The sequence below is a fragment of a genome, unplaced genomic scaffold, assembly GCF_019419815.1.
Source record: "Pyrus x bretschneideri cultivar Hongxiangsu unplaced genomic scaffold, Pyrus_bretschneideri_v1 Contig43, whole genome shotgun sequence".
Lineage (NCBI taxonomy): Eukaryota > Viridiplantae > Streptophyta > Magnoliopsida > Rosales > Rosaceae > Pyrus > Pyrus x bretschneideri.
The window spans coordinates 4355586-4427674 of NW_025999757.1; the positions used below are offsets into that span (position 1 = coordinate 4355586).

At 36.6% G+C, this 72089-nt stretch overlaps 2 protein-coding genes, 2 long non-coding RNA genes and 1 pseudogene across 5 annotated transcripts in view; 3 read left to right on the forward strand and 2 right to left on the reverse strand.

Moving 5' to 3' along the window:
- Positions 1-571: 571 nt before the first annotated feature.
- Positions 572-11770, forward strand: LOC103935803 (actin-related protein 2/3 complex subunit 5A). Its single transcript, XM_009345615.3, is given in 4 exon segments — positions 572-805; positions 916-988; positions 1243-1343; positions 11450-11770. Coding segments are annotated over 4 exon segments (408 nt in total). The 5' UTR covers positions 572-707; the 3' UTR covers positions 11586-11770.
- Positions 6459-7274, reverse strand: LOC125469517 (annotated as a pseudogene).
- A 2531-nt stretch (positions 11771-14301) lies between the features above and the next one.
- Positions 14302-15898, forward strand: LOC103935802. Its single transcript, XR_007251802.1, has 3 exons — positions 14302-14787; positions 15352-15411; positions 15535-15898. It is a non-coding gene; the product is annotated as an uncharacterized LOC103935802 (long non-coding RNA).
- Positions 15899-16082: 184 nt separating this feature from the next.
- LOC103935812 (disease resistance protein RPV1-like) lies at positions 16083-27116 on the reverse strand. Of its 2 annotated transcripts, XM_048566904.1 has the most exons (6): positions 26462-27115; positions 18573-19668; positions 18193-18492; positions 17221-18063; positions 16513-17104; positions 16083-16399 (listed from the first exon to the last, which is right to left on the reverse strand). In XM_048566904.1, the coding sequence occupies exons 1-6, from the start codon at positions 27067-27069 to the stop codon at positions 16230-16232; spliced, it is 3609 nt and encodes a 1202-aa protein (XP_048422861.1). In that variant the 5' UTR covers positions 27070-27115; the 3' UTR covers positions 16083-16229. The 2 variants fall into 2 exon arrangements, with proteins under 2 accessions (XP_048422861.1, XP_048422862.1); XM_048566905.1 differs by lacking the exon at positions 16083-16399 and having other exon boundaries at positions 16793-16979; positions 26462-27116.
- Positions 27117-70415: 43299 nt separating this feature from the next.
- Positions 70416-72089, forward strand: part of LOC125469516 — a 5826-nt gene continuing 4152 nt past the window's right edge. Inside the window, exons 1-2 of the long non-coding RNA XR_007251803.1 lie at positions 70416-70820; positions 70896-70960. This is a non-coding gene — a long non-coding RNA (uncharacterized LOC125469516). The remainder of the gene's footprint in view (positions 70821-70895; positions 70961-72089) is intronic.

Genomic DNA, 72089 nt, shown 5'->3' on the forward strand with positions numbered 1-72089 from the left:
GCAAAGCTTACAGTTTATAGCATTCCAAAGTCCTATTATTTGGAAGAGCCATTGTGTTTTTGCTAAAGAGGAGAAGGCTATAAGCTCGTGAATTCATCATCAGGTTCCAATTCTGTGGGTAAGTATTCAAGTTTTTCTCATGTCTAAGTTCGTGTTTCAATTGATTGGTTGAGTTGTGATTTAATTGGTTGTATCCATGTTCTTTAATTGTTAAGTTGTACAAGCTTAATTGTTAAGTTGATTTAATTGGTTTAATTTGTTGATAAATTTTAGTTTTATTGTTAATTTCATCTTGTACTTAATAGTAATCATGCAATAAGGTAAAAAGAACAATTCAAATTTAAAGTTTAAGTTGATGTAGAAAAAGGTTATATGAGTTCAAATAAAATTTTCCATTCTGAATAGCTTATGACTATGGAGACCATTTATCCAATCAGACCAAAAATTAAACTGAGTAACTAAATAGTTTTTTAACATTGTTTATTTACTAATATTGAATTGGGTAGCTAAATAGTTTTTTTGACACTGTTTATTTATTTACCATTTATCCATCCCAATATACAGTTTGGTCCACCAGCTATGTCACTTTCTCGGGAAAATGTTTCCTCAAGTCTTTTCCAATTGCCAGGTGAGAAAATCACAGTGAAACAGAGAGAGGGAGAGAGAGGGAGAGAGAGAGAGGAAGAGAGAGAGAGAGAGAGAGAGAGATGGCAGGAACAGGAGAATTTGTGGAAGCAGATAATGCAGAGGCCATAATCAACAGAATCGAACAAAAATCTCGAAAGATGGAGAGCTTACTCAAACAGTATCACTCCAAATCCTTTTCCCTTTTTCTACATGCAAATTTCTATAAAACCCCTTAATGATTTGATAATTCCCCAAAAACCTTAAATGTTTAATCTGTTTTTCATCTAGGTACAAGACAGTCGAAGCTCTAAAAACTGCTCTTGAAGGCTCGCCTCTCAACCCCAAAGACGATCGCTGCAAGGTTTGTCTGTTCTCTTTTCCTAATCTTCTGTTTGGTTGCCGAGAAAATCAGTCGATGGAATAGAAAATTGAATTGTAAGTTTAGAGCTTTTTACTCCTTTTCTTATTGTTTTTCCGGTGGTTTTCTTCGGTACCAATAAGAATTGTCCCCCTGTGTTTAATTATAATCCAATTGTTCTGTTTGGTGTGGAATGAAAAGAATGTGATGAGATTAATTTTTTTTTTTTTCGTGTTTTGTTTTTTTTGAGTTTGCAGTCTGCAAATTGGATAATGGTGCATAGAGCTATCATGGCTATATAAGATGTGGATGCGATGTTTTCTTCTTTGGATCCTGAGTACTGTGATATTCTCATGAAGTAAGTAGTTATACCTTATGAATGCTATCCGATTATGGTTTTGAGTATTTTACATAATCTATTGAATTGAAATTTGAAATTTATGTAGATAATGAACTGTGTTTTGGTAGAAGGTGGTTTTGTATAGATTTGTTCTCTGAATATACCACGGATCTCGTTAACGGTTGGTAATAGTTGCATGATTCAATGTGCTTAAAACTGTTGGAAGTTCTTTAACCAAATATAGAGTAGACGTGAGCATACTCGAGTATTTTCAGTTAAATCGGTCAAGAATTTTCCCAAATGGAGAGCCAAATTATCTTGAGCTATAGAAATGAACTTGAATTTGACTGATTACATAGGTGTGGCTGTTTCTTTGCATGCATTCTGTATCTTTATCTTTTAGATGGTGTTGATTATAGGCAAGTTACCTCGACTTGTGCTTTGTTAGGGTACGAAGAAACAGTGGCCTTCACTATCCATTGTTCAGGCCTTAGAGATTTATTTGAATCAAATATGGCAGTTGAGTATCATATATTCATGAAGGAAACCAGTTTGTATGATTAGTGAATGGGATTTGGGGAATAAAAAGGTCCCCTTGTAAGTTGTAAACACGAAAAATTCCTGAAACAAGAAACAAGAATACGTGTACAAAATATATTTTTGTATTAATGATTTTTTAGGGTTACAATCTCTTTGTAATTTGATCCTCTGATTCTATCTTCGTAGGGTGTAGGTTTGTGGATGAGTTGTTGATCCAAAGAGTCGTCGGGGCTTGATCTAAGGATGAACAGTTGATGAATGGATCTTCAAGGGGCGTTGGGCTTGATCTTGAAGAATGGTGTATGAGTTTGTTGAGGTTGTTGATCCAAAGGGCCATTGGGGCTTGATCTTAAGATGAACGGATGATGAATGATGAACACTTTCTTCAAGGGGCCGTCGGAGCTTGATCTTGAGTTGGTGGAAGTTCTTCAAGGGCCGTTGGGGCTTGATCTTGAAGGTTGATGGATGAGCGGATCTTCAAGGGCTTTTGGGCTTAATCTTGAAGAACGATTGGATGTGTGGATTTGTTGAGGTTGTTGATCCAAAGGGCCGTTGGGGCTTGATCTTAGGATGAACGGATGATGAATGATGAACACTTTCTTCAAGGGGCCGTCGGGGCTTGATTTTGAGTTGGTGGAAGTTCTTCAAGGGCCGTTGGGGCTTGATCTTGAAGGAGGATTTGACGAAGAACGAAGAGTGCTTTCTTGATCCTTCGGGATTTGCTTGAAAGCTTTAGAGTTTCAAGGCTTGAAGGTTTTGGTGTAATGTAAATTCCTCTTCCTTTTTTCCTTTCTTCCTTTCTTTCTCCAAAATGAATGTCTTGGCTTCCTATTTATAGAATTCCAAAACTTGATTTTTGGATTTAAATAATCAGATGAAATAAATCATTTCTGCCAGGTATTGACACGTCTCCTATTTGATGACTTTTCCAATTTATTTCGATTTTTCGTTGAGTCACACGCTACATTAAAATTTATGTGACACGTGAGCATTGAAATTTTAATTATTGGTCAACATTCATTTCACCGAAATTTTGATGTCTACAAATGCCCCCACTTCAAGGCGCGTCGTAGACATGTGCTTGTTACGTGTAGAAGATGCGTTTTGAAGTCCCTTAATGTAGATGTCAACCCAAGGACCGTCAAGGCTTGATCTTGAATTGGGCTGGAAATTTCTTCAAGGGCCATCAAGGCTTGATCTTAAGCTGGGCTGGAGGATTCTTTTGGTCTCCTCCGAAGGTCTGAACTTACTCCTTTTATCTGGAGTTGAATTTGATTCAAGGGTGGTGAACACTTGATTTTGAATCGAACTTGTGATTTTTTCAAGGGCCATCGAGGCTTGATCTTGAATTGGAAATAAGACCATGAGTGGTTTCAAGATTCAGACACATGGCAGGCAAGCATGAGGTGGATGTGATGATCTGTTTCTTTGTTCAATCTTTCTAATTCGTACTGAAGAGGGTGGATCGGAAGACTGACACCAAGTGCCGGCTGATTGCTCTTTTCACTTTGCCATGCGAGTAAGAACAAGGACAAAGGAAAGGACATGGAGGAAGCATGATATGAGATACCTTTGCTTTTGAAGAAGCAACGAATGAATCAGCACATATATTTGTTGTGCTTGTCTCTACATGCTTCGATGTATCATTTTCACTTGCCTTACTTGCTCCCTTTGCAGAAGTGGTATTTCCTTATGCAGGTTTAGCATCTTCTCTTGTAGTATTTGTCCTTTGATACAGGAGTGGAATGCAAACCTTGCATTTGAATGGACCATCACTTCTTGGTGGCAGGGCAAGTTTGAGTGGAGGTTCCGACATATTGCTTTCTCTGTCCTTGTCTTGGCAGGTGAGAACAAGGGCAAAGGAAAAGATAGGGAAAAAGTATGATATGAGATACCTTTGCTTTCGCCCTTGATGATATGAGATACTTTTGCTTTTAAAGAAGCAGCGAATGAATCAGCACATATATTTGTTGTGCTTGTCTCCCCATGCTTCGATCTACCGTTTCCTCCTGCCTTATCTGTACTCCAAGCATCTGGTATCTTCTTTGAGGAAGAAGAAAATTGAGTATTTCGGAAGGCTTGCTGGGAGTGCGCCCTCAGAGGTGAGGAAGAGTTGGGCATTTTTTTTTTTGCAGGTCTACCTTGCCATTAAAGATGAAGGTCGACATATATAGGGATTTCCCAATAGCAAGTGATGGTACTGTTCCTTTACCATTGTCGACAACTATTGGGTAATTGAAACAGTAAGATTCACGCGTTCTCAACTTTGTCAGAAATCTTTGACAAAGTTGTTTGTAATGTCTGCAAAGTTGAGGTTACATGTGAAAGGTACTGACAAGTTTTGATCCAGCAAATCCGGTTTTTTTTTTTTTTGAAATTCAAAGAATGACGACTCTTTGATCCTTGAATAAGCGGCCCAGCTTTTGAGGCTCGGAGGGTGTTACCTCTTTGATTTCTGAACAAACGCTTCTTCGATTTTTTTTTTTTGAGCAAATGCCTCTTCAATTTATGAATAAAACAGCCATGTTGAGAGGTTTGGTTGCAGCTACATTCTCGGCCGAGAAGGAAAGTCATGCGTTTTTGGGTGTATGCCTTGCCATGAATGTTGATGTATATAGGGATTGTAATGGCAAGTAGTAGTGCGGATTCGGCAATGACCTCCACGCGTCTTCAACTTTGTCAGAGATCTTTTGACAAAGTTGCACGCGTTATCTGAAAAGCCGAGATTGCGGCTTTATCACCCACGCTTGTCGGCAACCTCCACGCGTCTTCAACTTTGTCAGAGATCTTTTGACAAAGTTGAAGCTTTATCTGAAAAGCCGAGAGACCTCCAAGCGTCTTCAACTTTGTCAGAGATCTTTTGACAAAGTTGAACGCTTTATCTGGAAAGCCGAGATTGTGTCTGAAGAGTTGGCGAACTTTACGCAGGAAAATCCGGCTTTGAAGAGTGGTGTCTCTTCAATTCTGAATCGGTGATTGTGTCGCCTCTCCTTTTATAGAGATGATCGATCACCTCTAACATGCATACTTTGAAGATTGCCCATTCGTGAAAATCGTCTCCGGCTCGTTGAGATTTTACTCCATCCAACCCTTCTCTTTTAACTTCTTGAAAAATGGCTAACCCATCTAACCCATCTAACATTTGCTTAGATTTGAGTCTTAGCAGTGATCCGGTCGCGCCGCGTCAGGGTAAGGTATGGTGCTCGTCTTTCTTATCTTCTAATGACCCTCTTATAGGTGAAGACTCTATGATGACGGATGCAACAACAGCTACGATAGTAGCTCAGAACCTCCTGACTCCTAAAGATAGTCAGCTGCTTTCAGGACGGTCCGATGAGTTGGCCGTTCAAGAGTCCCTAGCTCTCAGTGTTCAGTGCGCGGGCTTTGTGTCCAACATGGGCCAACGCCTACTTGCTCGATCCCGTCAGGTTGAATCATTGATGGCAGAGGTGGAAAATCTCAAGCAAGAGATCAAACAGTTTAAGCACGAAAATAGAAGTTTGCACGTGCTTGCAAATAATTATTCGACAGGTATGAAGAGGAAGTTTGATGAGATGCAAGAATCTTAAGGTCGAATTCAAAGTGACCGTCAAATGCTTGCGTCTTTCTTCCAGATGCACCTTTTTCCTACGTCATCTAGCGTTCCACCAAGTATTGGGGCATCGAATGATCTATCTTCGGTGCCTCCTGCTCCTGGAGTTTGGCCAAGTAGTGGGGCTTCACGTGAACAACCTTTGTGAAAGCTCCATCTTTTTTTTTTTTTTTTTTTTTGTACGCACTTGTAATTTCTCGGAGATTAATGGACATGCTTTATTTTATTCAGTGTATTGTGCTAAATACAGATAAAACATATACATCACCAAGACGTGTTTTTTTTTTTTTTTCACTTGATGTCGTCCATCATCATTCCTTTTTATTTTATTTTATTATTATTTTTTATTCTTTACCTTCATCATTGCTTCCCAACATCATCATTCCCTTTTACTTTATTTTATTATTAATTTTTTTTTTCTTTTCTTTGCTTTCGGTGGCGCTGATCCACCAAAGATGGTTTTTTTTTTTTTTTTTTTTTTTTTTTTTTTTTTTTTTTAACTTTCGGTGGTGCTGAAGCTTTTATAATTGATATATATTATTATTTTCTTCGGTGCGTGCACCTCTACTCACAAAATGATGGCCATCATCCTTCTTTTGTTTTTTGACATTTGCTTTCCGCACGCCACCATCACTCCTACCACACCATCAGTTCTTTTAATATTTTGTTTCTGATTCCCCCCTGCTGTGCATGGCAAGCGTGGCAGGGTCTTGATGAAGCGTCACCGTGCAAGGCAGGTAGCAAAGTCCACACTGTTGAGGTTGAAGAAAAAGGCGATGTGCTGCGACCCTATTGGGAAGTTCCTCCCTCCGACTAGAGATTCCCTTTTCTTCGCACCAGACTTAATGACCTTAAGGCTCCTGTTCAGACACCTCTTGAATCAACGTTGTAGAATGCCCATCCAATGACGCCGTAGCTGAGTCACTCGTCGAGTCGAGATTCAGCGAGTTCTTGAGCGACAAGATGGCCTCAGACACGTTCCAGCTCCTCAGCAGCTTCTTCTACACTGCGGACGACTTCTTAACTCCGGCGCTGAGCGAGGCCTTTGCGGCAAAGACAGCAAGGATGGTTGTTGTTGCGATCGGTGGAGGCGTTGACGGGGATTTAGACGAAGACGATGAGGACGACGACGGCGACGACGGAAAAAATGGACGGCGGTGATGAAGGCATCGTCGGATCACACGACTCGCGTAGCTTTCTCTTGTTCATTCCTCCACCGCTCTCTTCCACTCCGACATCCCTCGCCGTCGTCATGTAATCCTTCAGCCTCTTGACGTCAGCTAACTTCACCGGTTTAACTATGAAGTCCTCCGCACCTTCTTCCAAACACCGGTCTATTCGTGCCAAAACGTTCTCGGATGACATAATCACGACGGGAGTTGCTTTGAATGTGGAAGATTCTTTGATTATCTTGAGCAATTCGTAGCCGGTCATCCCAGGCATACAATAATCCGTGATGATCAGGTCCACCTTCAAGCCATCGAATCTGGCGGTGGAGCTCTTCTCCTCGTCCAGGTCGAGGAACTGCAGAGCTCTTCTTCCGCTGTCAACAGTTGTCACTTTGCAGGAGGAAATTCTGAGCAATCGCTCGATGACCTTGCGATCGACGAGGCTGTCGTCGACGGCGAGAACGTGAGCTTCTTCCGAAACCAACGGCGGCGAGAGATCGAGCTTCTCCGACTTCCTCCGCCACGAAGCGACACCGTTCCTCGCCATCTTCCGGATTGGAATCGGAGAAGATAAAAACAAGGTTGCTCTGCTTTCTGTGGCTGAAGTTTTATACAGTGGACAAATGGTGGAGAGAAATGGCGAGGTGAAAGTTGTCTGTCTGTGTCTTAAGTAACACCATCTGGGTATTTCTAGTGACAAATTTCCAAGCTCGAAATTGGATCGGGAAATTTAAGAGAGACAAACAGAGATGAAGGCTTGGAGCCGAGTGAGGATGGGCTTTGAGAGTTGGGCCCGAATTTGTAGCGGGGCTCGTTAGCTTTGGGTAGAGGAATAAAAAGTTTTGGGGCCAACCCTTTTTTTTAATCAAAAATTTTTATTTTTATTTTTTAAATTTTATATATATATATATTTTTTAATAACAAACTGTAATAATAATTTTTTTTTTTGTACAAAGAAATAGTTGCCTTTGTAATAAAATCCTTTTTTTTTTTTTCTTTTTTTTTTGCATTTATTTATTTATTTATTTTGATGTGACTGTACTTGAAGTTTTGAAGTTTCAAGTTGCCTACGTACTCTTCCAAAGAAGAGATCAAGTCATAACGTAGTTCAAATGAGTGATGGTTTTGATGATGATTTTGCCGTACACAGTTTATGCTCTTGCGGGCCAGGAGTTTTTGGTGCCGTTTGCAGTTTCAACTCGTACAGGTAAGGAGCGTTTGGTTGTCGCCTTTTAGGCTCGTGCGAACGAGGAGCTTTTTGAATTTGTCAAACGATTTTAGAGAAGCATTCCTTGCAATCTTTATAGCAAGGAGTCTTGACTGAGTGATTGAAGAAGTCTTTGGGGAAGAAATCGCGCATCGTGATGGCAACGGACGATCTTTGTGTCATAACTTCATCATCCTTAACACTTTCATGTAGCTTTGAAGGTTGACGGTAGCTGCTTTGCCCCCTTTCCGATTGGTGAACTTGTGGAGGAGACCTATGTTTCTTGTGCATTTTCTTTGGAGTGACATAAGTCCATCCTTCAACTTCACTTGACTTGACTGACATGGTTTTGGAGCATGCCCCCAGCGGTTGAGGTGAAGATTTTGAGTTCAAAGAGCCAGAAGTGACGGTGGTATAGTTTGACTTCACCACATCATTAAGATCTAGCTCGATGATCCCTTTCTGAGCCAACTTCATGATGAGATCTTTTAGCACAAAGCACTTTTCCATCGGATGACTAATGAAGCGGTGGAATTTACAGTACCTTGGACTGTCAGTACGGTTCATATCTTCTGGCCGTTTGCACTCAGGTAGGTCGATCACCTTTTTGTCAAGCAAGTCTTTCAACATGGCAACCACGTCAGAGTCGGGGAATGGATAAGTCTTCTCCTCAAGCTCCTTCAAAGTGCGTCTACGTATCTCTTGATCACGAAAAGCTTCGGTTTGAATCGCCTTGCTTCGTGTATGGATTTTGACTGGAGTTGTGTTGACCGTCATTGCTTCCTTGGTGGGTTTCCACGTAGCCTTATCCACCTTTGGCCCCAAAACTTTGTCATTCTTGTAGTCGGCGATCTGTTCTTTCTTCCCATGACGGGTGATGCTTAACTCCATATCATGGGCGCGGGTGGCTAACTCCTCAAATGTTCGTGGTTTGATGCCTTGAAGGATGTAGTGTAGTCCCCCACTGCATGCCTTGAACGCACATCTCAATGGCAGAGGTTTCAGAAAGCCGATCTTTGCAATTCAGACTTAAAGAACGCCATCTATTTATGTAGTCGACGACAGGTTCATCTTTCCACTGTTTCGTGCTGGTCAGCTTTAGCATGCTTACAGTACGACGAGTGCTGTAGAAACGGTTGAGGAATTCCCTTTCTAGCTGGTCCCAACTGTTGATAGACTCAGGTTCGAGGTCAGTGTACCAGTCAAAAGCGTTACTTTTCAGCGAACGCACGAACTGTTTGACGAGGTAGTCTCCCTCTGTCCCAGCATTGTTGCAAGTTTCAATGAAATGGGCGACATGTTGCTTCGGGTTGCCTTTTCCATCGAACTGCATGAATTTTGGGGGCTGATAACCCCTTGGCATCTTCAAAGCATCAATCTTCTTGGAGTAAGGCTTTGAGTACAGTACGGAGTCATGCGAGCTTCCTTCGTACTGTGTCTTGATATTGCGATCATCTCCTGTAGCTGCTGGATAGAGAGAGATCCCATGAATGCCGTTGCTTGGTCTAGCTTCGGCTTCTCTTCAACTTTCTCTGCTGGTGGCTCCTCTTCTTCGTCGACTTCTTTCTCTAATAGGCCAACATTTGGGTCGACTTTCACGTCGGGCAGCGCATCTAGTTGGTTGACAAGTGTGGCAATCTGCAAGTCCTTCTCTTCCACAGTCCGTGTAAGCTTTGCGATTGCTTCATTCATCTGAGCTAGCTGCTCCTCGATTGAAGTTTCTCCAGTGGTCATGACTTACATGGTTGTACTGCCGCTCGAATCAGCGTCGGAAAGTAGGGACTCTGAGTATTTCCTCGGGCTTTCCCCCCTTGATGCCCTTAGCGAGGCTAGGGTGATCACAGGCTCGTACCTCAGGTGCTCTTGTTCCTTTGACAGAGTTAATGCAGGGGCAGAAACCGCGGCAAAAAGATCTCTTGCCTTACTTCGGGTTATGATGCCCGAAATATCACCACTTGCGGCGATGATGTTCTTGTTCTTTGCTTTGATTGCAGGAATAGCTTGATCCTTTCTTGATGCCATTTGCGTTTTTCGATGATTTGAGGATAGAGATGAGAGGTAGAGATTATCCCACCGGGCGTGCCAAATTTGTAAACACGAAAAATTCCTGAAACAAGAAACAAGAATACGTGTACAAAATATATTTTTGTATTAATGATTTTTTAGGGTTACAATCTCTTTGTAATTTGATCCTCTGATTCTATCTTCGTAGGGTGTAGGTTTGTGGATGAGTTGTTGATCCAAAGGGCCGTCGGGGCTTGATCTAAGGATGAACAGTTGATGAATGGATCTTCAAGGGCCGTTGGGCTTGATCTTGAAGAATGGGTGTATGAGTTTGTTGAGGTTGTTGATCCAAAGGGCCGTTGGGGCTTGATCTTAGGATGAACGGATGATGAATGATGAACACTTTCTTCAAGGGGCCGTCGGGGCTTGATCTTGAGTTGATGGAAGTTCTTCAAGGGCCGTTGGGGCTTGATCTTGAAGGTTGATGGATGAGCGGATCTTTAAGGGCTTTTGGGCTTAATCTTGAAGAACGATTGGATGTGTGGATTTGTTGAGGTTGTTGATCCAAAGGGCTGTTGGGGCTTGATCTTAGGATGAACGGATGATGAATGATGAACACTTTCTTCAAGGGGCCGTCGGGGCTTGATCTTGAGTTGGTGGAAGTTCTTCAAGGGTCGTTAGGGCTTGATCTTGAAGGAGGATTTGACGAAGAACGAAGAGTGTTTTCTTGATCCTTCGGGATTTGCTTGAGAGCTTTAGAGTTTCAAGGCTTGAAGGTTTTGGTGTAATGTAAATTCCTCTTCCTTTTTTCCTTTCTTCCTTTCTTTCTCCAAAATGAATGCCTTGGCTTCCTATTTATAGAATTCCAAAACTTGATTTTTGGATTTAAATAATCAGATGAAATAAATCATTTTTGCCAGGTATTGACACGTGTCCTATTTGATGACTTTTCCAATTTATTTCGATTTTTCGTTGAGTCACACGCTACATGTAAAATTTATGTGACACGTGAGCGTTGAAATTTTAATTATTGGTCAACATTCATTTCACCGAAATTTTGATGTCTACATAAGTCCAGCATTGCATCCTTCCAAGGCCTAATCCCTATGGTCTTTCCATACACTTAACACGCTATGTTGAGATTAGCATCTAGTGTGAAACAAATAGTTGCATTCTTGAGCAATCAAAGTATTGGCTCCACGAATGTGTAGAAAGTAATTTATCAAAAATAGGCTTCAACGTAGAAACAGGGACGTGTTTTATGTGGTGTAGTTCATTATGAATATCACTATATACGAAACATTTGTATGTTTCTTCTTATTTCGTTTCTTTTCCATGATGTCAAATTATCGTCATTAGAGCGTTTGTTGTATGTACGGCTTTGGTGCAGTGTCATATAAACAAGTTTCTACCCCAAAGATTTAGAAAATATTAGGTATGCATATTTTTTCTTCTAAGTTTGTGATTTCGATTTCTTGATGTTTTTCTCCTTAGTTTTCTTTATTATTCTTCCTTTTCCTATAAGAAAAGTTCTCCTGCCCTTCCTTTCCCCATCTTTGGTATATGCTGTTCGTTAGGACATTTTACAATTTGGGGGTTTCTCTCATTGAAGGTACTTGTATAGAGGATTGTCTACTGGAGACCGGCCCACATGCGACCAGAGCCTCCGGATTCATGAAAAACTGACAGAAAGAGCTGGTTCGGGATGCATATTGCGATACCTTGCAGACATTGTGAATACAGTTTGATCTAAAGACAATGTGGATATCCACACCTCATTTCGGTGATTGTTGAAACTTTACCGAAAATTCTACTCCAGATATTTTGTATGTTGGTTAATTTCTCTGCTTCAGATAGTTTTGTGACATAATTTCAAATCCTCAATGCATTTGTCCTTGTAGGCATACTTGATTCCTGAGGACCTCTGGTACTATTTCTAGCGTCTCACTTTTTTACTTCCCGTTAACATTTTCCTTTGGTTTTGTTTATGTTTCGTGACATGAATCATAACCTTTAATGTGAGTGAAATTTCAACCAGTCTACTTAGAAAAAGAAACGTAATTCCTCTTTGTTCTGTTTTTAATGTAGAGAAAATAAGGTGAAGTTAAGTTTTGAACAACTCTCTTTTAGGTTGGCCTCTTGGTCTAGTGGTGTATATATCTTATCAGTGTTGAAAGATGTCACAAGTTTGAATCTCCTCTATTAATTTTTTTTCTTCGTATTTTTAAAACATTAAGGAGCAAGAAAACCCCTCCACAGCCTACTCCATCAGACTTTGTTATTTTGTCTAGGGAAGATTTCATAAAGTCCTAATTGAAAAGCTACCACCTTTTAACAAGATAAATTTTCTATAAGTATCGCAGTGTGATTTGCGAGCGATAGCTTCTTATATATCCTAATTCACTTGGTAAATTTCACAATTCAGTCACACTGACAGATCTTTTTTTGGTATTTTGTAGTAACCAACTGGAAGCCCCTGAAAAGATAAATCTTAAAAAAAAAAATGATTTTTTGTTTTTTTAAACCACTGAAACAAGTGACGGGCCAAGAACAATGGAGCAGAAAATTAAGTCATGAGAAAGAGAGCAAGGGATTCATTTTTGTTGTATATAGGCTAAACTTAGCAGGATGTAGCTAGATACAAATTGAGACTGATGAATGTGGGCAATTTTTTAAATCGTATATAGTTGGGACTTGGAAGTCCTGCCCTTTTGGTTGTCCGTAGCTCTTAATGTGAAGTCGGTCGAGTGTAGACACAAACCGGAAGACTGGTCAATGTGAGCAATTTTTGAAATTGCCTATTGGTCTTTTTGGTTGTACATAGTTCCTACTATAGAGTCAATACAAATCCGCCCTGTACATATTCAACTGTTTAGTAATGAACAAAACTATTCCAAATATTTCCAGCTATTCATTTATAATCTTAAACGATTTAAAAACCTGCAACAAAACGCGGATATTCTTACTAGTGTACAACAAAGTGCTAATTAAATGAGACATGCCTGCTCAATCTAATATTGGCCTAACTGGCCCATGAAGCCATGTAAGGCCCAAAAGCTTTTTGGTGTAGGAAGGAGAAAATAATCGATAGAGTTTGAGACTTGCTTTAGCAAACGGGTATGGGTTTTCGAAACGGGTAATTCCAGCCTGGTAAATTGCATATCATTTTTTTTTTTGGTGATTTTGTTGTTAATTGATGATTTGTGATGTAGATGGAGCTGGAGCTGGAGCTGGAAGAGGATGACTTTGATGAGCATGATGGCTAGGATGAGGAAGAAGATGGAGAAGAAGAGGGGGAAGAGGAAAATCTTGTGATGCTTAATTAGAATGAAGACATGGAACTAAATAATGTGAATATAGGAGATAATATGCATGGCAGTTGGAAGGTTGGTGACGAAATTTGATATTAGGTTACAGAAGTCATTGAATAATATAATAGTCTGGAGTGTGGCTATAGAAATTGAATACTAGTGCCATTGTCATCTATGCTCGAGGCTAATTTTCAGTATCTATTTAATTTAGTTATTATGAAAGCACAATGGAGTTATATATGCATATGCAATTCTTCAGTTCGAGAAAAAAGAAGGAACTAAATCTATACAAAGATATCTGCTGACATATGATGTTAATTTTGTTCTTCGTTTATTCCGTCACAAAGACATTTTAAAGAATCTGAATCGGCACAAGGACGAAGATCTTCTTAAAAGTCAAGCAGTGAAGAACCAAAAGGTGTGTTTTTCAAAATAATGGCCCTTGTAATATCCTTGAAATAGGTTTTATTTTTCAATATGACATTATTGCTACTTGTTTAAAGCTTCTTTTGAAACCACACTTTAAAGTTGAAAAAAATGATTTATACAGTGAATTATTGTCTGATCAATGTTTATTCTTACCCATGTTCTATGTTTTTTTTTTTTTTCATTTTTCTGAAGTCTCTCTGGCACAAAGTTCTTGAGTTCAGATTCTTGCTTCAGAAAGCATTTCCATGCCGGTTACTTGGTCTAACTAAGACCTGTCACGCTGTATCTTGTAGAATGGCTACTTTCAGAAACAAATCGATAGAGGAATGGCAGAAGAAGACAGAGGTGACCACAGGTGCTACTGCTATAAAAGCAAACTGCATGCTTTTGATTAGGTCTGGCTCTATAATCGAACTTGTAACCACGCCTTTCCCTATGACAGACTTGTGCCATGCTATGCCAGATATTCACCAAGAATTCATTTTTCTTTTTCCAATTGCAGAATATTAGTGAACAAGTTGCTTCTTATATGAGAGATCCAAGCAAAATGGTTAGGCAGGTCAGATGAGGAAATCAGCAGTTGTGTATTTGGCACTGTAAGATTTTGACTCTTACATCTAAATTGGAAAATTTCACAGTTCCCAAGGTCTGACGTGCATGCTCAGATACAATTCATATTTTTAACATCGAGATGGGTTTTTCTTAAGTTTTGTACGTTCAGCAATTTAAACATGATTTATGGATATGCAGGTTCCTGAGGGGGACAACACTACAAAGGGAGAGGTACTGATTGCATATACTTGTGGTTAACTATAATCCTATACTAATCTTAGGACCCATCTGTAAATTCATTGGATTAAATGTCCCATGGAATTTTCAATTTTCCCATGTGCTATTTTAACTCCCAAATGAGGTACAAATTCATTGTTTGGGATGGATGCAGTTTATAATTAGTTTTTACTCCCAAATGAGGTACAAATTCATTATTTGGGATGGATGCAGTTTATAATTAGTTTGATACTAGGTTTGAACACATTTTGGGTTGTTTGTGGTGTTTGGTTCCCTTTTTTAATGGCCCAAATGTGACTTGATGAATTTGTTCCTTTTATTGCTATAAGAAAAGACCATGCAACGTGTGTGCAAGGGCTGTGAGAGTTTCAATACGCGCCATTAGCTTTATTTAAAATTTTGATTTGTTTGCCACTTGGATGTGCAGCCAGTGAGGTCTGCTTTAATTATCTCTTTGATGTGTTATAAAATTTATATTTCTATTTGCACAAATTGAGTAATTTTATTCCTTCAGTCTGATAGGAGACACAATTTGATGCTGGTGCACAAGTTTATGCTGACCCCGAACTTTTGGATAACTTTGAGTTTTACCAGCAATTACCGAAATAATTTTTTGAGATAATTGACCCAGCATCTTCTGGTAAAACAATTAGGACATCTCATACTTCATCTACATGAATAATTGCATTTGAATGTGATATACTATACGGTCGACCCAATCTATAAGATTTCTTGTAGTTCGATACACATGCACTCAGATTGCATTTAAAAATTGTGGCTTGTGAAATTGTTAATGATTGTATCCTCCCAACCTGGTATCCTAGTTAGTTTGCTGCTTTGGATGTGCTTGGATGTTAGAGTGGATGAACATGATTTTCAATAGTGGGCTTGGAACCTAATTGATCCTGAACGTCTATTGATTATTGATTATGATTTTGCACTATTTGATTATTCGCAGAGACAAGCCTTTTATTCTTTGAAAAAGTTGCATGCTAAGAAGAGGAAGATTGTTGACAGAAGAGCCTCTGAAGAGTCGCAAGATAAGGTATCAATAGATTCTTCGGTTCCCTATGTGAGACTGCTGTGACTTTGTTTTGGAATATCTTGGAGCATCTGTTGAGCAAACTAGGTCAGATTGTTGAATGCTTATTGAGTTGTGCTTTTGCAGGCACAATGTTCATGTGAAGATAGTAAATTTCATGGCTTCAGAGACTCTGGCCGTTCCTCCTTTACTTCTTGACCTCAATAATTTGTTCAGGTTGAAGAAATAGAAACCAGCTTCTTTAGTGTAGTAGCGATGCAAGGCTGAACCAGCTGTAAAGTCCTTGGATCTCAGGCTAAGAAATTGCCTGTTAATTGTTTGATATATATATATATATATATATATATAATTCTATCTAATATCTGTTGTATTCATATTTATGCAATTTACACAATTTCAATGGGGAGCCGAGTCTTGAAGAATGATTTTGTTGTAAATGGCAACTAAGATTTGTAACTTTGTCATTTATAAGCGGATAGGATGTTTTGTTTTCCCCGGTCCCGAAATATTCTCAACACAGCCACCCCCAAAAAGAATTATTGCCCGTTATTGCTAAAGATACCTATGACTTTGAGAAGCATTTTTTTGTTTTACTTATTTACTGCTACGCTGCTAATGCTGGATGTATTTTATGCTATATTCGATGGTATTGAACACATTTGAACTTCGGTATCTAGTTGCAAGGGGCTTTTATATCTCAAGCGGTTAAGAGTGCTTGGCTCTAAGCCTGAAGTTTTGAAGGTAGAAAACATCTTGAAAGTAAGGAATGCAAAGATATATCTATATCAAGTCAAATTATAAACTCATGGAGGGCTTGTAGACTATCGACGCTTCTGTTTTTGGGAGATGGAGGACTGAACCACTACAGCAAGCGTGAAAAAGAAGCCAGCAGCTGTGAGGAGCACCTTCCAGCGTCCGAGACTGCAGTTTTTGCTAGCAGCCCTCGTCTTTGCATTTGTGTAATCAGGTTCATCCTCTTGCCCTTCTTTGTCTGAAAAACATACAAATAACATAAAACTTATTGGAAACATTTTTGAAATGAATACGGACACACTTGGAAGTGTTTGGATGGAGTATAATTCAATACAACACAACACAACATACTTGTATCTTCTTCATCAGAGTCCATGGCGAGGATAGCAATGGCGTCAGTATCTTCCCTTGTCCTATTGCCAAGGAAGTATATTCCCGGTCTGCTCTTCCACGTATCCAAATTTCCACCGATAACAAGTGGATAATTGGGATCTGATTTGGTGTTGTGTTGGGTACTCATCTTGTCTTGGTGCTCTTGCACAAGCTCGACACCAAACTCCTTGAGCTGAAACTGACTAGGACTCATGTGTACTGCAACAAGCACTTCATCTCCACATTGTAATATTGTTTCATTATCCATCTTCCAATGGCTCAACCATATCATATGTTCTCCCTCTCCTGGAATTCCATAGAACTCTGGGCCATAGATCCACTTCAGACCCTTACTCTTGTTACTCACTTTAGTCATTATTGGATTAAAAGAATTATTATAATTCTGCTCCTTTGCATAGGTAGCAAAGATGTTCAAGCCTCGAATTCTGTGATTAGCAAGTAGTAAAGGGACAATAAAAGATATCGAAGACTTGGTACTTTTATAGCTAAACTGGCCTGGAACCTCATTCCCAACAAAAAACGTGCTGAATATACCATTTTCATACAGTCCCTATGTAATTGCCACAATCATCACAACATTACTCAGTTATTTATTTCCCATGATATATTAATGACTTATATAAGAGAGAGAGAGAGAGAGAGAGAGAGAGAGAGAGAGAGACGCACCTGGACGGGACTCCATTTACCCTCTTTTGAACCACCGCATCCGAACAGTGCGTTCATTCTAATGGCTGGCAAGGATCCCAAGTTGCACACGCCCAAAAGTTCGATCATTTCCACATATAACTTGTAATCGTACTGCCACTCAACTAGATTCCAATTGTCACCCACGCTGAACATTGTAGACTGTTGCTCAGGGGAATGAAAAGTCATTTTTTTTAATGATACGCATCCGGCTATACTTATCCTTTGGTGTACTTTCGGCAACCCCACAAGCGATTTGAGCCTCTTACAATCCCGGAAAGATAGATGATCGAGCCTTCTCAAACCTTTGACGAAACCTGGCAAACTGCAAATTGGATTCTCACCTAACTTTAGTGTTCGCAACGAGGATAGACTACTTAAATCCCTACAAAAGGCATCATCAGAAAGATTGCACCCCACCATACATAACTTTACTAAGGAGCATGGAAAAGAACTCAAGATACTTGAACTTCTTTCTGGCCATAATTCTCTTATTGGAATTCCATCCATTTTAAGAACTTTCAGAGACTCCATCTTCTTCTTCATCTCCACTGGAAACTCATCAAGATTTGAGCAGCCAGATAAAATGAGTGTTTCAAGTGATTTAAGAAAACACATGTTCTTCGGAAGCATCCTAAGATTCTTGCAATCCTTCATATTCAAGTACACGAGTCTCTCTAGGTTTCCAATGGATTCATGAACATCAATCAGGCTGGTGCAATCCACAAGAATCAATTCCTCTAGATTGGGGCAAGGTGAGAAGTCCATGGTTTCACTAAGGCCATGAGAATGGCTGACATCAAGGGTCTTCAACGATGGAAGAAACTGGAAAGAAATAAAAATAAGCAAACAAACAAAAATAACTAGGAGTTGATTCCAACATATAAAATTAATTAAAGAATTAAAACCTAAAGAAAGAAGGAAAACAAAATTGAAAAGCGTTGAGTAACATACGTTTGCTCTTTTGCAGAGTTGTCTCAAGTTGCTATATTGCATTTCAAGAACTACCAATTTCTCCAAAGAAAAATCAACAGGAATTGAATCCAAAGGAAATTCAAGCCAGCACAGCCATCTTAACCTTGTCGGAAGTTCTGCATAGCATCCGTCCAGTTGTACATGTCTAAGACAGAGCAATTTCAGTTTGTGCATCCTTGCAAATGAATTGGTTTCCAAGACATTCTCGTTTGATTTCATGGGACTGTTTGTAAGCAGTTCACGTATGTCTAGCATAAGACCTTCAATTGCTTGCGTACCCTATACAAGAAATCGGAAAAACAATTGGTTAATTAGCACAAGAGAAAAAGAAACACACACATACAATGAACATTTCTTACATTCTTTTCTCTCAATACTTCGAAAGAATCCTTAGAGTGCCACAATCTACTACGATTCCCAGGTTCATATGATTCTCGGCGAACAATTTCTCGTCCCATGTCACGAATAACATCATGCATATACAACTTGTCCATAACAATTGTCACCAAACACCTATCTCTGAGATTTTGAATGCCACAGATTGTCTTGAAATCACATCCATCTAGTATTCTGACAATGTAATCTTCATCCTTTCCAATAAAGAAACAAGCAATATGGAGGAATAATTTCTGGTCATGGTCATCTTGTAAAGAGTCGTAGCTTATTCTTAATTTATTCATGATTTCACCATTTGGAATAACTTCTAGCTTCTCCAATGTACTTTTCCAAACACGCTTAGGTTCCCCGAAAAGAGAAGAACCCAAAACTTTGAGAGCTAATGGAAGTCTTCCGCTGTGTTGTGCGACTTCTTCAGAATATTTCTCATAACCTTCAAGGGGATGATCCTGGCCAAAAGCATGCCAACTTAAGAGCTCCAATGATTCATCGGAACCCAAGGGTCCAACTTCATGCACCGTAATACCTTCATGTGCCTTTATCAACCTTTCACGCCTAGTTGTTATGATTATTTTACTTCCAGGATAAAACTGATCTTTCATCCTCAGTACTGCATCTAATTGGTCCATATGGTCCACATCATCAAGAACAAGAAGAACTCTTCTAAAGCTTATGGCTCTTCCAATCTTAATTATTCCCTCACTAACATTGTGTATTTTCTCCTTTTTCCCATTTAAAATATCATAAAGAATTTGCTTTTGTATTTGAACTAAGCCGTTGGGATGACTTGCAATTTCTCTGATACTTTCAACGTAGCTGCTTCCTTCAAAACTTACAAAGTTTGAATTGTAAACACATTTTGCAATGGTTGTCTTCCCTATTCCAGGCAGCCCATAAACAAGAAGTATACCAACATCATGCGATGGATCTTGTAACCATAAATTGATGGGTTCGACTCGAGAATGGATGCCAATCAGTTTTGATTCAACGCTCAAGTGTGAGCGACGTAGCTTATCACTAATCACTCTAACAATATCTTTGATAAACTTTGACTCGTACCTAAGAATTTGCAAATAAAATGAATGATGAATCAAACATGTCGTGCACTCGATATCAATCAATTATACGAAGTTTGATATTCATGGAATTCAAAGGAGAAATTTATACTAAGGTTCGATCAATAATTCTTAACAGCTATTCCATGCAGCTACATGGTACAGTGATGGGTGCATATTTTCGTATATTTTTATCATATACTTCCTTTGCATTTTGTATATATGAATGGGTTAAATGCACTAAATTCTATTTTTTTATTTTTAGGCATTCAATATGGGAGTTACGTGAAAAAGAAGTGGAAAATGAGCTTTTCTGGTGTCTAAAGCAATTCCAGTGGAGCAAAAGGCTAATTAATTACACCAAGACATATGCATTACAACAAGAATATGAAACCAAGCAGTTTTGGAATCAAATAGACATGGGAGTGCTATTCAATAGATTTAAGAAGAGACATACTTATTTGTTTTTATTATTTCCGTTATTTTCTTTTTATTTAATAAGGACTTAAAGTCCATTAGTGATAGGATTTTAGTAGGGTTTTAATTGTTATATTTCTTTCTTGGACTTTCTTTTGCCGTGGGTTTTATAAGGGGGAGAAAGCCACCCAGAAAAAAAAAAACACAATTCATATTCCAAAGGGGGGCAGCGACAAGGAAGGGAAAAGGGAAGAGTTTTCTAGTTTGTTTTTTTTCGTAGCCCGATCATGAATGCTTAATTGCCTTGTGGCATTGTTGTTATTGAGTTTTTCTTCCTTATTGAGTATCTTTTGATAATCGTAATGCGCTTAATTTTTATTTAGATGCTTGATCACCATCTAGGTTTAAATTAGGTTGATTTGATGCAAGTTAGAGTAGATGTCATACTTAACTTGGGTTTAGCTTCTTGCAATTGATACCATAAACACCTATTTGTAGATGCCATACAATTAGGGTTTGTGTGATTTTCCAACGATTTCTATAGAGCTTAATAGGTTCTTACTTGTTTAAATCCATCTAGATGCTATAGAGGGTTAACATGTAATGATACTTTTGATGTAACCAGATGTCATGGCCGTCGAATAATTTAGGGAAAATCGATCATCAATATTGGGGAACTACTTGAGCATAACATATTAAGGGAATTAAGTAGGATTGGTTACGGTGAATTCAGATGCCCTAGGTTTTATTTTCTTATATTTTAATCTTATTAATTTATGCATTTTATTTTTAAAGTCGTATTTTATTTCAGTTTAATTTCAAAGTTTCATATCTTTTCCATTAAAGCTTCTCCGCTATGATTTGTTTCAATTTAATGAGTAAGACTTTGAGAATCAATTCGATCTCTGTGGGATGATATCCATGCTTATATGCTATACAATCATTTGATTCGTATACTTGCGAGCACTAAAATTCGAAACTTAATGGGTTTAATTTTGGTTATACGCAACAAGTTTCTGGCACCGTTGCCAGGGATCGAATTTGATTCCATTACTTACTTAATTGGATTGTTACATTTTTTTAGTTGGTTTTGGCTTTAGTTTTTTTTTCAATAAAAAATTATTCTCCTAAGTCTCTTGTTTAGCTTACCCATTATTTTCTATTTTTGCAGAAAAATGGAGCCACTTTACCTTGATGCCAATACAAAATTCAAGTTTGGGGGTGGATTCCATGTACATCTTCGCTTGCGTGTCTCCTTTAAACCCGGGAAGTTTCTTTGTCCAAGAGCTTTATTGATTAATTTTTCTGTACCTTTGTTGTGTGACATCCCGTCCCGAAATTATCGAAAACGTATATGTGAAAAGACGCTTTTGCCCTTAGTTCGTTTCTTTTACGTTTAGTGGTTGTTTGGTGTGGTGTTGGCATGTGTTGGGCCACACACACACACACACACACTCTCACTCTCACTGTCTCTCTGTCCCTTTCCCTGTCTGTCTCTCCCCCGAGTCCCCTCTCCTCTCTTTTTCCATCGAAAACGTACGGACACACATAAACACACTCAAACACTTGCAGATCGAGGGAACCAAGACCACCTTCGTGCTCGTGAGGCTGAGAGGAGTCCAGTGATACCATTTTCAGGTAAGGGTATCGCCGTTTTCACGTCGATTCGACGAGGTCCGTTTTAGTTCCTATTCATGCAAAAATAATCTAGCACGTTTTTGGGATTTTGAAGCTCATAGGTGACTTGGTGAGGTCCCAAGGAGCCTCGGAGTGCTTCGTTCGAAGAGTTTTGACGTCGGAATCGCCTGGTTCGAAGTTGGCCGATTTTGGATTGTGTGGACAGGTATGATCTCGTGATTTTTAGGCCTTAAAAGCGTTATATCGTAGTTCTACTAGTTCTAGGCTTCAATTTGGTGCAAGAATCGTGGAAAATGGTTGAGAAACGAGAGAGAAAACGAAGTTGGAAGATTTTCCCAGTTTCCGGCGCCGGCGACGTCACCGGAGGTTCGCCGGGGAAGGAGACGGAATATTCCGTCAAATCTGACGGAATATTCCTGACGCCGTTGACGGAATCCGTTAGAACTAACGGAATATTCCTCACGGCGTCAGTTGACGCCGTCAGCGTGCCAGGCACGTGCCTGCGCGTGGCCGACGCGTGCGGCGGTGGAAAATTTTTCTAAAAATATGGGTGTGATCCTGAGGTTGTGCAGAGCACGTTGGTATATTCAATTGTCCATTTTGAGCAATGTATGAGAAGTTATTACGAAAGGAAGGTTATGTGCTTTAAAATTAACGTTTTTATAGTATTTTTGCATAGAGGTGAGACATATCCCGAGGACGAGCGTGGTCACTCGAGGCAGGGGGGGTACGACCCTTCCACATACCAATGAGTGGGCTTTTGGTTTTCCGTATTTACCTATATACTTATAATTCCCAGAAATTTATATAAATGTTTATTAGTTTATGCCATTCCGTTATTATTATTGGTTATTATGCATGGTCAGTTGCCTATATGGTTATTTATGTACATTCATTTATATGTTTATATATATATGTTGGTGCTGTGGAGGCACAGGTAAGTGCCAGGTAAGCTTTATTTAACAATTGCATCTAATAGTGGTTAGAGGTGCTTAGAGAGCTCATAACCTGTAGGGCACAGTCCTTCACGTGTTGTTCACCTCCCGCACCACACGCTCAGCTTGGATCCAAGTTAGGTGCACAGTCTTGTCGTACAGACCACTTTAGGTGGTTCCGACTCGTAGGTGACCCGCGACTATTCGCACAGCCTTCACGTGATCGTAGCACTAGAGCGTTTATATGTATTACACCCAGGCCTGTCGTACAGACCACGTTAGGTGGTTCCAACTCGTGGGCAGGTTTAGTTATTGATATTGAGATTTGAGCTCTTGATTCAGCCGTACAGGTCACTTTAGGTGACTCCGGCTGCCAGCTATATGTTATTGATATGGTTTACACCTGAGCACTTGCATATCGTTATGATATCCTGGCATGGCATATTCTTGATGCATGGTTGACATATATATTTATACGAGCATATGTTTATTTTCTGGGAAGTATACAGGTTTTACGGCGAGGGGTTAGAACTTATTTTTGATAAATGGTTTTTGAAAAGCTTTGTTTTTGCCCACTCACGCTTTTGTTTTGCGCCCCTCCAGGTTCTAGTTGCCTAGCAGGTTCGGTGGTTTCCCCAGAGGGCTTCCAGGCATTTCTGACAGACACTCACCTATGTAGGGTCACCTTCGGGTGCACTGTTGTCGCATCATTTTAATTTGGACTGCTGTAGACTTATTGCTCCGAACTTAGCGTCTCACTTATGCTAGCACTTATTATTTATAACTTATGTATGCTAGTTTTTATTTATTCGTACTTTCATATTACTACTTTATTAGCTTCCGCACGGTGCACATGGCTACGTCACTTCCACGTGACGGCCAGCACGCCCTGATCTCGGTCGGGGTGTGTCATGTTGTCTATTTTCTTTACTCTTCTCTTCATTTTTTTTTTAGTCTTCTTCATTTTAGTTGTAGAAAAATAAAATAAATAAAAACATAAAAAATATAAATTTCTGAAAAATCCAAAAATATTTTATTTTTCTTTGGGTCCTGATGTTATTGGTTACTTCCCAATTCAATTATGAGATTCAGTCTTAATTTTTTTTCACAACTTTCAAGAAATTTAAGCTTGACATTAGTTCTTTACATTAACTTTGTTTTAACCATTTTTTTTTTTTTGAGCATGACTTGGAAAATATATATGCAAGCCATGTAACTGTGAAATTAGAGCATGATTTAAGTTTCATATGTAAATCGAGTGAACTTATGTAATCCTTGTGAGCTTTTGAGCCTAAAATAGATTGAACTACTATGCATCAATCTCAATTATTCTTGTGTGTATGATCTCATTTTACATGTATTTCTAGAACTTGCTTTATACCTCTTGTTGCATTCATCAATTCACATAACAAACTTGGAAGTGATTTAGGCATTTGTTTCTTTCATTTGAGCCTTTCTAGCCAACCCTTATAGTTATTTTTCCTAGTTAGCCCCGTTGAGCCTTTATGTGAGCCTTTTCTTGTTCTTTAACCTAAATTTTCCCTACCTAGTCCCATAAAAAAAAAAAAAAAAAAAATTCATATCCATTTAAAGAGCTTGTAGAATAATTCATTTAGAGGAGAGAGTTCAAAATGTTGGGGGCTAAATATTGCTATGGACAAGGAAAAGAAAAAAGAAAAAAAAGTTGCTGATTGCTGTAAAAGAAAAAAACAGAAAAAAAAAAAAGAAAAGAAAATCGGCTGCTTATTATTAAAAAAGACAAAAAGAGAAGAGAGAAGGAGAGAGGGGGGGGGGAGGGTGGGGGGTGGGGAATGTTTCAAAAAGATCAATCAATGGAAATAAGGTTCATGTTATGTGCTTAGGTTTTGATAAGCTTCATGAGTTTAAGCATTTATCTCTCAAATTCAATTGTAAAGCTCTACAAGCTATTTACACCGTATGTTTTTTTTTTCCATAACTTTCTTTCATTAGCCTACCATCCTTAACCCCATTAATACAACCGTAATAAAGTCCTTTTGATCCAAGAAGTTACTTGATATTGATGTCGAGTTAGGTAGACAAGCAAGCATATGGCGGCATGTTTGTGAGATCATTTGAGTGTAACATATTAATCCACAAATATGAGTGAATGAGTGTATGCCTTGTGAGAAGCTCACGAGTTTGGGTATGATGATTTTAAAAAGCTTGGAATTGCATTGATATGGCTATTACACACATTACACTCCAAGTAAAATTTGGTTAGCTCTTGGATAATGTCTTGAACTACTGTTGCTTATTTCTTGAAAGTTATCTTATGGTTGGTGTTTTCTCTAAGATTAAAATTTGGGAAGTTAGCTATTAATTTGTTTTCGTTGAGTCTTTGTGTTCTCTTTTGTTTTGCTTGAGGACAAGCAAAATCTAAGTTTGGGGGAATTTGTATATATGAATGGGCTAAATGCACTAAAATCTATTGTTTTATTTTTAGGCATTCAATATGGGAGTTACGTGAAAAAGAAGTGGAAAATGAGCTTTTCAGGTGTCTAAAGCAATTCCAGTGGAGCAAGAGGCTAATTAATTACACCAAGACATATGCATTAAAACAAGAAGATGAAACCAAGCAGTTTTGGAATCAAATAGACATGGGAGTGCTATTCAATAGATTTAAGAAGAGACATAATTATTTGTTTTTATTATTTTCGTTATTTTCTTTTTATTTAATAAGGACTTAAAGTCCGTTAGTGATAGGATTTTAGTAGGGTTTTAATTGTTATATTTCTTTCTTGGACTTTCTTTTGCCGTGGGTTTTATAAGGGGGAGAAAGCCATCCAGAAAAAAAACACAATTCATATTCCAAAGGGGGGCAGCGGCAAGGAAGGGAAAAAGGAAGAGTTTTCTAGTTTGTTTTTTTCTTTGCTAGGGCTACGATGTAGCCCGATCATGAATGCTTAATTATCTTGATGCATTGTTGTTATTGAGTTTTTCTTTCTTATTGAGTATCTTTTGATAATCGTAATGCGCTTAATTTTTATTTAGAAGCTTGATCACCATCTAGGTTTAAATTAAGTTGATTTGATGCAAGTTAGAGTAGATGTCATACTTAACTTGGGTTTAGCTTCTTGCAATTGATACCATAAATACCTATTTGTAGATGCCATACAATTAAGGTTTGTGTGATTTTCCGACGATTTCTATAGAGCTTAATAGGTTTTTACTTGTTTAAATCCATCTAGATGCCATAGATGGTTAACATGTAAGGATACTTTTGATGTAACCAGATGTCATGGCCGTCGAATAATTTAGGGAAAATCAATTATCAATATTGGGGAACTACTTGAGCATAACATATTAAGGGAATTAAGTAGGATTGGTTACGGTGAATTCGGATGCCCTAGGTTTTATTTTCTTATATTTTAATCTTATTAATTTATGCATTTTATTTTTAAAGTTGTATTTTATTTCATTTTAATTTCAAAGTTTCATATCTTTTCCATTAAAACTTCTCCACTATGATTTGTTTCAATTTAATTAGTAAGACTTTGAGAATCAATTCAATCTCTATGGGATGATATTCATGCTTATATGCTATACAATCATTTGATTCGTATACTTGCGAGCACTAAAATTCAAGACTTAATGAGTTTAATTTTGGTTATCTAATTTACGCAACATATAGATCATGACAACTTCATTGACCTTAAATGGGATTATTACTGGAGCAAGTTGCCAGAAGTCATATGAACATTTGTGTTGGGTAAATCAATATTTTGTGATTTTATTGGAGAGGTCAACAACAACAAAGAGAAGACAAAAGAAGAAAATGAAAGTTACCCGTCAGCTTGATTTTGTAAGACTATGCCTGCTAGGTCTGCAATCTCTGCAAGTGCTTTCCTCCATCCTTCCACCTTTTCCGGTGATTGATTTTTCTGGCTTCTAGCAAATGCTTTTCCAATACTTCCTGTTTGCTTGCTCACGTGGGACGGATCGACATCGTAGAACACTGGTAAAACTACGTAGTCCGAGGTGGTCTTCTTGCGTTCAAGGATCAACAAAAGTTCATCAAGACACCACCTGGATGACGCGTAATCTTTCGAAAACACAACAACAGAAGTTTGTGACAGCTGGATCGCTTTCTGCAGTCCTGGCTTTATATCTTCTCCTCTCTCGAGTTCATCGTCGTCTCGGAACGTGAGAAATCCTGCGTTGTTCAAGGTTGTGTAGAGGTGGTCCGTAAAAGTCTTGCGAGTTTCTTCGCCTCTGAAGCTCAAGAACACGTCGTAGCGATAACGCCGAAAGGTGTTGGAATTAGAGGAGCTTCCTGGAGATGTTCTCACAAGAGCCATTGAAGTGGATCGATGTTCAAACAAAAAAACTGGTGTTTGCTGGGTGCAATGCAAATGTCTGTGAGCAGGGGAAATATGTAATTGGGTCATTCCCATGTACTTCCAGGAAAATTTACAAACAACTATAACATGGGTGGTCCCATCCGTTGACCCAAAAAGCGTTTCTTTAAGACAGTTGCGGAGATGAAAAGAAAAAGAAAATATTACTTCTTCTTTTATGTGTGATTTTATAAATTACAATTATATTGATCGTTGCTCACCTTTTTGTGATAAAGTGCACTTTTAATATGTACAAAAATCTTTTGTGATAAAATACAACATACTTTGATCGTTGCTCAATACACATTTCTTATTCTTGAATTGGTGGAACCATTTCTACCAATCAACCCACCAACTAGTGTTTCCAATATCGCCATCTTGAAGGTTTATATATTCAACTGCAAGATTGATTGTCCTAAAGATAATGTGATTAAAACGTGATAGAACCGCATAATAATGTGGCACTTGTACTGTTCAGTTAGTTTCATGAGGAAAGTTAGAAAAAACTTGAATCTTGGTACATGTATAGTTAAACTTAAGGTGGTTGATCGAATTATTGTGCAGTTATAAGCTTGCTATATAGTAAAGAGATTTGGCAAATTGTGTCTATATCCTCGGGTAGAAATACTGGTTTATCATTATACGAAATATAATTTACAATGTAAGAAACAAGAGTAGTTGGGAGCATTTTGCTCTTTTCCGTTAGTAGACATAATGATGAAGGCAATTTTCTTTTTTTATTTTTTTTATTTTTATGCATTTCCCTCTTTTCCTTCCCCTCTTCCCTTCTTTTCTGCTTTTCTTCCTTCCCTTCTCCTTTTCTCTTTTCTTCAAAATTTCCAGTCATTCCTCCTTCCTTTTCTACGTTTCCCTCCTCCTTTTCTCCTTTTCTCTCTTCTTTTCCCCTTTTCTCCTTTTCTCTCTTCTTTTCCCCTTTTCTCCCTCCTTTTTCTTCCCTCTACCCTCCAGAGTTTCCTTCTCATTTTCCCCTCTCCTTTCACATCATTATATTTTGGTTGAGATGTGGCCTTCCCTCTACCCTCCAGAGTTTCCTTCTCATTTTCCCCTCTCCTTTCACATCATTATATTTTGGTTGAGATGTGGACTTGTTATTGATGGAAGAACAATCAAGTCAATGTTGAAAATTTATATTATAATATTTATTAAATATTATAATATTTAATTTCAAACTACCCTCCAGAGTTTCCTTCTCATTTTCTCCTCTCCTTTGACATCATTATATTTGGGTTGAGATGAGGACCTGTTATTGATGGACGAACAGTCAAGTCAACATTGAAAATTTATATTATAATATTTATTAAATATTATAATATTTAATTTCGAAATATTGAATGAAAAAATTATTCTTGTTTAGTCTTAAGTGTTGCATCTGATATACAAAGAATTGCATCATATTATTTGTAATTTGGGAAGTGTAGTTTGATGAGTGATGTAGGTTACATAGATGCAAAGTTGCATTTTTACGCCAAACAACACAATGGGTTCTATATAAACCCATGAAATCATTAACATTAAAGATACAAAATTAGAGTTAATTTTTACTCTTGAGAAATAGGGTTTCCTCACTCTATTTCTCCCATTTTTCGGTTGTCAAATTTCGAGTCGTGTCTTGAGAGTACAGAAAATATAAAATTCGTCAGAATCCGAATATTGAAGTGCTTCAACTTCTAATCAAGAGCAGGGACAAAATTATGTCTTTATGACATTGAATTTATGTAAGCTTCAATCTCCAAATTTGTCAGTTTTTCTAACTTTCTCTTTAGTTGTTTATAATAATGTCATACATAATTGATGTTATAAATTTCTTTATGATTATTATTATTGAAATTCTTGTGTTATTTTTATATTTTTTTAATATTGCTTCAATAATTTAAAGACAGAATATTTTATCATAAGAGCCATTGATGTGGATGGATGGTTCTGATGATTGATCTGTTTGATGTGGATCGATGGACAAACAAAAAAACTGATCTTGCTAGGTGCAATGCAAGTATCTCGGTGCAGGTGAAATATTTAATTAGGTCATTACTGTCCACTTATATGAAAATTTACAAATAATTTTAAAATGGGTCGTTCTCATGCATTGACCCAAAAAGCGTTTCCTTAAGTCATGGTCGGCCATTAGTGGCAGATATGAAAAGAAAGAGAAGATTACTTGTTGTTATATGTGATTTTATAAATTACAATTATATTGATCGTTGCTCATCTTTTTGTGATAAAATGCACTTCTAATTGCACAAAGATATTTTGTGATAAAATACAACATATTTTGATCGTTGCTTCATACTCATTTCTTGTCTTTGAATTGTTGGAACTATTTCTACCAATCAGCCCACCAACTAGTGTATCCAATATCCCCATCTCGAATGTTTATATATTCAACTGCAAGATTGATTATCCTAAAGATGATATGTTAATGAGACAAAAATTAAAACTTGATAAAACCGCATAATAATGTGGCGCTTATAATGTTCAGTTAGTTTTATAAGGAAAGTTTGGAAAAACCTAAATCTGGGTACATGTATGGTTGAACTTAAGATGGTTGATCGAATTGTTGTGCAACTATAGGCTTGTTGTATTGTTATGAGATTCGACAAGTTGTGTCTACATCCTTGAAGTAGCAATACTGATTTCTCATTATACAAAATATAATTTACATGTAAGAAACAAGGAAAGTTGGGAGCATTTCGCTCTTTGTCTTAGTAGACATAATGATGAAGGCAACTTTCCTCTTTTATTTATTTTTTTTTATGTTTTTCCCTCTTTTCTTCTACTCTCTGAAGCTTCCTTCCCCTTTTCCCTTCTTTTCCCTTCTTTTCTCTATTCTCCTGAAATTTCCTTTCATTTTCCTCCTTCCTTTTCTCATTTTCTCCTTTTCCTTCTCTCTACTCTCCGGAGTTTCCTTCTCATTTTCCCCTCTACTTTGACGTCATTATATTTGGGTTGAGATGTGGGCCTGTTATTGATGGACAGACAGTCAAGTCAATGCTTGTTTTGGTCAAGCAATTGGAAAGATATCTTTTGCTCAGGGAAGTGATGGCCACTAGTGGTAAGTGATGAGAGGGGACCCGTGCAATATTTTTCTTGATTATTCATTATTTAAAAGTGAATAAATAATGATATTTAGTATTACGGTCTAGTTCTATGCTTCTTCACTTATAAGTGAGAGGTCTTAGATTCGATTCTCGTCAAAGATGAATTTGAATCATATTATTGCTAGCCCATTGTGAGGTTTAGCCCACTCTCTCTCCTTAGTATATATAATATTGTTTGTTAAAACAAAAAAATAGATTAATACTACCAATGTCACATCCCGGCTCGAGCCGAGATTGCCCAGTGGAGTGGATCATGTAAGCCTTATATGTATACTCTCATCTCTACCTAGCACGAGGTCTTTTGGGAGCTCACTGGCTTCGGGTTTCATGGAACTCTGAAGTTAAGCGAGTAGCGCACGAGAGCACTTCCATGATGGGTGACCCATTGGAAAGTTCTTATGTGAGTTCCCAGAAACAAAACTGTGAGGGTGTGGCCGGGACCTAAAACGGACAATATCGTGCTACGGTAGAGTCGAGCCCGGAATGTGGTAGGGCCCGGGCTGGGATGTGACAACCAACTTGGTCTACTTTCATATTTCATTTTGACCTTGAAAAGGTCCAACATGGTGTACTGTTACTTTCGTTGATTATCCGTTGTTTTATTTTATGATAGAGTCTTTCATACAACCAAATTTTATTTTTAGAGGCCTTATGACTCAGCCGGAATATTTGCCACGATTTTAAAACGTACATTACCTTTCTAATAGGCTATTGCCACGTTATGAGTTTATGAGATAAGACAATCTCTCCCTAGCCGCTTGATAAGAATGGTGGAAATAAAGGATATGGCCATACATGACATCCAAACTGTTGAAAGACAGTTCCATTTTTTTTAGTCTCTTGTACTGATTATATTTTACCAGTCTTCAAGCATGTGATCACGCGTGTGCAGAAGGCATTTTTTAAATCACGGCATGGTACGTGATAGTATTTTTACTACGTGTAAAAGTAGGGATAAAATCACACAAAATACTTGCAAGAGAATAAGGTTGTTGTAGTATAAACAGCTCAAGTAAGGTCATTTTCTGCTGAGATTATTTAAAACAATTTATGAAAAACCCTAATCCTAGTTAATTATCTAAGAGTAAAGATTGGAAAATGTTGATTTTGAATTTAAAAGTATTAGAAACGAATTTTAAAAAAGTAATTTAGGGAAAGCAACTAATAACCAATTAAAAAGGAAACAAATCAAAGAGAAAAGATTTTGAGAAACAAATTTGGAAAAACACTAAGGTTCCACCATCACCCTAACAATCCTCTATAGTTCTTCTAATTCCTTATGAATTACACATGCGTATTTTGAAGGTTAGGTTTTCCTAAAGTATGCCCTACTTGGAACCCCCAATATAAAACGTATATCTAACATGCAACCCGTCTGTGGTGTCCAGATTGAATGTGAACATGCAAGACTCATTAGGTTTTGTGAAAACATTTTGAAAAACCATATAACTCTTAAGACGTGTTGTCCATCCTAAGTAGTTACACATATTAACCACAAGAAGCCTTAGTCAATTTTAAGGACAACCCTCCGCCAAAATTGCATCAAATTACTTTTCTAAATATCCTAATGGTTGCGAATCACTAAGACAAATAGATAGTTTAAAGCACAGTGATTAACAATCCAAAACTTGCATGCATAAATTCATAAGAAAATTAAAAAAAGACTACATATTCTTGCTAAGGATCATGGCCTCACCCTAGCAAAGAGAATTAGTTACGCATATTCATAATTAAAATCAACATAATTATATTAAACTAGAAAAAGAATGAAAACACCTGAAAGTAGACCACAAGCCATTTGAGGTCATCTTGGGCTCCAAAAACGCAGTTTAAGCCTAGAAATGTCACTTTCCAGCAACGCGCACTGCTCTTTTATTTAATCGTCAGAAAATAACCACTTGGTAGAAAAACCTCAAATTTTGATATGAACAAGCTAAGGAACACACGAACATGCTTCAATTTGAATCACTCGAAAATTCATCTGTTTGACCACGTTTTGCTCCAGAGGATGTCCTATATTGAAAATATAAAGTAAAGTATCAAAATTCTATCAAAATAATTACCAAATTATATTAAGATTAGGGTAAAATATATAATATAATATTAACTCATCAGTACGCGTGACTTACACATTTTAAATCTCTATATAAAGCCAACACTAAAGTGAATGGTGCTTTAGACAAAAGGAAAGTCAAATATTGGAAGTAAATGAATAATCTTAGACATGCTAGAAGAAACCCCTTATAAACCAATCAAAGCAGTTGAATTCACATAATAAAATCAGTCTTTCAATTTCCATCTACATTCTACTGAATTTACATTAAGAATAGAGAAAATAATATTTAATAAACAACTGATTGAATCACATTATTGCTAGTCCATTGTACGGCTAAGCCCACCCTCTCCCGCTTAGTGTAGATAATATCATTTGTTCAAAAAAAAAAATCATTTGATAACTAATTTAATCACATTATTATGCGCGTGCGAAAGACTTTTTTTTTTTATAACCGGCATTACACGCCTATCAAGATGTTTTGAACGTATTTAAAAATAGAGAAAATAATATTTAATGAACAATTGATAGGATCACATTATTACTAGTCTATTGTAAAGTACTAATTAAAAAAAAGCTGTACAAAAAGAATTAATTATTAAAAAAACACTGTTAAAATGATGAAAATACCCTTGCATTATTTGGTGAATTATTTTGGGTTGCTTTTGAATTTTTTTGTTTTGGGGGCATTTTTGTTCAAATTTTTTTACAAATTAATCAATGCACTGTAGACCTGGCATTCGTGTCGTGTTTCTCGTGTTCGTGTCGTTTTCGTGTCATACCCGATAGCTTAACAGGTTGTTCGTGTAACACTTGCTAAAGTAAACGGGTAATATGACCCGACCTGAAATCGACCTGTTAATATTATCAGGTAATATGATTGGACCCGTTACTCGTTAAGAAAAATATATTTTAAATAATAAATAATGAAAATAAAAAATATAATTTGACCCAGAAAAATGTAAAACATAATACTAAATTAGTATATACATACTAAATTTTGAAGTTTGTTGTAAAATCGGCGGTGTGTGCAGTGGAATAAATGAAATAAGACACAAAATTTACGAGGTTCCTCTATAGTCAGTGTGACTGGAGTACATCCTTGGGGCAGCAGTAGTGCTTTCATTATAATTTGGAATAATAAGAGTACAAAGATAACTCTTTATATTCTCTCCTTTCTTCTTCCTCTATTTTCTTTCTTCCTCTTCTTTCCCCTCTCTCTCTCTCTCTCTCTCTCTCTCTCTCTCTCTCTCTCTCTCTCTCTCCCCTACCAGTCGCTTTTCCATTGTTAATGAACCTCATTTTATAGAGGTTTTTATCCGACAAATTATTGTTCACAAATAGTAAAATAATTGTTCATGAATTGAATGCTACAGACGGATTGCATGTTTAATATACGTTTTAACTTGAATGCCACAAGTAGAATATGTATTAGGAAAACCTAACATTCAAAGTTGTATGAGTAATTCATAAGCAATTAGTAAATCTATATAGGATTGTTAAGGAGATGACGGAACCCTAGTGCTTTCCAAATTTATTTCTCAAAACTTTTTCTCTTTGATTTGTTTCCTTTTTAATTGGTTATTAGATGTTTTTCTTAAATTACTTTTATTAAAATTCTTTTTTATTACTTTTAAAGTCAAAATCAATCTTTTCCAATCTTTATTTTCAAATAATTAACTAGAATTAGGGTTTTGCATAATTTGTTTTAAATAATTCATGCAAAAAACGATCTTACTTGAGCCGTTTATATTACAATAATCTTGTTCTCTTGCAAATATTTTAAGTGTTTATCCCTACTTTTGCAGGTGGCTACGTATGGCAAAAAGAGTGCATTGTACCAAACTTAACTCCAGCCAAGTTACATGGTGTATTTGTAAAGATACAATTCTTAACAAACATGAAGGCAATCGCAAACGATCTTGAATAATAGGGAACTAATCTTAAGATCATGTGAAATAGAAGGATTTAAAAGAATAATATATGTGCCACATAGTACTATGGTCTAATGATCTTCCTCTTCACTTATAAATGAGAAATCTTATGTTTGATTCTTATCAAAAGTGAATTTGAACCATATTATTGCTAGATCATTGTGAGCCTTAGTTAACTCTCATCCCTTAGTTTAGATAATATTGTTTGTTAATATATATATATATATATATATATGCAGAATGACTAGGTAGTACTCAAAAGACAGAACGCGTCATTTCATTAAACCCACTCACAATTTGTCGTTGAAAAATGTTGTTTCTTAGATTCATTCTTCCCTTTTCTCTTTTCGAATAACATTTAATTACTGTCGATATTGCTATTCTATTTTATAATTAAGAAGGAGTAGGTACAATTAAAATTTGGTACATGGTGAATTAAACAGAAAACTTTTATCTATCAGGTCAATCCATCACTTGTAAAATACTTTACGAGAAAATGTTCTTATAACTCTTCCCTTCCAAATTCATTTTTCTTACATAATATAAAGTCTAAACTGTTGAAAAGTCTGGTGGGTAATGAATGCCCACAGTACATTAGCAAAGTTTTCAGCATTGGCAGAAGTTTTCAATGCCCATGCAAAGTAAAAGTTGAATTTGTAAATACATAGAGATTGTATTGTCAAAGGAAGTGTCGTAAACTTCAATATACAGTTAATGCATCAGTTTGAAGTTGCTCTATAAATAGAGCACTCCGTATATTTTCAAGTTACAGAAAATATAAGAAGAAGGGAACGAGAAAAAAATATCAGTAACATCATCTATTCCTCTGCCTTTTATTTGTTATCCTTTTGTGCTATATTTTTAGTGTGGCATTTTACATCTACCTTACACCTACAATTAAAAAGGTTATCTCTCTAACTTTGACCTATTTATAACACGTTATCAGCACGAGTCTCTTAATATAATTATTCTCTCATCTCTCTTCGCCGAACGAAAGAAAGAAAAAAATGTTTCCCCTAAGGTTTTTACTGTTCATCTTCTTCCTCTGCCTCAACTGCTCGATGTACCCTCGCAACGAACTGTTTGCTCCATGCCTGCTCTTAGTTCTTAATCTAACGGTTACATACATCTTTGATTACTTGTTTGGTGTAGAGATTGATTACTAACCTAGTATTTATTTATGTTAATTTTACTGCAATCCAAGATGGTGCGGTACAATCGCCCATCTTGAACTGCAAATTTATTCTTACTGCGATCCAAGACGGTGCGATATCATCGCCTATCTTGGACTACAGATTTAATTTTACTACAAATTTTAGGTGGAGCGGTATAATCGCCCACCCTACCCTGCATATATAAATTTACCTGCTGTTTAATTTCATTGCAATTTTAGGTGGTGCGGTATAATCGCCCACACTGCTCTACATATTTAAATTTTCGTGCTACTTGAGTGGTGCAGAATAATCGCCCATTCTATATTACATTATTTCAATGAGAATGGTGCGGTACAATCGCCCTCCTCATTCACCTGAAAATCTTGAGCCAGAAGTTTCGAGTGCTTATCATTTTGGCCTGAAGATCAAAATGAAAAATTTGTAAGAGCCAGAAGTTCTAACATCATATTCCTCCAGGAATACATATTATTGCAAGTTCTTACATATCTCATTTTCTTTCAGAAAAGAAAATGGCGAACTTGGCGAAGCTTGAATTTGCTGCCCTGGATATTACCGGGAAGAATTACCTTACCTGGGTACTGGATACCAAGATCTATCTAGAAGCAGGGAATCTTGGAAATACCATCAGGGAAGAGAGCAGCTCATCCTCTTAAGATCGGGCGAAGGCCATGATTTTCATTCGTCGCCATCTTGATGAGGCGCTAAAGAGCGAGTACTTAACGGTTGAAGATCCGTTAGCTCTCTGGAATGCCTTGAGAAACAGATACAATCACCAGACAACGGTGATTCTTCCAAGGGCCCGCTATGAGTGGACTCATCTGAGGATCCAAGACTTCAAGTCAGTGGCAGAGTACAATTAAGCGTTGTTCAGCATTACCTCTCAGATGAAGCTCTATTGGGATATTATTACTAAGGAACATATGCTGGAAAAGACTCTCAGCACATTTCATGCCTCCAACGTTCTTCTGCAGCAGCAGTATAGAGCACGAAGCTACACTGAGTACAACCAGCTGATATCTGTGCTCTTAGTAGCTGAACAGAACAATGAGCTCCTAATGAAAAACCATCATTCCCGACCTACTGGATCTGCACCATTCCCAGAAGTGAATGTTGTTTCCCTCGAAGTGAACGCCACATCCTCTGGTGGTGATAATCATAAACGAGGACGTGGCCACAAGCGAGGTCGATGGAATAGGAAAGGCAAAAACTATGGAATTCAGTTTCACAACCAGGTTCTGAGGCATAATTCAGGCCCGAGCTTCAAAAAGGTGAATCACCACAAAGGCAAAGCTCATATGAACAATGCTCCAAGACTCTGAAAGAGCCTGCCATAGGTGTGGTGCCAATGTGCATTGGGCACGTACTTGTCGTACTCCAAAACATCAAGTGGATCTGTATCAAGCCTTCTTCAAGGAGAAGGGTGTCGAGACCAATTTTCTCGACTAGGCTAGACCAATGGATATACATGATCCGGTGTTTGACTTATCAGGGCAGTTGAACACAACCCACCTAGATGTTTCAGACTTTATTGTGGAAAGGGGAAATGAAGTATACCGGTCCGATTGAATCATTGATGTACTTTTATTATGCTGAACTTGTAGTATTTCAGATTAAATAAAAGTGGCATGTAAATTTCTTGTTATAACTTGCTTTTAACTCTGATTCTCTTACTCAGAGAGCATGGATAAAAACTGTGGTTATTCTCAGAACATGAGAAATGGCGGAGATATTTGTCTTGCAGACAGTGCAACCACACATACAATACTTCGTAATCGAAAGTATTTCTTAAGCTTAATACTTACAAGAGTAGGGGTAACAACAATATCAAGACCGTCAGATGTAATTCAAAGTTCAAGGAAAGCCCAGATTATGTTACCAAATGGAACAATATTGTCTATACAAAATGCATTGTATGCTACTCGATCTACTAGAAATTTGTTGAGTTTCAAAGACATACGTTTAAATGGATACCACATTGAAACAAAAAGTGCAAAAAATGTGGAGTATCTATGCATTACCTCCAATGATACCCAGAAGCGTATATTGGAAAAGTTGCATGGTATGTCGAGTGGATTGTATTATACATACATAAGGACAATTGAATCACATACTGTCATGAACCAGAAGTTCATTGATTCAAAAGTTTACATGCTTTGGCATGACCGTCTGGGTCATCCAGGATCTACCATGATGCGTAGGATCATTACCAACTCTAATGGACATCCATTAGTGAGCAGACACATTGCTATCTCAAATGATAACCCTTGCAAAGCTTGTTCTCAAGGGAAGTTGGTAATTAGACCATCTCAACTAAAGGTTGATGCTGAATCCCCATCATTTCTGCAAAGAATTCAAGGGGATATTTGTGGGCCTATTCAACCTTCATGTAGACCATTACGATATTTTATGGTTTTGGTTGATGCATCTACCCGATGGTCACATGTTTGTCTTTTGTCTACTCGGAATGTGGCCTTTGCGAGACTTCTTGCTCAGATAATTAAGTTACGAGCACAGTTCCCAGATTATCCCATTAAGTCAATCCGACTTGATAATGCTGGTGAATTTACGTCCCAAACCTTTGATGATTATGGCATAACATTGGGCATTAATGTTGAACACCCTGTTCCTCATGTCCATACTCAAAATGGTTTAGCAGAAGCATTGATCAAGTGACTTTAGTTAATAGCTCGCACTCTACTTATGAAAACCAAATTACCAGTCTCTGCATAGGGACATGCCATCTTACATGCTGCATCATTGGTTCAATTGAGACCTATAGCCAACCATCAATACTCTTCAGTACAACTCATGTTTGGACATCAGCCAAACATTTCCCATTTACAAGTTTTTGGTTGTGCTGTTTATGTGCCTATTGCACCGCCGCAACGCACTAAAATGGGACCTCAGCGTAGACTGGGAATTTACGTGGTTTTTGATTCACCATATATCATTAGATATTTGGAACCCTTGACAGGTGATATGTTTACAGCTCGTTTTGCTGATTGTCACTTTGATGAGACAGTCTTCCCATCGTTAGGGGGAGAAAAGACAGTTCCAGAAGAACGGAAAGAGCTGACATGGGTTGTTCCCACCTTGTCTCATTTTGATCCTCGCAATATTCAATGTGAAAATGAAGTGAAAAGGATCGTTCATCTTCAAAGCATTGCCAATCAAATGCCAGATGCATTTAATGATGCTATGAAAGTGACAAAATCACATATACCAGCTGCAAATGCACCTGCAAGAATTGATGTCCCTGTTGGAAAAAATAAAGTGGCAGCGAATAATTCATCTGGTGCATGCCTGAAGCGTGGTAGACCCTCAGGTTCAAAAGATTCAGCCCCTCGAAAGAGAAAGTCAAAGGTACAACTGAATCCAAATGAAATCATCCAGGAAGAGAAAATGAATGATAAATCCACAATTCATGATTCTGGACTTCCAGAAAAAGAAAATGTCCTTGATGAGACACATATCCCTGAAGAGACAGAAGTACATGAAAGCAAAGAAATCTCCATAAATTATGCATGTACAAATGAATTGTGGGATCAAAATGAAATAATCATCGATGATATGATTGCATTCGCAGTAGCCACTGAAATCGTCTTAAGTGATGATATTGAGCCCCGTTCTATTGATGAATGCAAACAGAGACAGGATTGGCCTAAGTGAAAAGATGCAATCCAGGTAGAATTAAATTCCTTCGAAAGGCGGAATGTTTTTAGACCAGTAGTCCAAACCCCGGCTAGTGTAAACCCCGTGGGTTACAAATGGGTATTCACAAGGAAACGCAATGAGAAAAACGAGATTGCAAGATACAAAGCACGACTCGTTGCACAAGGTTTTTCTCAAAGACTTGGAATTGATTATGAGGAGACATACTTTCCTGTAATGGACGCAATTACGTTCTGTTACTTAATAAGTTTAGTGGTTTCAGAAAGACTTGACATGCGACTTATGGATGTCATCACTGCGTATCTATATGAAGAATTAGATATTGACATCTATATGAAAGTCCCAGAAGGACTTAAGTTGCCTGAAACAAGTAACAAACCACGAGGTATGCTCTCGATCAAATTGAGGCCATCATTGTATGGGCTGAAACAATCTGGACGAATGTGGTATAATCGTCTCAGTAAGTATTTGATCAAAGAAGGGTATATCAACAATGTCATTTGCCCTTGTGTGTTCATTAAAAAATCCAATTCTTGATTCGCTATAGTGGCAGTATATATTGATGATATGAATCTAGTTGGAACTCCTGAAGAGCTTAATAAAACTGTCTCGGCCTGCAGATCGAGCATTGTGCTAGTGAAATTTTGGTCCACCAATCAGCTTACATTGAAAAAATTCTGAAGCGATTTGGTATGGACAAGGCTTATCCACTTAACACGACAATGGTAGTTCGTTCTTTGGACATTAAGAAAGATCCATTTCGTCCAAAAGAAGATGATGAGCTGGTCCTTGGTCCAGAAGTACCATATCTGAGTGCAGTAGGTGCTTTGTTGTATTTAGCACAATGTACTAGACCAGATATAGCTTTTTCAGTTAACTTGTTAGCAAGGTATAACTCTGCTAAAACAATTCGCCATTGGAAGGGTATCAAAGATGTATTGCGATACCTTCGTGGGACAACAGACATGGGTCTCTTCTACTCAAAGAACTCCACAAATGACCAGGTCCTTGTTGGATATGCAGATGCTGGTTTCCTTTCTGATTCGTATAAAGCCCGCTCACAAACTGGATATATGTTTAAGAATGGAGATACAACAATCTCATGGCGCTCAACCAAGCAAACATTAGTTACTACATCTTCAAATCATTCAGAAATACTTGCTTTACATGAAGCAAATCGTGAATGTTCTTGGTTAAGATCAATGATCCATCATATCCGGAATTCATGTGGTCTAACTTCGAAGACAGGCAATCCAACTGTCATCAATGAAGATAATGCAGCCTGTGTTGCCCAAATGAAAGAAGGATTCATCAAGGGCGATAAGACTAAACACATATCTCCAAAGTTTTTCAGTGCACATAAGCTTCAGAAGGCTAAAGTTGTTGAAGTCAGACAAATTTGTTCAAATGAAAATCTGGCAGACTTGTTCACCAAATCTCTACCAAAGTGTACGTTTCAGAAGTTAGTGCAAGGCATCGGATTACGTCGACTTACCAAACAGCTAAATTTGGAGAATGCAGAATCAGGGGGAGATACATATCAGGGGGAGCATCCATGATACATGCTTGTTGTACTCTTTTTCCTTCGATTAGGATTTTTCCCACTGGGTTTTTCCTATCAAGGTTTTAACAAGGCAACATAAGCCTACTTGACAATATATCAACGATCCAGGAAAAGTTGTACTCTTTTTCCTTCGCTATGGTTTTTTCCCAATGGGTTTTTCCGAGCAAGGTTTTAACGAGGCAACTCATGTTGATATGTGGGCATCCAAGGGGGAGTGTTGAAAAGTTTGGTGGGTAATGAATGCCCACAGTACATTAGCAAAAGTTTTCAGCATTGACAGAAGTTTTCAATGCCCATGCAAAGTAAAAGTTGAATTTGTAAATACATAGAGATTGTATTGTCAAAGGAAGTGTCGTAAACTTCAATATGCAGTTAATGCATCAGTTTGGAGTTGCTCTATAAATAGAGCACTCCGTATGTTTTCAAGTTACAGAAAGTATAAGAAGAAGAGAACGAGAGAAAAATATCAGTAACATCATCTATTCCTCTGCCTTTTATTTGTTATCCTCTTGCGCTATATTTTTAGTGTGGCATTTTACATCTACCTTGCATCTACCATTAAAAAGGTTATCTCTCTAACTTTGACCTATTTATAACATAAACTAATCTAAAGTATTCTTTTGAACAAAATAGTGAATGTAACCAAATTTCAACAATCATCGTTGTCATGTCATGTTTTTGCAACTTGCAAGCAAAGGAACCTTCCAAAATAATTAGGTTTTAATTCGACCTGTGGAGTGGATACTACATTTATATATCATTTTATGTGATATTTGATGGAGACAGTCACATCATTTAAATTAATCAGAATTTAATTTAAATTAAAAACCATTTGATAATCAATAATTAAAAAAAAAAAAAAAACTAGAATTAAATGATGATTGTGGCATACAAGGAATCTTCTCCTTCCTTCCCCATTCAATCCTACTTCTTCTCTCGTTTCGTCTTCCACTCCAGTTCTTTCACGCCATATTTTTGCACTCCAGTAATCCAGATAGGGGAGCGTTGATGAACGTTTGCCTAAACAAAAAAGCCAGAATTAAATGCTTACCAATAATCCAAATAGGGGAGCGTCGATGAACCTTTGCCGTATGAGAATTAGTTGAGATTGTGGTAGTCCACACTAACGTGAAAAAAAACTAGAGTGCAAAAATATGGCATGAAAGAACTGATGTGGAAGACAAAATATGAGAAAAAGCAGGATTGAATAGAGAAGGAAGAAGAGACTTTTCGTATGCCACAATCACCATTTAATTCCAGCTTTTTTTTTTAATTATTGATTTATTAAATGGTTTTTAATTTAAATGAAATTCTGATTAATTTAAATGATGTGGATGTCCATGTCAGGTGCCACGTAAGATGGTACATAAATGTGATATAAAAACATAGTAAAAATAACATTACTGTTTTTTCAAACTACAAGTTCTTTTCTCTTCAAAAAGGAAATATCTCATTAACTCATTAACTCAAGGGAAAGCAAGGAAGGGAGAATACTTCGACTTGGAGTTGAGGCTCCGACCATGGGGAAACCTCCTCCAACTACATGTGTCTCTAGGAAGTGTAGGTATTCTTGTTGACGTTGAGTAGGAGAGAAACGTCCTCCAACTTTGCATTTGGATACTTCTAAATGTTTTGGACCTTCATGCTTGAAATCTTGATTAAAATATGTGTAGTTTGTATTGGAATGCAAAATTAAACTAAAAAGAAAAAAAAATGTTAACGAGTGACTCATGAGCTTAACAGGTTGAGTTTGAGTGACGCATTAGCTTAACGAGTTGGGTGTGGGTGACTCGTTAACTTAAAAGGTCAGGTGAAACCCGACCCAAACCCAATAAACCCGACTTATTTATAGGTTACGAGTAGATAGTAAGAGGGATGAAAGTTTCGGACTCTCAACAGTAAATTAAGACATTAGAATCATCAGATTCAATTCATGCATTGGCTTGAAGTGGGATGGATTTGAAGCAAGAACTTTTCATTCGATATCAAATTTCTTCATCATTAGGACTTTCAAACTCCTAGCATATATTAAGTCAAGAGTGCGGGTGTGACGAAATTTTTCATGTTGGATTTGGTCTATGTTGCATTTTTCAAACGGCAAGCCCTTTTCTCATCAGAAAAGAAATATCTCATTAACTCAAGAGAAAGCACTGAAGAGAGATACTTCCACTTGCAGTTGAGGCCCCAACCATAGGAAAACTGTACAAAAACGTATTTGGCTCAATTTTTTTTTCTCATTCATTCTCAAATGTACAATATATATATATATTGGATGATGTTATCTACACATTTATTTTTACTTGTCACACACACACCACTCCCAATTTTCGGACGTCGGATCGTGTGAATGGTAGAAGATCAATGTACAAAAATTAACAAGAGTGTGTGTGAAGTAAAATGGGGTGTGTGAATAGCATTATCCTTACTCTTTCATACAATTAGCGTAATGCAGAAAAATCAATGAACCCATGTAGAAGATTTAATGAGTTCAATTGTTCAATGAACCAAATTAACACACACTCCCCCTCAAGTTCTGTCGGGTAAAAGCTTAAGCGCTCAAAACTTACTTTTACCTGACGAAATGATTTCATCTCAGAAGGTGTTTTCTTATAGTGATATCAATTAACTCCATGACAATAATCTTTTGAATTTTTTTATTTTTGCATTCTTAGCTATATATGGAGGTACAAAGTGACACAACTATTTGCAGGCTAGCATCAGTATAAAATTATTCCGCAATATAATTTCTAAGAAGTGATAGAGACGGTGTAAAGGGGACAAGTGCATCGCATTTCTTCTACATGCGTAAGAAGAGATGCTCTTGACTAAATGATTCATGGGTTAACTTTTGAAGTCGTATTCAACTTTTGAAATGGCGTGAATCAGAAGTTAGAAAAGTGAGCAGCACCATACAAGAAACAAGGCTTGATGATGCAGTACTAGCGTAGAAGGATTAAAAATATAAATCCTTGAAGAAACAAAGTTTTTGGAATCCACCAGTTTGATAGAAACTCTAAAGGATAATTTGATTAGTTGATGAGTTAATTACAATGGATAACACCCATGACATAACAAGTCATTCACAACACTTTTGGACAACACAAAAGGCTTAGAGAATTAAAACGAAAGTAAATGACATTAATCGGACGACAATTGAAAAGTCCGAAACTTATTACAAATTTTATTTTTCAGTTTTGGAAGCTTAATTCCTCTTAAACACGATGGGCTCATGATATCGTTCCTCTTGTTCTGCTTGCGATTCTCTTCAAACCGACATATTATACGCCTAATTATGATACTGAAATATTTCTTGTTGCCTTTTTTGTCGCCATATTTATTGAATCCAATATTTCCCAATTTTAATTTTTCTTCTCTTGAAACATTTTATTTTATTTATATTTCTTCATAGGAAGTGACTCATATCTTGTTACATCACTTGACTTGACCTCAACCATTTGATCTTCGACCTCAAGATCCAAATTAATGGTTGGAGAGCAAGTGTGTAAAAAATAAATAAATGAAAGGAAGAGAAAAGGAAGTGCAAACCGATTGATTACAAAACTTTGCCAAAATTGCTACATAACGCAAAAGGACTACATCTTACCAAACTTAACTCCAGCCAGGTTACATGGTGTATTTGTAAGCACCCAATTCTTAACAAACATGAAAGCAATCGTAAACCCTCCTAAATAATAGGATAGTAACCTAAGATCATGTGGCACAGAAGGATTTAAGAGTAGTGTAGATTGACCGACTAGTACTCTTTCTTTTCTTTAAGTCGACAAGAAAGAACAAATAATGAATGCAACCAAATATCAACCAATCATCGTTGTCTTGTTTTTGCAACTTTCAAGGAAAAAACCATCGATAGTAATTAGGTTTTAATTCCACCGGTGGAGTGGATACTGGTCTATGTGTGGAACTTGTGCTTTGGTTTTGGTCTATGTTGATTTTTTCAAACTGCAAGTTCTTTTCTCATCAGAAAAGAAATATCTCAGTAACTCATTAACTCAAGGGAAAGCAAGGAAGAGACAATACTTCGACTTGGAGTTGAGGCCCCGCCATTGGGAAACCTCCCCCAACTACATATGTCTCTAGGAAGTCTAGGTATTCTTGTTGACGTCAAATAGGAGAGAAACACCATCCATTAGTCTTACTTGGTTGATATGACTCTTCGACACGATTCTTCTACACTTAATGGGTTTCTGTTGAAGAAGTTGTGGTTCTACCATAATATCTCAACAGTTACATGCACTCCACGTCTCCCCCTTGTTTGTCCACACGTTAGGCTTGAAAATTATTCTGCACAAAAAAAAAAAAAAAAAGGTTATTTGTGCATATATGTAACACGTTTACAGTTGATGTCATGAGTTCCTTCCGTAAGGGTTTATGATATTTGTATTGACACTCTTGTAAGGTTTTATCATATTTATATGTCTAATTGCAAGACTTGTCAACTTTGCATTTGGGTACTTCTAAATGTGTTGGACCTTCATGCTTGAAATCTTGATTAAAAAATGTGTAATTTGTATTGGAATGCAAAATTAAACAAAAAAAAAATGTTAACGGGTGACTTATGAGCTTAACAGGTTGAGTTTGGATGATTCATTAGCTTAACGGGTCGGGGGTGACTCATTAACTTAACAGGTCAGGTGAAATACGACCTAAACCCAGTAAACCAAACCCATCTACAGGTTACCAGGAAATAGTAAAGGGGATGAAAGTTTCTGACTCTTAGCATCAAATTAAGGCATTAGAGTCATTAGTTTCAATTCCTACAGTGGCTTAGAAGTGCAATGGATTTAAGGCCCGAAATTTTTATTATACCCAATTTCTTCATCATTTTAAGACTTTCAAACTCCTAACATATATTAAGTCAAGCGTGCGGGTGTAACGAAATTTATCATGTTGGATTTAGTCTATGTTGCATTTTTCAAACTGCAAGTCCTCTTCTCATCAGAAAAGGAATATCTCATTAACTCAAGAGAAAGCAAGGAAGAGGAGAAATACTTCGAGTTGGAGTTGAGGCCCCAACCATAGGAAAACTGTAGAAAAACGTATTTGGCTCAATTGTACCTTTCATTCATTCTCAAATGTACAATATATATATATATAGTAAATAAAAATATATGGATTAATTATAAATACACACCATTGACTCCTTTATATAATGAGCCTAATGCAGAAACGTCAATGAACCCATGTAGAAGATTTAATGAGCCTAATTCTTCAATGAACCTAATTAACGAACATTCCCTCCCAAGTCAGAGAGTGAAGATCCACAACTCCCAACTTGCATATCATAGTCGAAAATTTTAAATTTCGTTGGGTAAAAGCTTAAGCACTGAAAACTTACTTTTACCTGACGAAATGGTTTCGTCTAAAAAGGCGTTTTCTTGTAGTGATATCAAGTAACTTTATAACAATAATCTTTTGAATTTTGATATCAAGTAACTTTATAACAATAATCTTTTGAATTTTTGCACTCTTAGCTATGTATGGAAATACAAAGTGACACAACTATTTATAGACAGCTAATGTTAGGGAGACTAAATTTGTACACAAAGTTTTGAAAACTAAAGGACATGGAAGTTGATGATTGGTTTATTACTTAAACATTGATAAATGTGCTTATTCTTATTGATGACACGTCATTTAGTTTGCAATTTAGTTTTCAAATTTAATTTCTCTAGCATTACCCCTAATAAACTGGCATCAGTATAAAATTATTCCGCAATATAATTTCTAAAAAGTCACAGAGACGAGTTTAACGGGGACAAGTGCATCGCATTTCTTCTACATGCGTAAGAAGAGATGCTTTTGACTAATTGTTTCATGAGTTAACTTTTGGAGTTGTCTTCAACTTTTGAAATGGCGTGAAATCAGAAGTTAGAAAAATGAGCAGCACCATACAAGAAACAAGGCTTGATGGCGCAGCACTAGCGTAGAAGGATTAAAAATATAAATCCTTGAAGAAACAAAGTTTTTGGAACCCATCAGTTTGATAGAAACTCTAAAGGATAATTTGATTAATTGATGAGTTGATGATTACAATGGATAACACCCATGACATAACAAGTCATTTACAACACTTTTGGACAACACAAAAGGCTTAGAGAATTAAAACGAAAGTAAATGACATTAATCGGATGACAATTGAAAAGTCTGAAACTTATTACAAACTTTATCTTTAGGTTTTGGAAGCTTAATTCCTCTTAAACACGACAGGCTCATGATATCATTCCTCTTGTTCTGCTCGCGACTCTCTTCAAAACGACATATTGTACGCCTAATTATGACACTGGATATTTCTTGCTGCAATTTCTGTCGCTATATTTATTGAATCCAATATTTTCCAATTTTAATTCTTCTTCTCTTGAAACATTTTATTTTATTTATATTTCTTCATAGGAAGTGACTCATATCTCGTTTTACATCACTTCACCTGACCTCAACCATCTGATCTTCAACCTCAAGATCCAGATTAATGGTTGGAAAGCAAGTGTGTAAAAAATAAATAAATGAAAGGAAGAGAAAAAGAAGTACAAACAACTTTGCCAAAATTACTACATAAACGCAAAATGACTACATCTTACCAAACTTTACTCCATCCAAGTTACATGGTGTATTTATAAAGACCCAATTCTTAACAAACATGAAAGCAATCGTAAACCCTCCTAAATAATAGGATAGTAACCTAAGATCATGTGGCACAAAAGGATTTAAGAGTGGTGTGGATTGACTGAGTAGTACTCTTTCTTTTCTTAAAGTCGACAAGAATGAACAAATAATAAATGCAATCAAATATCAACCAATCATCGTTGTCTTGTTTTTTCAACTTGCAAGGAAAGAACCATCGATAGTAATTAGGTTTTAATCCCACCGGTGGAGTGGATACTGGTCTGTGTGGAACTTGTGCTTTGGTATTGGTCTGTGTGGAACTTGTGCTTTGGTATTGGTCTATGTTGATTTTTTCAAACAAGTTTTTTTCTCATCAGAAAAGAAATATCTCAATAACTCATTAACTCAAGGGAAAGCAAGGAAGAGACAATACTTCGACTTGGAGTTGAGGCCCCAACCATGGGGAAACCTCCTCCAACTACATATGTCTATAGGAAGTGTACATATTCTTGTTAACGTCAAGAAGGAGAGAAACGCCATCCACTATAGTCTTATTTGTTTGATACGACTCTTCTACACGGATGATTCTTCGAATACAGGATTTAATGTCTGGCCATGAATTAAGTCATTCCATAGAAAGAACAATTTTTTTTAGATAAGAAACGACGACCTTTAACATTCACATAGTAGTTTGATAATAGTCGCTCTCATGCTTGCCCCTAAAAATCTATTGTTGATCTAGTGCAGTTGCAAATATTTAATTGTGTTTGGTTTTATCTATTTTGTAGGTATTCTGAGCTCATGTAAGTAAACATTTGTCCAAAGAAAATTTGATTAGCAGATTGTAACTCAAGTAATTAAACATTCATTCCATCCATCAAAATATCAATTGTACATATATAAATATATAAATAAATAAATAAAATTGACTTGTTCCATCTGATCTTTGATGGTATGCATAATGTTCTGAAACATACAGTACAGTCCATTAAAAATGAAGATCAATGGTTTGGAGTGGAGGTGGATTGTCTGCCCGTGATGTGTGGTCACGGTTAAGACATGCCAACATTTTATTTTAATTTTTTATAGAAATAATAAAACAAAAAGTAATAGGAATATAAAATGTTAACGTGACTTACGTGACCATACAAACAAGAGGGCACGAGAAGAGTATAGAAATGGGAGGGCAGACAATCCACCTCCTTGGAGAGCTCCAAGATTTGTGGCCAAGTGTTAAAGGAGGTGGATTGTCTGACCTTCTGTCACATCCTGGCCCGGGGGGGACCACTTCCCGGGCCCGATTCCACTACCGTAGCACGATATTGTCCGCTTTGGGCTTACCATTCCCTCACGATTTTTTTTTTTAGGAACTCACGAGCAACTTCCCAGTGGGTCACCCATCCTGGGAATGCTCTCGTGCGCTACTCGCTTAACTTCAGAGTTCCAATGGAATCCTAAGCCAGTGAACTCCCAAAAGACCTTGTTCTAGGTAGGGATGGGAATATACATATAAGGATCACTCCCCTGGGCGATGTGGGATGTCACAATCCACCCCCTTTAGGGGCCCGACGTCCTCGTCGGCACACCACGGCCAGGGTTAGGCTCTGATACCAAATTATCACATCCCGGCCCCGGGGGGACCACTTCCCGGGCCCGATTCCACTACCGTAGCACGATATTATCCGCTTTGGGCTTACCATTCCCTCACGATTTTGTTTTTGGGAACTCACGAGCAATTTCCCAGTGGGTCACCCATCCTGGGAATGCTCTCGTGCACTACTCGCTTAACTTCGGAGTTCCAATGGAACCCGAAGCCAGTGAACTCCCAAAAGGCCTCGTGCTAGGTAGGGATGGGAATATACATATAAGGATCACTCCCCTGGGCGATGTGGGATATCACAATCCACCCCCCTTAGGGGCCCGACGTCCTCGTCGGCACACCACGGCCAGGGTTAGGCTCTGATACCAAATTGTCACATCCCGACCCCGGGGGGACCACTTCCCGGGCTCGATTCCACTACCGTAGCACAATATTGTCCACTTTGGGCTTACCATTCCCTCACGGTTTTGTTTTTGGGAACTCACGAGAAACTTCCCAGTGGGTCACCCATCCTGGGAATGCTCTCGTGCGCTACTCGCTTAACTTCGGAGTTCCAATGAAACCCGAAACCAGTGAACTCCCAAAAGGCCTCGTGCTAGGTAGGGATGGAAATATACATATAAGGATCACTCCCCTGGGCGATGTGGGATGTCACACCTTCCATTTCCATACTCTCTTCATACCCTCCTATGATGTGTGGTCACGATTAGTTCACGTCAATATTTTATATTAATTTTTTATAAAAATAATAAAACAAAAAGTAATAAGAATATAAAATATTGACGTACTTTAACCGTGATAAAAGAGCATAAAAAGAGTATGAAAATGGTAGGGCAGACAATCCATCTCCAGTGTTAAAAACTCCAAATTGACTATCCGCTCTTCTAAAGTCACGTCAAGAAGTCTTGATCATTAATGACATGCAACAACATATTATTCGCAATAAATTTCCTTGACAGATATTTAAAAATCGAGTCATCAACAATTCGGTTTTCCATTGACATATATTAAAAAAATATAACTAATAAAAAATGTTTGAAAACTATAAGTTTTAACGATAAGGATAAAATAAAAAGTAAATTGAATAGTATTATGATTGACTTTTTAGTGTAAAAATATGATTTTTCGTTAAAGTGAATAGTACCAGGAGTTTTTCGTTAAAGTTCCCTATCAATGGAGTCTCTCCAACAAGATGAGGATGATCCTCTTTGTGGGGATCCTAATGATCCTCACATCTTAATTGTTTATTGTACATCGTGCGTCTAGTTTTCATTAGGTATTATTTGTGTTTAATTTATAAATAAAATAATTTATGACCGCACGATGTACGATAAATTATTAGGATGTGAGAATCCATATGATTTCACAATTTGGATCAAGATGGGATCCCAATCCTCTCCAATAGTCCAACTCTTTGGCATTGGCCCCACAAAATTGAGAATTGGATTTTTTCAGGCTACAACTTGATTTGTCATTTACGTGCATTGGATTCAACCTGACGAAATACTATATAGTCATGTAGAATCCATCACTATTTTTTGAAATGTTGTTGGTGTTGTGGTCTATATTTAATTGAGGGGTGCGGCATGGAGAGAAACATAGTGGAGAATAGGTTTGAGGAATTGTGTATTATTCCCTACTTCATGTGCCTTTATTAGGAGGAGAGGAGCTTGTTCTCCAAGTAATACAAAGTCTATTACGAAAGATCTTTTAGATCTCAAAAGATTCCTAATTTATCTCTATTTAGGATTTACATAATCAGACATGTATTAGAACATATGTCACAACACTTCCCTTGTGTGTGCAAATACTGAATTAGATGGCGCATCAAATGTTCATGGAAATTATAGAAGTAATTGATGAAGTCATCTTGTCTAGTTGGCACAAATAGCGAATGCGAGTCTTAAACCAAACGGAAAAGTGCATAGGTGGTAGAACTCACAAAACATCATTATAGCAAAACTCAAGGTGGGACAAAAACTCGTAGTCAAAGGAGAAAAGTTAGAAGTTGCATTAAGTAAAAATTATACGTGTTCATGACGCAAGTAGAACGTACACAAGGGTATGACAAACCCAAGATGGGCACCTGATCAAAACCTAGTCAGATAAAAAAATCTAGTGGCAAAAATGCTCTGAAGCATAGGAAAAAAGAGTACATCAAGGTCAAGTAAGTATACTTCTAAATACTCCCCATAAGTTTGACAAAACTTCCAAATGAAACTACAAGCATCGCAAATGAGAAAGTTACACATCTAATTCCTCGAACAAGCTTCTGGAACGTAGACTTCAACGGTGACATTGTATAGAGGTTAGCAAGGTTGTCTAAGTCAGATTACTTGACTTTAATCTTCTGATGCTTATGCTTATGTAGACACAATATTCTTGGTGTTGACTTTTAGGATGCCTTATGATCTGATTGATACATATGGCGTTCTCTTCATGGATCATTGTTAAGACTCAATGATGGATGAAAATCGTAGTGACTTTGAATATGCTCAATAAGAGTTCTCAACCATATCTCACGTGAGATACGATGAGTCTTGGAACGACTCAAAGATTTCAAAACTAATGTCTATCTGGCTGACCTCTAAGATTTTGTAGTGTTCCTTAATAGTAAAGACATAAACATTTAAGAACGTACCTTATGCGGATCAGATAGAGAGTCTGACTTAGTGAATCCCACAAGGTATGCCTTATTCCGAAGATCAATGAGGTGTGATCTATTTTGAGATAAATAGGAATAGAGTTAGCCCAAATCCGTATTAACAGAAACATGTCGTTAACACCAATTTGGTGATGTCGTGTAGGCAGTGCTGCTTTATGTCAAAGGATTATTAGCACTTGAAATGTCTAATCTAGTGCTATGAGCTAAGTACAATAAACGCCAATTGCACTCAAATATGGCACCGCACATCCTGATATGGAACCTTATGCTCCATAACCTCCGTAAAGGTCTCGAAAGCAACACCTTTGGGTCTAGTTCGATTGGTGGACCAGAATATCATTAAAACTATACTCGAAACTTTTGGTAGTGTAGAGTTTCCCTAACATTATTCATCTCAAAGTCCTACTTCAGGTGCAAGTCAGTTTTTTGTAACTCTAGCAATTTTTTATTATGTACATGCAAGGACATTATCCCTAACTGATCAAATATTCATTTAAGACGGGAATACCACATCTGCCTAGATTGTTCTGCATCCATAAAGTGAAAGCCTCATCTAAACCGAGAGGGTGTTCTATGGTCTATAACTATTTGAATCAATACATGTAAGTTCTTCAAAAACTTCCATATATATTTCGTATCATGATCCCATAAGGCAACTTTTTATCGCACTATTTCATTCATCTCATTCGACATGGATTGTTTATTTCTAATTGACCAATCAGTTCTACGTTGTTAGTAATCAACATAACGCAATTCGATATCGTCACTTTTCTTTTATGTCTATAGCTACCATATAACTGGAACATCATCCATAATAATCTCATTCCAATTCCATAGCTCATCCAAACTAGTATACTGGATTAAGAACTTTAGGTTTTGGGTGTAATCCAGATTTAATCTCATGAGATGAAAATGATTGAGACAAGAATTGAGGGAGAGATTCGTTCGTGCATGTTCCTCCACTTTCGGAAAGATGCATCATTCAAACCGAGTAATATGTTGTACTTCAGGTGAAGGAAAGATTGATTGGCTATTTGCCGATGTATTAGGATCGGCCACTAAGTGCAGTCAACCTACCTTCAAGGGATGTCCGATAAATGTTTGCAGCGTCCCGTCCCTCTTGGGACAACGATATCCGTTAGCCACGTCTTTCCTAGCAAGCATGTTTACAGCTGGTATATGTGATGTTGTCACGTTTACTAGATTAGAGAAAGTGTCTGGTAACACTTTGATGATCTAGATGAGACATAGTAGGGACGTCCACGCTAATTCACTTCGTTCTTCAAGAACATTAACGTTCTTATCTCCCCCTAACAGAGAGAAAATTGTCTTATTCAAGTGACATAATAGCTTGCAAGGGTATAGGAGAATCATAACCGACATTGATTCACATCCTTTTGTGAGGACCCACTGTGGTACATTATGGCGATGTAATTAGCATATAAAGTGTACACCCAAAATGCGTAAGTACGAAACTTCAAGTTTGTACCCAATTACCAACTGTAACACTAAAATAACATTGGGTGGCGGGCCCCGAGCGGATCAACATAGTTGAAGTAGTGCATGGTCCTAGGCAACGGTTAGGAGTTTGGTACATATGACCAACAACCGAGTGATCAATTGAAGGTGTTTAATGAAAGCTTCTGCCAAGCCATTTTGGGGTGAACATGGGAATTTAGTGTGCCATTACAAACTCAATAGACATGCAATACTTATCAAAGTATCTTCAATGTAAACTCTCTGACATTATCTAGTCTTCTAGACTTTAAGATTTTAGAGTGGCGGGCCCATAAAATCGAATAAGTCCACAAATGTTCCCTTGAATCTGCTGTAGAAAAGATAGTGGATCCAAAAGGATCATTATAGTACATAGCCGTGTAATTAGCTTGCTTATTAATGATCTTAATAGTTGAGTCAGAATTCTCGCAGTTAAGATCAGGAGCATGCTTGGCAAGGTATGCTTCTAGGTATGATATCCTTATCACTAGTAAGGGGATGCCCTAAACGGCACATCACATTTCAACCTGGATGTCCCAAATGTTTGTGCCACTGTGAAACTTCTTTGGAATCTCAGGCTTCTGGCTGGCCACATAGTGGTCCTAAATGGTTGTAATCCATTCGATAAACGTTCTATCATCTCTAAAATACACTTCTGGCTATATTCATATGAAGTGTTAAGGAATTTTTACTTCAATTTCTACATTGGTTTCAATATGGTAATAGTTTTCTCGAATATCCTTAAAGCTCAAAAAGCGGTCTTTCGGAACAAAGTGAGTATAAGGCTTCCCTTTTATGGTAAAATTAGTACCATTAGACAATAGAGGCAGTGCCATGCCCCACAATCAGGTTGGATAAGCCTGAAAGGTTGCCAGAGAGGTGATTAGGTATGAAGTTAGCATATAGAACCAGACAACTAACTTCCTCACAAGAACATACCTAAGGATGAGTTAATTGGGTTCGTCACGTGTATTAACTTTAATCAATTAACTCGTATTCGAGAATAGTAATGTCATCCATACACCAAACTTAAATTCGGAAACATAGAAAGTTGTTCACAAAGTAACCAAATATACAAGGGGGGTTCAGCCATGAGGCTTTCCATGTTAAATTTCGCTTTTCCAAATGTGTTAGGTGGAGCAAAATTAGTCTCACAGGCTGACTATAGGAATGGTACTCTTCAACAACATTAGTAGGGCACATACAAGTGCATAACCAATGCTCTATTCCATCAAAACAAAATTAGATTCTGCAGAGTTTGAGGTTCAGGAAATTGTCCCTTATTCTTGAAGTTTTTGGTCTTAGGTGCCAATGATCACACTTCTGGCTATGATGCCACCTCTTAGCATATCCTCATTCTACCATATGTTGTAAAACAAACTTAAAAGTGGTTGTGAGAGAGAAACAAACCCAGACTTAGGTTTGAAGGGTTCCAACTAAAACTGGAGGGGTCTATTCTGTACGCCTCTGCAGAAGTATAGCATACATTTCAGTGGGCTCTAGTCAAAATGGGGATTCGGTAGACTCCAGCCAAACCTGACTCGATACCGTTTGGTATCTCCGAGTTGATCACTAGGGTACCTTTCCCTCGCAAGTGTGATAGTAATCAGATCCGATAATTCGGTAAACTTTCGCTATCTATGTTGCTGCTTTAAAAGCAATTTAGAGATATGGAAGGGCGAGAAAAATCTTCTCCAATCGAAATTCCATCAGATATAAACTTCAGAGTTGTACCTATTCATGGACGTAAAGGTTTCAATCATGTCTTGCTTTAAGGAAGAATTTATCTTTTCATGATTGAAACGGTTCGCATGAGCGAGTCAAAGAGCCATGGAATCCTCGTTGGTGAGGTACATCCATTTGATATGCTTTAGGCATAAGTCTTCAAATGAAGATCGTAGCGGAGACTTATTCAACTCTTCCACACCATAATTGGCTACAACGATTTAGCAACTAGTCGTAGTTAAGTGGATCGTCACATCTTATATCCACATAAAGTAGTTTCTATCAAAACTTCCAAATCAATGAAATCAAACATGTTACAATTCGACAATTCACTAATGGCAGAAACAAGAATGTGATTGGTGCGTTAGGAAATAAAATCTCCGTAAGCATCAAAGTTAGAACATGCAAGTTCTAAGACATGGTTTGGTTTAAGCGTATTTAAGCATGAAGAACTTTAGGTCTCAACATGAGTGTTGTGCGTTAAGAAACTTCAGGTTTCTATGGCACTTATCCAAAATTTCGAGTTCGGTATTATGAACTTCAGGTTCATAGTTCTTGCAAACAAACACAATATATACAAGACAAAAGTATATATAAAGCAATTGAAAAATAAATTTATTAATAGTGGATAGCTTCGAGACGCTTTGTATGAGAGTTAAGATAAACGGCCTTAAAAATTATGGAGCTTCAGGTTCCAATATTATTTTAATCAGTTGGATTGTAGGCCAGTGGGAAAAAAATATTTTTCACTTTTGGACTGCAGGTCCATAAAGGAAAGTAATTGGGGTGAAAAAGAAGCTAAGGGAAACAAAAGGGCCAAACATGGGCACATTGGAATTAGAGCCCAAAACGTTGGGCTGCTGGCCCAACATCAATTTTCTTTTCAGTATTTTGGGTCTGCTATCAGAGCTGGCCCATGAACTGAGGGCCCAAAACCTTGGAAAAACTGCCCAGGCCCAAAACAGTGGGCTGGGGAAGTGGGCTGACCCAAGGGAGGCCCAAAAAAGGCTTGTCTAATACGGGACACCCCAGCAGCATTGGGTGTGGTTTTGAACGGAGAAGACAGTGCGTCGCCTCATATGGGGACGACTCAGACCAGACAGAGGTCGGGGAAAGCGTGGGTTAGTCGGAAACCCACTGCACATCGACGGAGAGGGAATATCGACGTCGGGGGTCGAAGATTTTTAGAGATTCGAATTTGAATCTCGACGAAACCGACGAGGTTCGACGGGAAACTCGTTGGTTGTCGTCGGGGATAACTATCTTCACCGATGAGGGATGATTTAAAGAACGTAAATTAACCACCACTCCTTGCTTAGTTTAACAGAGATTTCCTCCACTTGATTGCCAAGAAAATGTTCAGAAACAAAACAACTTAATTTTAGTGCTATTGTCGTGATGGATGCTTATTTTGACTAGCTTATTAAGTTTTGGATAACTTATGAATTTAAGGTCTTCAGTTTTAATATTTAACAGTAATGTGTGTGTTTATTTTTCAGTGCAGTGGTTAAAGAAGAGTATAAGAAAAGTTCTGTTTATTTCTCCAGAAAAGATTAAGAAAGGTGAGTTGGACATAGGATTTAAGTTTTAACAACTCAACTTTTTTAAAATTGGGTAAATGCTGCCATATGATGGAAATTCAACTTTGAGTTTTTACTCTTTACTATTTATTTTTTAATTCAGTCTTTGGCAAGCCACCATACATAATAACATAACTTAGCATTACCAAGCAATTAAACATGTAACATAACTTAGCATTTACATTTTTCATTTACCGTTGGTAGCTACGAATCAACTCACTATCAACTTTATATCAACATTGGAGCGTGCCTTAAAAGTGTAAGTCATATTTTTATTCTATTTTATAAAATGAATGAAGTTCTGAAATTTCTGTCTTATGAAACTTAGGTATCAAACAAATTGTAAGCTGTATTGATAAAACATTTTTTGTGTAAAATTTTTCTAACATTTTAAGTGTAAGGAATATTGATGCCTGAAATCCTGTCATCATCAGTTTTTTCCATCAAAATTTTTCAATCGGTTCATTTCTTTTCAAATATGTATAATTTATTTGTGCAACGTCTCTTATAGTTTCTTGGTCAAGCATTTTAAATCATTACCAACTATTTAGTAAAAGTAGTTTTATAGCAACTGCTTGAGCTTTTTGGAATACCTGTTTTAAAAACAAATGGAAAGACTGAAAAACTGTATATAAAGTTAAATTGCGACAGTCAACCATATTTTTCATGCAATTCCAGTATCAATATCTCAGTCACTTTAACTATTAACAATATTTTTTGCCTTTTCTTATTTAATTTTTATGATACTCTCAGAAAAATTATTTCCTCTTACTTATTTTTATTCCAATTTATCCACTTGGATGAAGAGTGAATATCTATTTCAATTTGTTATTTTATGCCTCAAATGGTATAAACCTGAATTAGCCTAATAATCTTAACATACATCTAAAACTTCTCTGTGTGCAGAAAGAAGACATCTCACTGCAACCAACACAATCCAACAAATCTTTTGCCGCTCTTAAAAACATTATCTAAACTCTCAGCTCAAAGTAACTACTCACTTTCCATATGCTTTTCATTTCTTTATACATAAACAATTTACAAAAATTTTAACCATTAGATCACATGACTTAGTATTTACAGTTATATGATTTCTAATTGTTCGTATAAATTTCTTTTTATCCCCAGCAAGACGATCTCATAGCATAGTTTAGCAAATATTCACTACATTATGACAAATTGCTTCTTTGCACATGTTTATTAATTAAAATTTATATACTACAATGTTAGAAATATAATTATCTATCCAATTTATAATCCCGCAGCAATGCGCGGGCATCATTGTCTACACAAATTTAATTTTTAAACTCTTTTCGATGCCAACTTGGGATTTGGGAATTGGAGGTTGTACACCATGTCTATACAAATCTTTTCTTTCAAATGACGTGGGATAATTGAGCTGGAGAAATTCCCGCTTTTAAACATCAATTGGGGCGGCATAAAGTGATCCTGATATATTGAAAATTTGAAGATCAAAGTTTTCAGAAATAAGCGGCAAAATGGTGCTCGTCTTGTCAACTACATGTATACATATCTCCTTAGTTTGAAGCTTGTGAACCAATAGAGAAAATGGATCTCGTTAGCAAAAAGAAAAGAAGTTGTTCTGCCAAAACAGAAGTTTCAGAATTGAGGACTATGGTTGATAGGAATGATTGTCAAACTAAATTGATGCAGAGGTTCATATAACACATTCCTATGTTCTTGTGGAAGAGCTCAAGAACCAAAGAGTAGTTGTTAACTTTGAAATTGGGAGACATATGATGCGGTTCATTTCCCTTTGTTATCTGACGAAAATCCTCAAGCCCCTTGTTGTGTTCCTCCTTTATTTCGGCATTTCCCTCCATGGAACGCTCATACGACCCAATATGGCCATGGCGCTTCTATGGTAATTGAAAATTTAGGAATGAGATCCTTTCTCAAGACATGTCAGCCTTTATTTTCTACTTACTTGCACGATAAAACGCTTAGTTGGCTTTACCGTTGAGGTCTACAAGCTCTTTTTCTGCCTTCATTAGCTTGTGGTTCCAATACTCGACAATACCAGTCTCATAGTCAAGTCACTCACATACTTGATCTATATTTTGCAGCGGCACCTCCAAGTCGAGAGAGCTAAATAATGACATAAGATTTGCCTTGTGTGACCCCGAAAGTAGAGGAAGTTCCATGTTGTCCACCCGTGGAACTCAGCGTTAAAAACCCTCAATTTTATGTCTAAACTTGGACATGGTATTGTGAATTGTTTTGGCTATCTGAGAATTGGAATGACTTTTTTTTTTTTTTTTTCTATGGGTTAATGGTTATGGCAAATAAGTGTGAGAAGCCTATTTATATAAGTGTAGCATTGATGTGGAAGAAAACTCATCGGTTAAAAGAGGGATTGTGTGGTCATGATTTGATGCATGTGACCTACAAAAGTTGTAGGAATCCCCATCATTCCTTTTTTTTTTTCACTCCTGCTATTTAATTTCCAACACATAGGTTAGTCTGTTGTCAAATCTTACACACGCCATACTTCATTTCCAAAATATAGCTATCAACTCTTGGCACTTCATTTTCAACATATAATATAATATAATATAATATAATATAATATAATATGGTTAGGGAGATTGATCAGTAGTAGAGCCATATGGATGCCAGGGTTTGGTCCAGGCCCATCTTAGAATTTTTGCACTATATATCAATTGTGTGCAAGTTTAAACACTATTTAGCGTCAGGTTAGTTGGTGAGTATAGTTTGATAGTTTCAACAAGACATGAGTTTGAAACTTGATGTTTTTTACATATTTTTTGTTTTGTTTCTAAACCCAGCCTTATGTTTTACCATATAAAATTCACTTCCTTTTTGGTTCTATACACTTTAGAGGAAGATGTAATTATGTTGAAAGAAAATGTCATAGTAATATAGTTTTGAGTAATGAATTCAATTTTTATTAGAATCTAATGCAGTACTTTTTTTTCTTTTTATTAAAGCTCGTAAACAAGTTTTGTTTTTAAGATATAATCAACTCAATACTAATTTTTTCATATATACTTTAAAACTCCATCATCATGCTAATGTGTCTTAGAAATCCCATAGTAGCTCCCTGGCCAAGGAGTTTTTTACCTATCGTGTGCATAGAGTGTGCATACCATGTGCATATAGTGTACATATAATTCATGTTTTTGTGTTGAAATATGATTATGATAACATGATTTTCACAATATGTGTAATCATGTGTGAAGGTACATTGTAACATTAATGTATTAATATACATATGATAATAGTAAAATAGATTAATTAATTAATTAATAAAGAAATAATATAGCAGTTTAATTAATTAATTAATTCTAAAGCATATGAATGTTAGGTATAACTGAACAGTTGTATCCAATGGGAAAAGTTGTATGCAAAGGGTATTTTATCTCTATATATTCATCAAATCCCTTTCTTGTCAAAACCATTAAATTCCAATGTATAATTGTGGAGAAAGCCATGCATTAAGATAATTAATTAAGAAATTGCAAAGAAATTGTACATATGATGTGCATGTCATGTGCATACCATGTGCATGATGCATGACGTGCATATAATGTGCACCGGTTGGGTTGTCAGATTTTGGTAAACCGAATTCTTGGCTTTGGTGGGGAATCATGACTAATGGTGTGCTTGCATGGTTTGGTTTTTTTAATTTTATTCTTTTGGTTACTGTACCACTTTGTGGTAATGATAAGTTTAGGAGTTGTGCATGTACATTAACGTACACACACCCTTATTTTTATATTATTAATTAAACTCTACATATGTGAGAAGACTTACAATTTGAAAGCTTTAATTTGAAAGCCCTAATTTCCCGATAATTAATTACGAATTTCTGGACAAAATGTACATTTCATGACCATTCCATGGGCATGCCGTGCATATTTAGTATGTGCATACAACAATTTGAAAAGCAACTTTTGGGACATGCGCAATCTCTGCACATATCCTGCACACAGTATGCACTTATCATGTCAAGGAATCAAAAAAAGAAATAATAGTCAAGGATGGGTGTGATAGGTTTGGTGGTTGGGTTTGTTTCTCTAGGGTTGTCTTAATTATGAGTTATGACGGCTGCATGCATGCTCGAGAAATTTTTAACTAATTGGTTTGGTTATTGTGCATGAATGTCTTTTTGCTTCCTTGAGAGGTGGTGTATTTATTCATGATTGATCAAGCTATTTGTAGTTCATCATTCACTACACTCGAACATTCATCGCACATCTCACTATGTCTCAACATAATACCACAATTCAAGCATGTAGCATATCAAGGAACATTCAACGAAGCACAATAATATTCTCTAGTCATCTTGCTATTCACCCACACATATGCATTCCAACACCATCCAATAATCACACCAATCAATAACACATACAATATATTAAAATGTAGGGCTAGAGCGACATGGTTTGGCCGAAGCCTACATCTCAGAAGCTGTCTCAAATAAATCAAATCCAAGGAAGCAATAAGTCAAATAATGCGATTTCGGACCACTCAACGAAATCCATCAACATTGGGTTCCGAATCACTTAACGGAACCAAGACACCAAAGGGGATTTTGGACCACTCAACGGAATCCAAACTAGGATACGATTCCGACCCCTCAACGGAATCGCGGAGTAGAAGGGATTCCGGACCTCTCAACGGAATTTAAGTGGATATGATTCTAGACCACTCAACGAAATCGCGGAGTACAATGCATATCGAACCACTAAATGAAATACAAGCTAGATACAATTCCGAACCACTCAACAAAATCCAGATGGAGCAAGGAACCAGACCACTCAAAGGAAACTTAGCAGATACCCAGTTCCAGATCACTCAACGGAACCGAGTGGAAGTCCAAGGAAATAAAAATAACAATAAAAAATCAATAAAAATCACATTTAATAACCAAGTATAACATAATATGGCGCCACTATTACGTAAATTGAGACACGCATCAAACGAGGCGAACACGTCATCACGCTGAGCCCAATAAGCTCCAATGGAATCTCAACAACACTCTAAGATCAGCAACACACTAGAAGAACTCAGGTTAGTTGACTAGAGTCAACCATCAATCAAGGTCTAGAGTAGGGTCCACAACCCTAGAAATCCAAACCGGAAGATTCGCCTATCAGATTTTTTATCCGTAACTTCCCGAAGTCCACATTTTGCTTCTAGAACAACGTACTAAAATTTCATTATGATCCAACGGTTGGATCTTTGCCAATCGCTAAAATTACGTGGCGGCTGACATTTAGTTTTACTAACTAAGAAATCCAATTCGGGAATATCCGTACGTCGAATTCTAATCCGTCAGTTCCAACTATCCTCAAGTTGATTCATATAATAATCAAGTAGCGTACCATAATGGAAATAAGTTCAAACAATGAAATCTCATCAAGCTGATATCAAATCTGAAATAAAGACATCCAATTTAACTGAAAATGCATCGTCGACCCACTGGCCACGCACCATCTCAGGTGGCAGTTGGGCGCCCTGATTCGCTGAAAAATTCATCTAACTCCAAAAAATTACCAAATTTTATAAAAATGTAGAGTTGAATGAGAAGAACAACTTTCATACCTGCATTGAATGAGAAGAACAACTTTCATACCTACATCGAAGTCTAATTCGGTCGAAAAGCACCTTAAATTGCCCTTGATCCACCAGAAACTCTTGAAATGGTGAGCTTCGATTCGTCACATCCACAGCTCTGCCGCTCCTAAACTTGTTTGGGCTTTTTTCCTGGGCTTAATAGGATGCTAATGGTGGTGGTGATCGAAGGGAAACATTTCAGAAATGGTGGATCAATGTCAGGGTACCACCGCACCCACCGGTGTGGGTTTCACCAAACCAAGGCCAATTCTCATCCATTTTGGGGTGGAAACCGAAGAGGGAAGGCCCGTGTGAAGTTCCTAGGTAGTGGCTAGTGAAAATTGTAAAAAAATTACGGAAAACCACCGGATATTGCTTTGGGTCAAAATCGGGTCGCAGTGGAGGAAACGGGTAGCGCGACCACCTAGTTTCCCCTCTCTCTCTCTCCTTTCTCTCCTTTCCCCTCTCTCCGTTCGTCCTTTCCCTCTATCCCCTTCACTCCTTGGCCCATCCATTCCCCCCATCTCTCATTTTCTTTCCTCTCATTTTTATCTCAGCCATCTCTCTTCTTTCTCTTCTTTTCCTTTCATCCCAGCCATACACATAGCACATCTCATTGCTGCAGAAAATCTGGAGCCTTCTAGATTGAAGGAAAATTACCAAAATGTCCTTAAATTTAAGCATTAATAACTCCTTTGTTATAGCTTCGTTTCACGAATGGTTTTCGCCTACGCATTCGTAAGATCGAGCTCTATTCGAAAATATAAATTGTGACCTCGAAAGTTCTACAAATTTTAAATAATTAATTTCCAAACTTCAAACTTCGTAGTTTAATTAAAATCTAAATTAAATTCCCAAAAAATAATATAAAATCTTAATAATACAAATATGTATATTATAACAGTGAAATCTAGGAATGGGAAAAATGGTCAACTCGCTGACTTCATGGAGCAGAGATGAAGAAGTGTCCAAGTTCCTAGAACGGTGCAGGGAGTGCAACAATTCCAAGGCCCTGTACAACCAAGGGATATGATGCTACTTTGGATACAAGAATTACTAACTCGGAATTGAGTCTCTGAAGACGGCGATCTCCATTGGTCGTCAAGCATCAATGTACATTTATGGTATGATCTTGGTGTGCCACCGGGGGGGGGGGGGGGGTGAAAAAGAGAAAGGCTTCAAGTCAGCCATCATAAATTGGTGGCCGTAATAGAGTGTATAGAAAGAGTTTAACGGTCTTTTTTGTCAATTTGGATGGACAGGGAAGTTAGCGGTAAAATAATAAAACTTCACGATGACAATGTTGCCATGAAAGCATGCAGCGACTGTTGAACTGCACAGGTCCTCTCACACTACGATCCCATTGGGATTACTAGCGCCATGACAAATTTAGTAGCTACAATTTATGCAGATGGTGCCAGGAAGTGAACATTTTTTGTGATATGTTAAATGGTTCTAATAGGGACTAAATTTGTTTGTTTTCCTTTTCTTTTCTTGAAATTTAGTTGTCGTGTACTTTTTTTAAAAGGGAGAAGTTTTTGGTAAAGACAAGCTTCCGATAACTTCATCAATACACATTTGCCCAAACTAAATAGGAAGTATTAACTAAAAACTTCACACACATTCAACGTAAGTATGTTTATGTTGATTGAATGCCACCAAAAGCTCCTAACACCCATAAAGTAAGCGCTTACACTTTCTGGTTTTTTCCTATGGGCACCAAATTAAATTGATATGAAATTGAATTTGTTATGAATATATATTCTTGGCAGATGCACAGATTTTCCGGGCAGATTGCATGTCTTGAATAAAGTTTGATGAATAACTCATCTAATGATTATCAAATGGCTTTATTTTTTTATATTTTAATTTATATGTTAAACGCATATGATCTATGTGTACATTGTCAATCTTTCGTCTCTTGCATATGGTTACCTTGGATGGTTGCATGTTGATCTTTTTATAATGAGTATGATATTAATAAGACCTAAAATTAATACCTATATCTCTACTGGTTTCATTAGCTCTTACTGTTTGATTACTTTCGGTATGATTTTGTGTTTCAATCATACATGGTTAAGGAAAGTTAAAAGTTAAAAGGAAAAGGAAATTTTATGATAATATGCTTTTGTTCTACAATCAAGTTATGATGTTGTAGATTAGTGGGGAGATAATTCTATATTGTTTAGCCTTATATCTTGCATATTAACTTATAATGTGCGCTTATGTCGTAAGGATTTCTTTTGGCTTGTTTAAAGGATGCGCGCAATAAAGAATCCTTGTGGCTAACCAGTTAGAATAATTATCTAATTCTACTGCTATGAGAAAGTCTTTTAGACATTACATTGTTGATATGCTGAATTAGTGGGAGTGTTGTTCGCACTATGTTGTCTCTGTTTAAGACTTTCAATTAAATTCATAGTTGCATATGGCAATATTGATGCTTCATTGGAAGTATTTCGGCAAACTCGTTGGAGTTTGATAAATGACCAAAGTCTCTGTGTTTAAAGAGCATGTTGCAAGTATGGGAATGCTGGAATTATTCGATTCAGCAGCTATGTGACAGTAAACTTATAATTTGATTTTGTTTACTTTATAGCTATTTCTGCAAATAAATGCGAGAAAACTTGCTGATTTAGTATTATGTGTTGGTTTTGACATGAATTGTTAGTAATAAGCAAATGTTCGGCTGTTGGGGTTTCTATACATTTTACTATCCCTTGTAGCATTGTTTGCTTATTTGAAACTTCAGGTGGTTTTAACTATTTCAGTGTGAAACATAGCTGAAGATGTTTTGTTAAAACTAAGCAACGATAAGGTAAGGGTTTATCCAGTGGGAGTATAAAGTAAAACTCCCTTCTGGCCAACATGTTTATGCATTATACGTGAATGGTTTTGTGATATGGTGATTTCATAGTGGCTGTGCTATGATAGTGCATGTCTTTTCTAAAGTTCTATGTCTCGAATCACTCATGGTGGATGTGTGAGGAATTTGTTATTCGTTTATTAACTCACGTGATCACTAAGGAATTGGTTTTGGTGGAAACATGGCTCGAAACAAGGATGATCGGTTTAGGTCCAAGTGGAGGAATGTTGGAACCCTATTGGACTCTAAACTTATCTCATTAGGGTTTTGAGTTTAGTTGAAACTGGAATCAGTTAGAGTTAATGTTTGAATAAGTCTTCTTTCCTTTAAAGTAGGACAATAAGGTTAAACATGTTGGTGAGTGGATATACCACGTTGGAGGGTAAATGGGCGTGCAGTTTTGCCAAGCAGTTTCTATGATAGGTGGAAACGGTTGTGGTTATATGTCTATAAAATGGTTTAGTCCCTGCTCAAGAGGAACACGTTCTTTTAGTAACTAGCCCTATTCTAGTGAGAACATAAGGTCCCCATTGAGTAGAACTCTTCCTCGATCATTCAGTAATGGCTTCATCAAATTTGTGTGCTCTTTCGTCCCCTGTATAAATGTTGTAATCTATGCATGTGGCTAACCATAAATTCCAACAATTGGGTGTTTAAGACTTTGGCTGTTTAAGTAAGCAAGCCTTACTAGAAGATGTATGCTAATGCTTATTGGTAAACGATATAGTTATGGCATTAAACTGATATATGTTAGAAGTAATGTATTAAAAGCGTGAGATGTGGGCGAGGCGTCGGAGGGATAGCCCAGCCTAGGTGTGAGGCGAAGCCTCATGGGACCTAAATTTTTTAATATATACACTGAGCATACACATATATTACATTAAAAAAAAATTATTAATCAATAATCACCCTAAGCACATACACATATATATACATGTATTATATTATATATATATATATAATAGAGGATGAAAAGCACAATGAGCACATATATAACAATGCACGCAGACAACACACACATCCATTATATAAAAAAATAAAGATCATAAAAAAAAAAAAAAAAAAAAAGGCAGAGAGTTGATAGTGCAAGGAAAATGTATGAGGCAGTTAAAACCCTACACAAAATTTGGGTTTGGGAGTTAAAAAAATAATAATAATAAAAAAAAAATCCCTTGAGGTGCGCCTAGGCGGCTCCCGCGACGCCTTCCGCCCACTCCCTCAAATAAAGGCGGCAACCCTCAAGCCCAACCTCATAGGGCACCTAGGCGCACCCTGAGGCTAGAAACATTGGTTAGAAGACATAAGTTGTTTTCTATAAGGATTCTAATAGGGAGTCCTTATGCTATAATGAGAAGGATTATATGTATTTGTATATATGCAGTGGCCTCTCCTCTCACAGGGTTACGCTTTTTTAGTACTAAGCCCATTCTTAGTTTGAGCAACAAGCATCTGACAGAGAAGAGAAGAAGAGCTGCTGCGCATTCTGGTTAATCGTAAACAACCATGTCTGCAGCCAATGGAAGTTCTTCAGGTTAGTATGGTTCAAACTTATATGGACTGATGTTTTGTGTTTTACTCGATTGTAATCTTGATAACTGAATCTTATTTGTGTAGTTATATTTAACATGTGGTATCAGAGCCATAGGTTTATGTTCTTGAATTCAATTGACTAAAATCAAAAGAATCCAAATAAAAAAAAAAAAAAATTGCACTAAGGTTTCAAAACCGGTTCTGAACTGAAAAAGAGAAACTGGGTTTATAGTAAAACGGTGCGTTTTAATAAAAATATAATTTTTTGAACCGCTAGAACTCGAATCCTATCTAATTTGGGGTTTTCTAGGATTGGGATTCTAATTCTTCGTTCTTCCTTTTCCCTTTTTGGATTTCGATTTTGATAATGGGTGCTTCATGATTGTTCAAACCTGTACTTTAGTTTTATATTATCTGTGATAAATGCTTGCTGCTGGATGTTGATACTCATGCTTCAGGGAATGTCTTTTGAAACTCAAATTAAAAAATTGAAAATCCAGTTTTTAAGATTCTGCTTGTATTGCATAAATTATTTTCATAGCATGATTTGAATAACATAGACTGATAGTGTTCTTGTTATGATTTGAAATCGTGTTTTTGCGTTTACTATCTAATCATCTGTGGAGGAAAGCTATTCAGGGCTCGAATCTTCTTCAGAAATTCTTGATTTAATGCAGATTAAAACTAATGAACTGAGTTTATTTTTAATACGACAAATTCCTTTTTATTGAATCGAATGATTGTCCAAGGCTACATAATTTTCAGTTCCAAGTATTTCAAAGAAATACCTTATTCTATATATACTTATCAGCTTTTGTTGTTAAGGTCAGGAGCCTAAAAGTTCATATTGTGATTTCATGCAATATCAATGAAGATCCTAAATTTGGCTAACATTCCAATCCTCATTGGTGGGAGTAATTACAAGAAGTGGAGAAGGGACATCAGTTTGCTATTAACTCTCAATGAGTTTGATATAGTAATTGACAATCCCAAACCTGCCATCACTGATCAAAGCACCAGAGCTGAAAGATCAGATTTTGAGAGAAGGACGAGCCAATAAAGTGGCACTTTCTATCCTGGAAAGTGGTATGACTGATACAGTCCAAGGAGGAATCAAGAAGCATGATTTGGCTGTTGATTACTTGAATGCAATTGAAAAGAAATTTAAAGAATCTGAGAAAGCTGAAGTGAGTCAATACGTGTCTCTCTTGACTGTATACAAGATTGAGGGTACTGGTTCTATAAGGGACCACATTATGAAGATGATCGATGCCACGGAAAAAATCAATTGCATGGATGTAAACATTGGTGAAAAGCAGTTGGTATTCGTGACTCTCAAGCACTTCCCAACAAGTATAGTCAGTTAAAAGTTTCCTACAACACTCAAGACAAAAATTGGGACATTGATGAGTTGATTGCACAATGTGTACAAGAAGAAACTTGTCAAAAGCAGGAGAAAGGCAAGGAAATTGAGGATGTCAATTTCATGCAAACTAGAAAGAAGAAGAAGCAATTCAACAGTGGAGGCTCTTCAAGTTCTGGTAAGAATTCTAATAGATTCAATACACCTGCTAAAGTAAATGACTCCCCTAGAAACTCTACGAAGTTAAAAAAACCAAAAGATGTGTCTAAACTTAAATGTTTTTGGTGCAAAACTAAGGGCCATTTAAAAGTAAATTGTGAAATCTTTAAGGATTGGATAAAAAGCAAAGAAAAGGAACATGTACGTGTTTGTGTTGAGTCAAATTTGTGTGAGGTACCTGTTGATTCTTGGTGTTTGATATTGGATGCTCAGTGCATATAACCAACTCTTTAAAAGGTTTTAAAAAACAAAGGGAAATTGGAAATACTTTTTATAATGTCTATGTGGGGCAAGGGACTAAAGTTGCAATACATTCAATAGGGGTTGTGAACTTAAGATTAACTTCTGGTTTTGTTTTACAATTAAAGGATGTGCTCTATGTACCAAAGATGAGAAGAAACTTAATTTCTGCTTCCAAAATTGTAAAAGATGGCTTTTCCTTTCTTGCTGATAATTAATGTTTAAAAATCTTTAAAAAGAATTATCTTGATTCGGTTTTGGGAACTGCTTTTCTATCTGATAACTTGTGGAGTCTAGAATGTTTAGTGGAGGCAAATAATCACCTAGTACTGAACGTTGGTTCCAAAAGGATGTTAGAAAATGACACTTCTTACATTCTCTAGCACAAAAGGCTATGGCATATCTCTAAAGAAAGAGTAATTAAACTTTCAAAGGCTGAATTAATTCCAATATTAGATTTCACTACTGTAAATGAGTGTGTTGATTGTTTAAAGGGCAAAATGACTAATTTTAGAAAAATGGATCTAAGAGAAGTCAAGGGTTATTAGAAATCACACATACTAATATTTGTGGACCTTTTCCAGTTAAAACAATTTATGGGAATAAGTATTTTGTCAATTTCATTGATGACTTTTCTAGGCTTGAATATACTTTTCTCATTGGTGAGAAGTCAGATGCACTTAATTGTTTTATTATTTATAGAACTGCAGTTGAAAAATAGATAGGGAAGGTTATTAAAATTGTTAGATCAGTTAAGGGATGAGAATACTTTGGCAGGTACATTGAATTTAGGGCAGCAAAAGGGTCCATTTGCTCTTTATCTTGAGAAGAATGGCATCGTGGCACAATACCCCACACTTGGAACACCTCAATAGAATGTTGTGTGAGAGAGAAGAAATAGGACTCTCATTGGCATGGTTAGGAGTATGATGACAAGATCTAGATTACCAAGTTTCTTATAGGGAGACGCTGTGAAAACAGCAAATTATATATTGAACCGAGTTCCTAGTAAGGCAATTTCAACAACACCTTTTGAGTTGTGGCATGAGAGAGTTCCTAGTTTTGCCTATTTTCGTGTTTGGGGAGGTAAGGCAGAGACTAGATTTTACAATCCTAATGAAAAAAAAAGTTAGATCCCAGAACACAATCATGTTACTTTGTTGGCTACTTTGAGAAGTCAAAGGTTTTCAGGTTCTATATTCCTCAAACCATACTCGAATCCAAGAAACACATAATGCAGCCTTTCTAGAAGATCAAGATGTTTCAGATTTGTCAAGGGAACATTTTGTGTTTGAAGAGATGCATCAGATTCGTGAAAACCCTGTAACAATGGATTACACTCAGGTTCCATTATTTCCTCAACAATTGTCCCCTGCAATTGAAGATTTAAGTGAAGAATTAGGAGCTCATATTGATAACATTATAGAGGTTGACCAATTAACACGGCCTACAACATCAATTGCCTTTTCAGAACCACAAATACCAGTTGATGTTCCACCTCCAATTGAACCAAGAAAATCTATAAGAGCTCGAAAATCTACTGCAGTCAGTGACTGTGTACAAGAAAGTGAGTTTGATATAGGTGACATTGATGACCTTCTTACATACACTCAGGCGGTTGAAAGTCCTCAATCAGTTCTATGGCACAATGCTATGAAGGATGAGTTAGATTCAATGTTCAAGAATCAAGTTTGTACATTGGTGGAATCAAAATTTGAAATTAGGCCAATAGGTTGCAAGTGGGTGTATAAAACAAAAAGGGATGCTAATGGTAGAATTGAGAGATTTAAAGCAAGTTTGGTTGCTAAAGGGTTCACTCAAAGAGAGGGAATCGATTACAATGATACTTTCTCTCCAATTTCCTCTAAAGATTCCATGTGAGTTGTCATGTCTTTAGCTGCCTATTTTGATATAGAGTTACATCAAATGGATGTAAAGACAGTTTTTCTTAATGGAGACCTACAAGAGGATATCTATATGAAGCAACCCACTAGATTTGTTAAAAGGGGGAAAGAAAATATGGTATGCAAGCTCAATAAATCACTATATGGCTTGAAACATGCATCAAGGCAATGGTATTTGAAATTTGATCAAATTGTCTCCTCAAAAGGTTTTGTAGAGAATAAGTTGGATGATTGCATATATATGAAGTTCTCCGGGTCCAAATTCATCTTCCTAGCATTTTATGTTGTTGATATTCTTCTTGCTAGTTCATGTCTACAATTGCTCTAGAGTACTAAAAGAATTTAAAGTGATAATTTTGAGATGAACACTACTACAAAAGGACCTAATAGTGTCAGTTGTTGCGTCGGTTTAATATTATATAGTGGCGAAAAAGAGATTTGTGACACTCACTGAAGATGACGTCGTATTTACTGTCGCTTATAAGCGTCATAAAATTTCTATGTCGCTTTTAAACCGACGTAAAAATTTAGTGTCGCTTATAACCGACATATATTTTAATATTTTTAAGTACTGGCGTCGCTTTAAATAAAATAGTGTCGCTTTTAAGCGACATAAACTATGGGTGTCGCTTCTAGGCGACACTAATTCTTGTTTTTAATATTTTAAATCCTGCGTCGGTTTTGAGCGCCATATATTTTGAAAACCAGTGTCGGTTGTAAGCGACACATTGATGGTCTTTATATCCTCTCCCCCGTGTTTTCTTTTTCTTCTCTTGCACTTTTCTTATTCGTTCTTCCAATTTTTACAAAGTCTCCCGTGTTCTCTCGCTTTCAGCTTTCTCCTTTGGTTTTCAAACTTCATTTGTTCCTCTTCACAACAGTAAGTTTTTCTTGCTTATAATATTTTTATTTTCTCCTCTTATGTTTAATTTTTAGTTACAATTTATTTTTGTAGGAAATTTATTTGAGTTGGTTGAGTACATAAAGAATTGTTGACGTCGAAATTCTTCAACAAATCAGGTTTGTATCACTCACTTCTTGAATTTTTAAATTGTATAATACACAAGTTTATTTATTCAAAAATTATAATTTAAGCACTTAGATAAAATTCTACTATTTTTGTTAAATTAATAAAAATTTAGTCGAATTAATTAATTTTGTCACTCTAATTGTTATTTTAATTTGTTGTTATTTTGATAATTTTTTGTTGTTATTTACTAGAATGGATTAGATGAACATAATTTGAATTGTTATGAGAAAATGGAATGAATAATATTTATAAGCATTTATGTTAAATTAACAATATTAAATATAACATAAACTTATAATATTGAGTAATATAAGAATATATTATGTTAATTTTTTTTTTTGCACTCTAATTGTTATTTTAATTTGTTGTTATTTTGATAATTTTTTGTTGTTATTTACTAGAATGGATTAGATGAACATAATTTGAATTGTTATGAGAAAATGGAATGAATAATATTTATAAGCATTTATGTTAAATTAACAATATTAAATATAACATAAACTTATAATATTGAGTAATATAAGAATATATTATGTTAATTTTTTTTTTGCACTCTAATTGTTATTTTAATTTGTTGTTATTTTGATAATTTTTTGTTGTTATTTACTAGAATGGATTAGATGAACATAATTTGAATTGTTATGAGAAAATGGAATGAATAATATTTATAAGCATTTATGTTAAATTAACAATATTAAATATAACATAAACTTATAATATTGAGTAATATAAGAATATATTATGTTAATTTTTTTTTTTGCACTCTAATAAGAATATAACCTAAACTTATAATATTTAGGAATATAAGAATATAAGAATATAACCTTTCATAAGAATATAACCTAAACTTATAATATAAGAATATCGTTTCATATAAGAATATAACCTTTCATATAAGAATATAACCTAAACTTATAATATTTAGGAATATAAGAATATAAGAATATAACCTTTCATAAGAATATAACCTAAACTTATTATATAAGAATATCCTTTCATATAAGAATATAACCTTTCATATAAGAATATAACCTAAACTTATAATAATTAGGAATATAAGAATATATTAATTAATTTTTTTTGCACTTTAATTGTTATTTGAATTTGTTGTTATTTTGA

Excerpts from the sequence above, each read along its gene's own strand:
- LOC103935812 (XM_048566904.1), bottom strand. The coding sequence starts at position 27,069 with ATGGGAATGACCCAATTACATATTTCCCCTGCTCACAGACATTTGCAT. Across the intron at positions 19,669-26,461 it reads TTACAAAATCAAGCTGACGG|GTACGAGTCAAAGTTTATCA; the intron begins GTAACTTTCATT and ends GCAAATTCTTAG. Across the intron at positions 18,493-18,572 it reads AAGTATTGAGAGAAAAGAAT|GGTACGCAAGCAATTGAAGG; the intron begins GTAAGAAATGTT and ends TTTCTTGTATAG.